Source organism: Eriocheir sinensis, chromosome 7 (genome assembly GCF_024679095.1).
Source record: "Eriocheir sinensis breed Jianghai 21 chromosome 7, ASM2467909v1, whole genome shotgun sequence".
NCBI classification, from domain to species: domain Eukaryota; kingdom Metazoa; phylum Arthropoda; class Malacostraca; order Decapoda; family Varunidae; genus Eriocheir; species Eriocheir sinensis.
The window spans coordinates 18,930,192-19,001,286 of record NC_066515.1 but is presented as its reverse complement, the minus strand read 5'-3'; the positions used below and the strand labels follow the sequence as shown (position 1 = coordinate 19,001,286).

The window sequence follows — 71,095 nt, the reverse complement described above, 5'->3', positions numbered from 1 at the left end:
GTGTGTGTGTGTGTGTGTGTGTGTGTGTGTGTGAAGAATGTCTGGAGGAAGATGAACTTTATATATATTCTCTCTCTCTCTCTCTCTCTCTCTCTCTCTCTCTCTCTCTCTCTCTCTCTCTCTCTCTCTCTCTCTCTCTCTCTCTCTCTCTCTCTCTCTCTCTCTCTCTCTCGTTTCTCCACTCCTTTCAAATTCACTTTCATTTTTTTTCTCTGCACTTCACTTTCACTAACACACTAATGTCACCTTCTCTTCCAGGCTGTGTCACCTTCGTCCACCCGTCACCTTCTTGCGTCCCAGTGAGAGAACAAGCCAGCATCACCTTCTCACCTTCACCTGACAGACAGAGAGACAGGAGAACGTAACAGACAGACAGGTAGAGAAAGAGAGACGGGAGGAAAGCAGACCTATATCTATCTCCGTCTGTGTCTGTCTGTACCACACCGTCACCTTTAGACAGACAGATAGACAGGAAGGAGTAACAGACAGAGAGGAAGAGAGAAGAGGAAAGAAATCATATACCAACGTCCGTCTGTCTGTCTGTGTCTGTCTGTGTCTGTCTTTGCCACGCCTCTTCCGTCCCCGCATCACCGACTGACACCTAACAGCCCCAGAGGAAGAAGAGGAGGAAGAGGAAGAGGAAGAGGAGGAGGAAGAGGAAGAGACGGTTACCTGCAGACTCACTCAACCTGTCTACGAAATTGACACGCCGAGAGAGAGAGAGAGAGAGAGAGAGAGAGAGAGAGGTGATGTCACTCATAAAGAAAATATTCCCCGTACCGTCCCCTCTCCCGTTTTCTTTAAGGGGGAGTTCTAGTAGACGAAGTGAAATAGAAAACGGAAGACGAGTTAAAAGATGTCTGTTCTTAGAGTCGAAGGCAAAAAAGGAAAAAGGGAAAAAGGAGAAGAAAACGAAAGAAACAAGGAAGAAAATGGAAAGAAAATAAGGAAAATGTGAAATAATTATAGAGAGAAAACAAGAAAAAGTTGAAAAAAAATGATGCCCAAGGAAAATGAAAATAATCTACTCTTCCTTATGAAAAGAAGAAAAAAGAAATTACTCTCGTGGAAAATAAAACAGAAAAAAGAAAAAAAAATATCGTAGGAAAATACAAAACAAAATACTCTTCCTGATGGGACAAAGGTGATGTGTGGCAATATTTAACGTTAACAAATAATAAAAAAATAAATGTTAAACTATTTTGTAAAGAATCTATTTTGAGAAGACACAGCGGTTACGAAGATCAAGATTAGCAAAGGCCGAAGAAGAGACATAACAAGAGGAAGAAGAGGAAGAGGAGGAAGAGGAGGAGGAGGAGGAGGATGGGAAGATTGAACAGCCCTCACATAACACAATTACACACCTGGTTATACTGGCAGTCAAGTTGGCCTGGCTCTCTCTCTCTCTCTCTCTCTCTCTCTCTCTCTCTCTCTCTCTCTCTCTCTCTCTCTCTCTCTCTCTCTCTCTCTCTCTCTCTCTCTTTTATTCTCTAATACACCGAGAGAGAGAGAGAGAGAGAGAGAGAGAGAGAGAGAGATTGGTTTCTTTGAGCAATAAAAAGCTGTGAAGATGGAGAACAACACACACACACACACACACACACACACACACACACACACAAACACACACACACGCATAAAACACAATCCTCCCTCCTTTCTCTATTACGCAAGAACGCTTAGACAGATTCCTTAAGGGGGTCATTCGCGTCAAGAGATCAAGTTAGTGAGGTCAAGGTCAATGGAGGTCAGTGAGGTCATAGGCTGTCCGGGGCGGCCTCGAACCCTACAGAGGCCATCAGTAGCTGTTCCGGCCCTCGGCGTCAAAGGGATCCAACACAGAATTCGATTATATTCTTGCGATTCGATTCCCCACACAACCAAAAGATCCTAAAACTCTTCCTTCTGATTCGAGACTTCAGCTCATTATTGTTACTCTGATTCTGATGATGATGATGATGATTAGGAAGCAGATTCATGGTACTACCCCCCCCCCTTCATTATATCCGTAGTTCGTATGTGATTAAAAAAAACGATGCAAAAAAAATAATTATAATGTAGCTTTAAATGATTTTTCGCTCACTTTGTGATTGGAGATGATAAAAACACGTATTAGATTCCCAAGAGGGGGGAAAAAGCAATACTTCTAAGAGTAATAAGTAATAATAATGATAATAATGATAATAATAATGATAATCTGTCTTCAACCGATCACCACTCACTCACTCACAAACACGCAAATCAAAGTTACCTTCTCACAAACCAATAAGTGACGCCGACGGCCACGCTAGTTCTCTATAGTGTAAACTTAACTCTAATAAACGTAGTCTCCGTAGCTGCGACGCCAACGTGATAAACAAAAGACTTTTAAAGATAAACCCCACTAGAGTTTACCAGCTTCCTTCGCCTATACCAGCCATTCTCGCAAGCCAGCCAGCCAGCCAGCCAGCCAGTCAGCCAGCGTCTAGCATTCCGTGTCTGCTATAATGCACCAAGAGATTACATACATAAGACTGGAGCCATAAAATGCGTTCCCAAGCTCACCGTATCACATAAGGGTGTTGGAAAAAGATGATCTATATATATATCTGTATGTGTGTGTCTGTATATAGTGATGCTGATGATGGTAGTGATGGTGACGTTGTTTGTTGACGATTCTAATGATGTTGATGGTGATGGTTACGGTGATGAAGATGATGTTGTTTCGAGTGATGCGGCGCCCGTTGATGATGATGTTAAAATTAATCCCTTTTCTCTCTTTCTCCTGTTTTCCTGCGAGAAATAAGGAGAAGGAGGAAGAAGGAAAAAGAAGAGTGAGTATTAGTTAACATGAAAGGCGATTAGCTTGTGAGTATCTTTCTGTACCTGACAAACTGAGACTCACGGGGTTAATCGCACCGACATCGACCTCGTGAGACATGACAGAGAAAGAGGGAAAGAAAGAAAGGAAGAAAAAAATGGAAAGATAAGTGAGAAAGGAAGAAAGATAAAGGAAGAATCTGCGTGTTGGGAACTAAACCAGTGAATCTAGTTTCGCCTTTTCTTCCCTCTTTGTTGATATAGAGAAAAGTAAAACCGTACACTGTTGCCGCCTTTTTGAATAAGAAAATGACGTGTATATCTCGTTTTACTTTTTCGTCCTCTGAGTCGTTCGTTTCGTCTAAGTCTGCACAAATATACAAACAAACACTGATGAACGCTAAGCAGCAAAACGGATCAAAAAAGACAAGGAAGTAAAATCTGTACATAAACCAAAGAAAAGAAATGGCAAAGAAGAAGTGGAGCAGAATGTACAGAGAAGAGGAAGGAGGAGGAGAAGGAGGAGGAGTGTAGAAAATAATGAAGGGGACAAAATGTGATATGGTAAAATATTAATGTTAAGCTCAAATACCTACAAAAAGTAATCCCAGTGTTATATATAATAATGATAATAATGATAATACCCCACAGAGAAAGTTTCCTCGGCCACGGGAAGCGGAGGAGACACAAAACACTTTTAAACGAAGCATCGACACTTCATGGGATAAGGAGACGAAACTTTTTGAAACACCGGAAAGGAAACAGCTTAAAAAAAAAAAAAACTTAACTTGTCTGTCTATTAGCTCCACGTCTGCCGCTAAAAACATGTAGCAAACGTGTTTCCTTCGAGTCACTCATCACGGAAGGCTTTTTAAAACGAGTGCATTAAGGGGAGTGAGTTGAACACGTGACTTGAGTGAAGCAGTATATTATTAGCTTGTTAACTTTACATAATTAGTGAGTCTAAAGTATTATCACTGGCTTTTATGCTGTAATTAATGGGGGGCTTTCAAAGGGGGTCATTTAAAGGTCAAAATTGTGCCTATTGCTCTTTGTCTAATGCCAGGATCGCTTGGAACAGTGCTGCCCTCTATGTGAAGTCCGCTTTGAGAGTCCCCCATTTTTATTCTATGACATGGAACCAAAAATACTAATAATAATGGTAGTCAAGATGATCATAATGCTGGATAAACACCTAATTTCTTCTCTGTAAACATTTGTTGGGTAATTTTTAATGTATGTTTAAGAGTATATATTAAAAACACACACACGTTAATTGTTGGCTCGTCTAAGAAGAAGGGAGAAGTATAATGAATGACTGTCACCTCTCCTTCTCACATGAGTGCCCATGGCTCATTGTAACTTATTGATACTATGTTGTTTATAACTTGTTAACAATCATTCTTGTTCGATACGTGTGTGTGCGTGTATGGCTGTTTGTCTATATGGAGAGAACGCGTGCACATGTATTGGAGGATGTGCGTATGGGTGTGTGTACGCATGTATGTGCGTCTGTGTGTAAATGGTGGTTTTACACGTCATAATTTTGTTTTCATGAGCAAAGTGTGAGTGGACCACTGCCGCTACTACGGCCACCACCACCACCACCACTACTACTACTACTACTACTACTACGGTTACCGCTATTGTCATTATTATTGCGATATATTCAGTCACAGTTTCAAAGTTATAAGTGAAGGTATCTTACACACACACACACACACACACACACACACACATTGACGAGACTGAAGATGGTAATGGTGTTGGTGGTGATGGCAATGGCAGAAATGGCAGTCTTGTTAAATCTGCAGCTGGGGGCCATTTCCCTATCCATCCCTCTTATTCCCACCTCTTTCCCTTCCTCCTACTCTTCTTCCTCTCTCCCTCCTCCTCCTCCTCCTGTCGGCCCCAGCGCAGAGGGTCGCTCACACTACCATATCACGGTATACATGTATGAGTTTTGTATTCAGGTTTATCACACTGTTATGTATCATACACTCGAATAATAAGATGAAGTAATACTAATATATACATACACTTCCCTGTGTCGCGTAGCAGTGCCCAGGAGGGAAGGGGGAGGGGGGAGGGAGGGATGAAAGGAAAGAAAAGAATGGAGAGAAAAGAGGAATGAAAATGGAGGAAAGTAACAATGGAGGGAAAGAAAAGGAGATGGAAAATGATACTCCACATGTTAGACTACTACTACTACTACTACTACTACTACTACTGCTACGAAAAGATGAAAATATTGAGAACCTTTTTTTTTATATATTCATGCAGACTCGCTTTAGTAGATTGGAACACACACACATACACACACACACACACGCTATTCTTTCATTCTCCTCCACAATTTCAATCATCGAAAAACAAAGAAAATAAAAGCCTTCCCTCCCTATAGTCGGCGAAGAAAACGGGATATTGGAGACGAGATGAAAAGAAAACTAAAGAAAAACGTCAATTTAAGGGTTAACCGACCTGAACATTTTACTGCATATTTTTCCTCTTGGTTCGTTCACCTTCTCACCTGTCTCACACACCTGTCCTTCTATCACAGCCCAGTCACGTGTCCGATGCTCAAAGTCTACCTGGAGAGTCCGGGTTCCCAAGAGCTAATTAAGGTAGCCAGGTGTGTCTCGTGGCCTTTAAAATTACGAATATTTGATTGACGTTTGAAAATAATTAAACCCAGCAAAGGAGAGAGGAGGTGCTTGCCATTACAACCCTCAAGTAATTCGTTTTCTTCTTTAATTAACAACGAAAAAATACCAACTCTAAATAAGGTTATCGCTTTCATCCATATTTGGGGTTTAGTAATCACGAAACTAAAAGATATTCCACCCGTTTTTGTTCTCCTGTTTTACATAAGAGTGAAAATTAGTCAACTTTCTACTAATAAGTATCACTATATATCCGTATTCTGCATTTACTAATCACTATTTAATATTCAATCCACATTTCGTTATACACCTAAACTCAATGGATACGTTAGCTGGCAATGTATAAAACTATCTTATTCACAATTATTTATAAGAAGCTTGGCTCCTAATAATCCACTTAATACGTTAGATTACAGACGCTTCTCTTTCAACGAGGGAGGAGTTGAGCAAAACAAAGTGTAGATAATTAAACTGTAACTCGCTTCTACCAAAACAAGTTCAGATATTAAAAAGGGTTTAAAGTTTGGGTTAAAAAGTTGTCATGATACTTTCTCCTTAACTCCTTAACAAACCAATAACTAAATCGGGTGTAAACTAAACTAAAACGTGGGTAGACTAAATTAAAACGTGGGTAAACTAAATTAAAACATGGGTAAACTAAATTAAAACGTGGGTAAACTAAATTAAAACGTGGGTAAACTAAATTAAAACGTGGGTAAACTAAATTAAAACGTGGGTAAACTAAATTAAAACGTGGGTAAACTAAATTAAAACGTGGGTAAACTAAATTAAAACGTGGGTAAACTAAATTAAAACGCGGGCAAACTAAACTAAAACGTGGGTAAACTAAATTAAAACGTGGGTAAACTAAATTAAAACGTGGGTAAACTAAATTAAAACGTGGGTAAACTAAATTAAAACGTGGGTAAGCTAAACTAAAACATGGGAAGGCTAAATTAAAACGTGGGTAAACTAAATTAAAACGTGGGTAAACTCAAGCGTAGGTGTGTCAACCATCAAAAACCCACAAGATTCACGCCACGGACATTGATCTAAACCTTCTCACACACACCTGGAACCTAACCACAACTTGAGGACACAAATATAAACCCACTAATTAACACACCTGGCACATAAGAGCAACCTAAGAACATATACGAACCCTCTCCCACACCTCAGACCTATCAGCGACTTGAAAACGCATATATAAAACCTCTGAGACACCTGGCACCTAATATCAACCTGAGAACACATATATACACCTGTCCCCTTACACCTGGCACCTAATAGCAACTTGGGAACCACCGCGACTCTCCACAAGAATCAAAAACCCCGTGACACTCCTCCATATCACTAGTCGTACGTCAACTCGAGATCGAGGTCCTTCCGGCTGCCTCAGGAACCCGCGCACCTGACCGGCCTCGACACTGACCGCATTTTTTAATCTTTTCAGCACGCGTTTGCCTTGCCTTGCCGGCCCCCGCGTCCACAGCCTCGCGCGGGCCCCCGAAGTGTGATTCTTTCTCGATTCCTGTTCAATTGAAGCTTACATTTGTATTTTGTATTAATGTGGTGTAGCTTTTGTCTTGTCCAATGCCTCCTCCCCTTGAATACCATTAGCTACTTGTTGTTATATGCCAGAAGGTCCCTTGAATATACTGAAAAGATCGATCACGGAGTCTTTCTATTCTTTTACGCTCTCTCTTATGGTTGATAGATAGGCCTGCAAGACAGTTTTACGAGCTCTTTCATCTAAACGACCCAGAGCGCTAAGTTTTGGTTGTATTCCCACACCTGTTAACATTCACCTGACCCTTCCGACCACCTATGACACCTTACCATCACCACCATCACTGCTCCACTCTAGCTTACACACATTTCAACACTCCACAACAACCACAGTGCACCATCACCTCCTTTTATATATTTTCCGCATAGATTCCACTCGTTTCACTTGACAAGCACACCAAAAGTTCATTATCCTCACAAGCTTATAAATCCAAAAATTAAGAGATGGATCGTATATAGTTTCCTGCCTTCAAGAATTCAGAGTTTTTCGTGTTTATGTGAATTCGGACTACTGGATTGTCTTACTAATGGAGTTCTGACCCAAAAAGTATAGAGATGGGTCATAGCTTCCTACCTTCAAGAATTCAGACTTTTTTGTGTTTATGTGAATTCGGACTACTGGATTGTCTTACTAACGGAGTTCTGATCCAAAAAATGAAGATGAATCGTAGTTTCCTCCCTTCAAGAATTTAGACTTACTTCGTGTTTATGAATTCGAACTACCGGATTTTCTTATTGATGGCTTTTACGGTAATCGCTAAGGAAACTGAAGAGATCTTGACACGTATTCTCAAACGCCTCGGGCTCTTGTCTCTGCTATTTTTTAAGACCACGGAAAAGATAAGTTCTCGTGAGTGTTTTCCTCCTTCATGGCGTAGAAACCGTACTAACCTATCCCCAGGGTCATGAAACTGCCCATGGGAATCGCTAAAACTTCCACGAGAGCGTTTTCAAATCGAAGCACTAAGGTGTCGAAACGTTTGAGAATACGAGATCTTATTTACTCAAGCAATCACACATCCCATTTTCTATTCATTAATCCTTTCACGACGTCAGACTGAGGGCCAATTTCACAGTCCGGGCAAGTTCGTAAGCTCCCAAACCTAACACAAAACACAATGAAAATTCCTTGTAGTGTTGGCATTGATAGAAGAAGGTTGAAATTTTAAGCCACGCGGGAAATTTCTTTAGTATCTGGTAATGGGCAGAGAAGACGGATTATCGTGGAGAATTTAAGGGTCATTTTGCAAGACATTTCATCGCCCAAGAACACATATTTGACAAGGCTTTCGTAGGAGTTTTGGGGCATTTCCAGAAGTAGTTTTATGGCCCGGTGGTAGTTTGACCCTTCTTCTGTACAATAACCTAAAGAAACACTCATTAGAACCCGACTGACCCCCTCTATGAGCTTCAGAAATAGCCGATGTGAGAACTGAAAGTATCTTCTAATACCGACTATAGTTAAGCTTCTAATTACTCCGTGTTGGACTGTGGAACTGGCCATGAGAGACAGACAGACGCATTGAAGACAGACAAGACAAAGATTGATTCCCTAACGATGAGAGAAGATTAAAACACCACACTTACACACACACTAACCATCACCATAACGCACACTTAACCATCGCCAGAACACACTTATATACATGTCAGATTCACGAATGATACAATGAAAAGATGACGCAAGTTATTATGAGATTTCGACTGAGTATACTATGTCTGTTTTGGGGTTGGAAGCTTGTTGTTGTTGTTGTTTGTTGTTGACTGTGGAGTGCGTAGGGCCTAAATAAATAAACTAGTAGGATAAAATATGACATAAGGAGTTAAATAGATAAAAGTTAAGCTTGAGTCAGTGAGGACGAAGCGACGATTTTGAGGGTTATGTCAAAGTTCCCAACACACACACACACACGTACACACACACACACACACACAGAGGCGCAGAGAAGTCAATGAAGGTTTTTTTTTTTTTTGGAGGGTAACCTAAACTAAACTAACTCTATAGGCCTAAGTAAGGTTAATCTAGTTCCAACGCTTGTCCAGCAAAAAAAAATGCCTCCAGATAGTTACCGAAGCTGTTTAGAAATGTTTAGGGAGATAGAGCGGATGTGCTGGTTAGGACGCACACACACACACACACACACACACACACACATACACAGGAAGGATGCATATATCATCTTTACTAATATCAGCGGCTCAAGACCAATTCATTCATACCTTTTTCAATTAAACACCCAAATTCACAGATTCCGCACTGTATTATATTGGAAACTATTAATTCACCTTATCATTGTTACACCCGCTCAACTTCATTCATTAGAGAGCTTATATTCAGAAAGCTCATTATCAGAATCGGTTTATATTAGTTACACCTTCACGACACAAATGACTGAGTGGTTGCATAATATCTAAGCAAATTTAAGTGTCTCAGCAACCTCGACGATAAATATTATGATACGCGAGAAATACAAAATCAGTCTACGTAGGAAATTCTCAAAAGCCAAAATTCTAAATGATTTCCTTTTTCTGAACTGGTTATCAAAATTTCCTTCAAACTTCAGAAAACCCCAAAATCAATCCACTTAAGAAGATAACCTCGTCAAATTCAAAGTTTTTTTTTTTTTCTAACTGGTTATCGAGCAATCCTTCGAGCACACACTAACACCCAGGACTGAAACTAAAGACACTAACACACTATTTTAACCATCCCAACATTCCTTCGTATAAGTCTACCACCCGCCTTGAGATTCCAACCCCCGCGTGAAGCCATAAACCATTCACTCAGTCTTACCCAAAACTCCACTTCTTTTTTACTCTCTCTCGAGTTTCCCTCTGGGCCGCCTGACGAGCTTTTCACCGTCTTGGGATGTACTGGGGCATCGGCCTAAACAACCAGAAATATGCTTCACCGATCATACCCAGCCCAGAAACGTATGCGCTTCACTACCATGCTTCATTCCGCGCTTCACCGTTTCATGCATCACCGAACCACCGAACCATCGCAGTTTTCATGTCTCACGGAGCTGTTACTCGCCCGTGGGGGTCATGTCGCCGCCCACGCCTGCATATCATAAAGAACATGACCGATAATACAAAATGTTCTCGGACTCCAAGGGTCGAAAATGCCATCTACTATGAAGTTTCTGGGTCACCCTGGGTCAAATCAGGTTAATGTTTCGTGTAGAAGTTGTGAACCACGTCAACGTTCTCATACTCCTAAAATCGTGAATGCCATCTAATGTTTCTGGGTCATGTCAGGTCAAATCGGGTCAATGTTTTGCGTAGGAAGATATGAACCACGCCAGTATAACACAACGTTCTCATACTCCAAGAATCGTCAATGCCATCTAACGTTTCTGGGTCACATCAGGTCAAACTGGGTCAGCTTTTGGTGGAGTTATGAACCACATCAATATAACAACGTTCTCATACTCCAAGAATTGTGAATGTCATCTAGTTTCAGGGTCACATAAGGTCAAATTGGGTCAACTTTTGGTGAAGGAATCATGAACCACGTCAGTAACACGTTCTCATACTCCAAGAATCGTGAATGTCATCTAGTTTCAGGGTCACATAAGGTCAAACTGGGTCAACTTTTGGTGTAGGAATCATGAACCACATCAATATAACACAACAATCTCATACTCCAAGAATCATAAATGTTTGTGTCGCATGAGGTCAAGCAAGGTCAACGATTGGTGTGGGAAGTTGTGAACCGCATGAACATGACTAAACGAGGGATTTGTTTGAAAGGTGACTAACCCAGACGGCCACACACCTGTACACACCTGACTTTGTGGCCCATCCCAGGTGAGCCGTTACCTGTTGGCCGTGACTACACACCTGCCAATGCCACACACCTGTCTCCCAGCAAGTGACCGCTCTAAACACCTTGATGTAGTTCATGTACGCATTATACGTGTACACATTTGTCTAGATATGCTTGTGTGTGTATGGGATGTGTACATTTTTTTCCACACACAGACACACATGTAAGCATAGCCGTGTGTGTTTGTCCAGCCGTGTGTGCGCATGTGTGTGTACTAGTCAGTTAATGTTACCAGGAGGCACATGCATGCACCACCACATGTGTGTTTGTGTGTGTGTGTTTGTGTGTGTTTGTGAGGACACCGACACAGGGCACTGGCTGGCTTCGGCACACACCACTAATGCCTTAAAGCAAAATATAAACGACTGGCAACATTAATTTATTCTTCGAGGCAAAGTCAGATTTTTGCAACGTATATAATAACTTTTTCATTTAGGTCCTTCGAGGCAAAGTCAGATTTTTGCAACGTATATAATAACTTTTTCATTTAGGTCCTTCGAGGCAAAGTCAGATTTTTGCAACGTATATAATAACTTTTTCATTTAGATCCCTCAACAAGAGCTATTGGTCAAAGGAAAAGAGTTTACATTCCTATCCTATACTGCCAGGCCAAACAGTTATCACATTAACCATTGCTAGAACTAAACTCTAAACTAGACAAAACTTAAACAAACAACAAATATAAGTTTTCTCCAATCTTTCAACTAGACCTATAAGAAAAGAGCTTACGTTCCTACCATTCACTGCCCTGGAGACCAAACAATTACCACATTAACCATCGCCAGAACTAAACTAAACCCTAAACAGACTAAACCAAACTAAATCAAACAACTAATATATTGGTTAAAAGAAAAAGCTTGCATTCCTACCATTCACTGCCTGGAGACCAAACAATTACCACATTAACCATCGCCAGAACTCAGCTAAACCCTAAACAGACTAAATCAAATTAAACCAAACAACTTATATATATTGGCTAAAGAAAAAAGCTTACGTTCCTATCATTCACTACCTGGAGACCAAACAATTGCCACATTAACCATTGCGAGAACTAAACTAAACCCTAAACAGAGTAAACCAAACTAAACCAATCAACTAATATATTGGTTACAGGAAAAAGCTTACATTCCTACCATTCACTGCCTGGAGACCAAACAATGGCCACATTAACTAACACTAGAACTAAACCAAAGCTACACTGAACTAGGGCAGCCCAGTTAGGAGGCGTGCCAGCCCCAAGGTGCCGCAGCAAGCCAGTGCCCCGTGTGTGAGTGTCAGGACCCGAGGCCGTCACGCGCTCCGAGAACCAAACTGCTCAACACGTAAGTTTAGAGGTGGAGGTGAGCCCCAGCCAGGTGACCCAGGGGGGGACGCACTGCCCCCCCTCCCCCCCACCCACTCTGTACACTCCTGACCAGCTATACATGCCCATGGATTATGTATATGACCCCACAGGACTTGGATGAATCAATGAATAATCATGTATAAGACACAGTAATGTTTTTTATATACCTGGGACATCATTTTCCAGTTTTTACCTCACAGTGCGATGTATAAACAGGTTGTGTGCATACGGTTTGTGTTCCCTGTTGATATCTTGGACATGTTTTAATACTGTTGTGACAATCAGTTGGCCACACGCAGAGGTTGTGGGTGTTAGAGACGTCACAATGAGCTCCTCTAATATTTTGAAATAGTGTATCATTTTTACAACACCTATTGCTCTGCCACTTTGGATATTGTAAGCTTCAATTGCCCATCAATTTTTAACCTAACTGAATTTATAAATATGAAGGAATCATACTCCGAATTACTGGTCTATTCAATATGAAACTTTACCCATGCGATTTACCATGTATATTAAACAGTACGAGTCGCTACACCAATCCTCTTCTTTACCTTACCTTGCCTTGCCTGCCTCCCGGGACCGCTGCCTCTCCTTCCCTGCCGCCCGCCTCCCCCACCCTCCCGAGCTGCAGCGTCACACTCCCCTACAGACAGAACAAATGTAACCCCTTATTGCATGCACTCCGCCAGTAACGAGCAAAAACAAAAGACAGAAACAGAGAAAAGAGAAAGATAAGTGTCTCACCTCTTAATGAATACACTCCATCGTTAACTCTTGAGCTAAAACAAGAGGGAGAAACAGAGAAAAGAAAACCATATATGTCTCAGCCTCTTCATGAAAACACTTCATTGCTAACTCTTGAGCCGATACAAGAGGGAGAAACAGAGGAAAGAGAGCGATACATGTCTCAGTCTCTTATTGCATACACTCCATTGCTAACTCTTGAGCTAAAACAACGGACAGAAACTGAGAAAAGAAAACCATAATGTCTCAGTCTCATTGCATATACTCCATCGCTACCTCAAGCAAAAACAACAGGTAGAAATAAAGTAAAGAGAACATACAAAACATAAAACCCAGGAGTCTATCGGCCATTCATTACATTCCGGTTACTTTCCGTTCGTCCATCAGGTTCACGCAGGAAGGTCACGTCACCCTCGTAAACAGCCTGGGTCATTTCTTTAACACTTTACGCCTTTTGGTATAGTAGTTACCTTTATCATTCTAGCGTGTGAGTGTTATAAAATTGGCCTTGGTTTCCCTGCCTATATATTACAAGACGACTTAGAGCGGCGAGCAGCGGGCTTTCTTTTTTTTTTTTTTTTTCTTTTTTTTTTTTTTTACCCTTTTTGTTGCCCTTGAGCCGTATCCTTTGATGTAAAAAAAAATATATACGAGTTTTTTTCTTGATATCTCCAAAAATAGAAAAAAATTACTTAGGCAGTTCGTATAGGAGGGAACTGTATTATCTGCCTGAGATTTACCCCTTCTCTTATCTTTATTTTCATTATCTATTTATATCATTCATTTCTATACTCTCTTCTTGTACATTTTACCTTTTATTCTTATTTTGATGCGAGCCCCAGCAGACGCATTCACAGGCAGGCTTGATATCGACTAAACCACCTCAAGTACACCATAGATTTTATTACGCATTCATACAATCAATAAATATCTACATACATCCCACATCCCTCACATGCATAATACAACAGTGCTACTTAATGATACACTACTTAACGATACACTACTTAACGATACACTACTTAACGATACACTACTTAACAATACACTACTTAGAGGCTACAACAACCTCTTTACTCCCTTACGACAAGTCAACAATTACGTATGAGTTTCGCCTTAACGCTAAAACAACTTCTCCGGCAATAATCAACGCCCGACGCTTAATGTTAATGGTCTACACCTGAGAACGAAGCAATACAGGTTGATGATAGAGAGAAAAATCGTGGGTGAATGGACGGAAAGGGTTGGACGGTGAATTACGTATGAGTTTCGCCTTAACACTAAAACAACTTCTCCGGCAATAATCTATGCCCGACGCTTAATGTTAATGGTCTACACCTGAGAATGAAGCAATACAGGTTGATGCTAGAGAGAAAAATCATGGGTGAATGGACGGAAAGAGTTGGATGGTGAACGGACAACAGACAAGTAGGAAGATGACTTATAATATTATGTGAAGGAATGGAGGTTAATGATTGAAATAACATGGGTGAATGGACGGAAAGGGTTGGATGGTGAACGAACAACAAACAAGTAGGAAGGTGATTTAAATGTGGAGGAATGAATGTTAATAATAGAGAATAAAATCGTACGTAGGTGAATGGACGGAAAGGGATGGAAGGTAGATGAACAAGACAATTAAGTAGTAAGGTGATTTTTTTTTTTTTTTTTTTTTTTTTTTTACAGTAGAGAAAGCAGTTCAAGGGCAAAAAAAATAAAAAATAATAATAATGAAGGTTAATAATAATGAATAAAACCGTGGGTGAATGGACGGAAAGGGTTGGAAGGTAAACGCACAACAGGCAAATAGGAAGATGATTTAAATGTGAAGGAATGAAAGAGTGAGATCAATTGTATGGACGTGAGATGATGAGGATATTGAGATGACCCTTTTTTCTTTGGTGAGGTGCTTCAAGATATTCTGAACGCAATGAAAAAGAGATGATTTAAATGGGAAGGGATGAGAGAGTGAGATCAGCTGTATGGATGTGAGATGATGAGGATATTGAGATGACCCTTTTTTCTTTGGTGAGGTGCTTCAAGAGATTCTGAACGCAATGAAAAAAAGAGATGATTTAAATGTGAAGGGATGAGAGAGTGAGATCAGCTGTATGGATGTGAGATGACGAGGATATTGAGATGACCCTATTTTTCCTTCAGTGAGGCGCTTCAAGATATTCTAAACGCAATGAAAAAGAGATGATTTAAATGTGAAGGGATGAAAGAGTGAGATCAGCTGTATGGACGTGAGATGATGAGGATATTGAGATGACCCTTTTTTTCTTTGGTGAGGTGCTTCATGAGATTCTGAACGCAATGAAAAAGAGATGATTTAAATGTGAAGGGATGAGAGAGTGAGATCAGCTGTATGGACGTGAGATGATGAGGACATTGAGGTGACCCTTTTTCCTTCGGCGAGGTTCGAAAGTACAAAAAACAAACTTCCCCATCATGAAGTTCGAAAGTGCGAGGACAAAAAACTTCACCAGAACATAAAAGACTCACAAAAGCTTATGTGTCGCGAGTTACAAGTATCCAACACCTTACCTTAATGCTTACCTAATAGCCTGGTAACATTTTTCCTTAATTATTCCCTAAAACAAAATCACACTCATCACAACCGTTTCCACATACACAAAGTTGAGCGGAAACTCTTTAACCATATAACAACAAAACGATAGACTTCAAACTTCCTTCACTCTTCTCTAATTCAAACTTCCTTCACTCTTCACTAATTTAAACTTCCTTCACTCTTCACTAATTCAAACTTCCTTCACTCTTCACTAATTTAAACTTCCTTCACTCTTCACTAATTTAAACTTCCTTCACTCTTCACTAATTTAAACTTCCTTCACTCTTCACTAATTCAAACTTCCTTCACTCTTCACTAATTTAAACTTCCTTCACTCTTCACTAATTTAAACTTCCTTCACTCTTCACTAATTTAAACTTCCTTCACTCTTCTCAAACTTAAACTTAATTAAATTCACTCTTTTCTAACTTGAATAAAATAACTTACAGCCCTATTCCAACATGCACAATCAGGGTCGACTTTTTAGCTATACGAAAACAACACCATCGGACTTTAAACACTAATTGTACTCCACAGACCTGACCCTTCAACTTCAATACATATCATTAGGTACTATCAATACCTTTAAGTAATATCTAACAGTTTCCATCATGGGATTCTTATTAGGTAGCAAGATTAGAGTCAAATGCAATATTCCCGAGCGTAACTATTAATATCTAGTGCCTGGGAGATTTAAAACTAAGTGTGCTAAGAGTCAACAATGAAAACCACTAATAAACTTTCATGCAATCGATTTAACTTCTAACGCACTTCTTTACTGTGTGTTGTCTGGCATTTTGACTTTCCCGATTATCCGCATGACATCTGGGTATCACGAAACACACGAGAAATTAATCCAGATCCAGAAGGGAAAGAACAAAGGTTGCCACTACCAGGGATTGAACCAGCATCCAGGCATATGGGAAGCACCGTTGCCAAATTGTCGTATTCTGAACATTGCATTTATAATTTTTAGGCTCCAAGATTGTTGTAAGCACATAAATAACGATAGAAAATTAAAGTTATCGTTAAAACGGTTAAATACAGATGGTTTTCGTTCTTTTTGCTAGAGTTATTGGTCAGAAACTACGAAAATGCAATGCGATGTGGGAGATAATTTGGCAATGCTGATGGGAAGCCACTCCTCTCCGTACCCTGTTAGCTCAGCGGGTTCAGGGGGTGCTTTCCACATCAGGCAGGTCATTAAACAACAACAAATTTTACTACCGATACACCACAACAAATTCCCTTACACTCCACTGCCTTATTGATACTCCAAACAGCACCACCAACCTAGCCAAAGAAGTACTCTATTAGCTCAGTGGGTTTTGGGAGGCTTTCCACATCAGGCAGACTATTACACTTCAACAAATTTTACTACTAACACTAAAACAAACTTCCCTACACTTCACTGCCTTATTAATACTCCAAACAGTACCACCAACCTAGCCAAAGAAGTACCCTGTTAGCTCAGTGGGTTTTGGGAGGCTTTCCACATCAGGCAGACTATTACACTTCAACAAATTTTACTACTAACAAACTACAACAAATTTCCCTACACTTCATCACCTTATTGATACTCCAAACTGCACCACCAGACTCAAGTGTAGCGAGGAGAGGCGAGTAAAGGCTATCCATTTCTCGTCGTCTTCAAAAAAGTTAAAACCTCAATTGTGACAAATCAACACTTGCGATACGGATCTTACAACCCATCACTGTTCCACTACCCTACACTCCACTCCACTACACTACAGCCTTCCCAGCCACTACTCCGCACTCTCCCAGCCTGACTCACTCTCTCGTGCTGTCCCTGTCCTATTTCTTGCCTGGTTTCCTTGCCGTGTCACACTCAGAGAAGGTTTGGCTGCAGTTCTCCCCTCTCAGCCCTGCCTTCATAGCTGCCTCACTCTCGTTCTTCATATTGGAGCTGAGGAAGAGACGAGTAGGGATTATGAGTTATGATGATCGGGTTATGTGATGAAGTGAGAAGTGATGAGGTTAGTGTTTGTTATGTTCTGGTTTAGGTAGTGTTAGAGGAATGAGGTTAACCTGAATCCTGTTAATCTGGAAGTATATATTCAACTTTGATTTAACTGTAACCTCTTTTTAAAACACACATTGGAAGCCACACACCACCTAACCATCTTTTTTTCTCCCTTTTTCTTCCCTCTTCTCTTTTTTTTTTTTGCCCTCTACAGTAATGAATAAAACTATCAATATAAAACAAGAGTCGGACAGCTTTTTCTTCTTCTTTTCCTTTCTTTTCCTTTACTTTGTGTACTGAAAAAAATAACACCACACTTTTTTTTGCCCTCTACGGTGACAAATAAAACTATCAATATATAACAAGAGTCGGACAACTTTTCATTTTTATTTTCCTTTCTTTTCTTACTTTATCTATACTGAAAAAAAATAATAATAACACCACACATCAAAAGCCACCTCCCACCTGAGCATCTGCAGAGCCACACGCGGGAGGAGGGAGAGCTGGCCGGCGTGGGAGGTGAGGCGACACAGCACTCTCTGGAGGCAGTGTGGGTGTGCTCCGGTCAGCCCCTTGGACAGCTCCAGGAGGGCCGGGGCTGCCTCCTGCTTCACCGCCTGCTGCACCCCGTCACCGCCGCCCAGCAGGGAGATGGCCTAAGGGGGGAGAGAAAGGGGATATGAGACTGAGGGAGAGAAAGGGAAATGTGAGACTGAAGGAGAAAAGGGGGACGGGACATTAAGGAAAAAAGGCAAATGGGAGACTGAGGAAAAAAGGGAGATATGAGATTGGGGAAAAAAAAAGGGGAGATATGAGACTGAGGAAAAAAAAAGGGGGAGATATGAGACTGAGGAAAAAAAAGGGGGAGATATGAGATTAGGGAGCAAAATGGGATGCAAGATTGAGGAAAAAAGGGAGATGTGAGATCTTACATGCAGCCAGCTCCTTGCTCCTCTTAACCCTGGAACACAGTCGAGGACATGATTGTGACCCACCCCAACTTCGCACGCCTGGTGCATGCGCCCTATGCAGGCTAAACGGGTGGGGGCCCCAATACCTTCCTAAATGATGTGCTGTTTTGGTGGGAGGTGGTTGGTGCGTGCTCTTTTACTTTGTCAGATAATGAAGGTTTTAGCACAATAGTGTCCATGAATGTGTTCCCTTTGACAGTTCAACAAACAAGATGTTGTGCTGCTAGGAGGCTGCGGGTCACGGTGCTGCCCCCCACACACCCCTGGTCAATGGACATCTCTTAATTATACCTAGAGTCTTAAATTTTAAGTTTTCTAGAAAAAAATTACCTTTTTTTTCTTTTTCTTTTTTTTTTTTAGTTACCCACAAAAAAAATGCATTTTTGTTTTTTTCTTTCAGACTATAGTTGAAAGATTAAATTTTCAGGTGGTGTCTTACAAATTTAATAAAAGGAACTGTAAGTATTGTTTTTTCATTGTCCAAAAATTGGTACAAAATAGTGACCATGAATGTGTTACTGTAAGAAAAAATTGAATGTGTTCCATGGTTAATCTATCCCTATTATCTCAATCTACTTCTCTTATTCCTACTTTCTCTCTTCTGCATCTTCCTCACCTATTTCTCCTTCCCATCCCCCTTCCTCCCCTTGCTACATCCCCTCCATCCAGTTCATTGTTCTTCCTATCCCTTCCTTTATAACTCTACTTCTTTTCCTACTTTCTCTCTTCTACATCTTCCTCACCTATTTCTCCTTCCCATCCCCCTTCCTCCCCTTGCTGCATCCTCTACCTCCCCATCCAGTTCATTGTTCTTCCTATCCCTTCCTTTATAACTCTACTTCTTTTCCTACTTTCCCTCACCTATATTTTCCTCACCTACTTTTCCTTTTCCCTTCCCATCCTCCTTCCTCCCCTTGCTACATCCTCTACTCTCATCCATCCAGTTCATTGTTCTTCCTATCCCTTCCTTTATAACTCTACTTCTTTTCCTACTTTCTCTCACCTATATTTTCCTCACCTACTTCTCCTTTTCCCTTCCCATCCCCCTTCCTCCCATTGCTACATCCTCTACTCTCATCCATCCAGTTCATTGTTCTTCCTTTCCCTTCCTCTATAACTCTACTTCTTTTCCTACTTTCTCTCACCTATATTTTCCTAACCTACTTCTCCTTTTCCCTTCCCCTTTCCTCACCTTGGCAGCCATTCCTCATACACCTCCATCAGGCTTCTTTTTTTCTTAACCCCTTCCTCTTTCTCTCTTGATTTACTTCTCTTATTTCTACTTTCTCTCACCTGTATTTTCCTCACCCATTTCTCCATTTCCTTCCCCCTTTCTCCCCTTGCTACATCTCCCACTCCCCCCATCAGGCTCCTTTTTTTCTTAACCCTCTTTCTCTCTTGATTTACTTCTCTTATTTCTATTTTCTCTCACCTGTATTTTCCTCACCTGTTTTTCCATTTCCTTCCCCCTTCCTCCCCTTGCTACATCTCCCACTCCCCCCATCAGGCTCCTTTTTTTCTTAACCCCTTCCTCTTTCTCTCTTGATTTACTTCTCGTATTCCTACTTTCTCTCACCTGTATTTTCCTCACCCATTTCTCCATTTCCTTCCCCCTTTCTCCCCTTGCTACATCTCCCACTCCCCCCATCAGGCTCCTTTTTTTCTTAACCCTCTTTCTCTCTTGATTTACTTCTCTTATTTCTATTTTCTCTCACCTGTATTTTCCTCACCCGTTTTTCCATTACCTTCCCCTTTCCTCACCTTGGCAGCCACACCTCCCACCCCTCCGTCCGGCTCCTTGTTCCTGCCGCCAAGCTCATTGTACCAAGCGTTCATGGCCGTGGGGCTGTGACGGCGCCTCCTTGCACCTCTTCCCTCGTCTCCCTCCACCTCGTCCTCCTCCTCCTTAGCCTCGTCAACTCCTTCTTTCAATTCCGTTTCTTCTCTCAAAAATGTAGATGTGCCCATGTTGTCTTCCTGTAGAATGAGAGATATTTTTTAATGCTTCACTTTATCACAGAAACAAAGTACTCCTCTTGTCTCACTCCGTATCCTCTTCATCCCCCTTTTTTCAATTCCCTTTCTTCTTCCATATATGTAAGAGTGCCAAAGTTGTCTTCCTGTAGAATGAGAGATGTTTTGTAAGGCTTTAATTTATATCACAGAGAAAAAGTACTCCTCTTGTTTTCCTCCTCCTACTCTTCATCCCTTTTTTTCATTTCCCTTTCTTCTTCCATATATGTAGGAGTGCCAAAGTTGTCTTCCTGTAGAATGAGAGATGTTTTGTAAGGTTTTAATTTATATCACAGAAAAAAAGTACTCCTCTTGTTTTCCTCCTCCTCCTCTTCATCCCCTTCTGTCATTTCTTTTTCTTCTCCCAAAAATGTAGTGGTGCCCGAGTTGTCTTCCTAGAGAATAACAATATTTTGTCACACCTTAATTCATTACAGGAAAAAAGCACTGTAGGCGAGGAACAATGGTGCTGGGAGTGAGAATTGTACTGAGAATTATAAAACGATGTCATTCTCTCTCTTAAGAATGTGACTTTAATAGAACAGCAATATTTGATCATAACTTAACACAGGAAAGAAAGCAAGAGAGGTGATGAACAATGATAATGGGAGTGAGAATTGTATTGAGAATTATCAAACGAAGTCCCTCTCTCTCTTAAGAATGTGATTTTAATAGAATAGCGATATTTGATCATAACTTAACACAGGAAAGAAAGCAAGAGAGGCAAGGAACAATGATAATGGGAGTGAGAATTGTATTGAGAATTATCAAACCAAGTCCCTCTCTCTCTTAAGAATGTGATTTTGATAGAATAGCGATATTTGATCATAACTTAATTTATCACAGGGTAGAAAGCAGGAGGCAAGGAGCAATGAATGAAGGAGAGCGCATTGACTTAAAAAATATAAAAAAATGCATTGTTCTCTCTTAACCCCTTGAATGCAGATTTCCTGCAAGACATCACCAAGCTACAGGAATGGAACAAGAAGTGGTTGCTACAATTAATTCAGTGAAGAAAAATGTAAACTCATGCATCTTGGGAGGGGATATCCAGCATACTGTTGTGCTGGAAGCTTCCCCCGGCGACCATAGGCCTCTAGAAGGCTCCCGGAGAAACGAGCAAAGGGGCGGGGAGCAGCCGTGAAGGCGGGCATTCCAAGCGACCAGGCGCCAGGCGGGAAGTGTTGCCAACTCGCATATATTTTTGCTACATGTTCTTGTATGATCTGAAATATACTGTAATATTCTAGACTGTACTGTTCTGGATATATATAGGAGAAGAGGGCGAGAGAGGGCCAGTCCCAGTCATAGTAAGCTAGTGGTAAGTGAAGAGTCAGAGTGAAGTGTACTACTAAGGAAGAATATTAAACTACAGAAGCTGTGCAAAGTGTTTACATATCTCCCTCCCACGGAGTCTCCTGACGGCGACACGGAACCCAAGTAACACGTCCGGCATAACAGTGGTGTCAGGAGTGTAGGCATTTGTTTTTCGCCATGGAGACTCGTTCCCAAGCTGCCCAGAGGGACGACATGTTGACTGAACTTTTGGAAGCCTTGAGACTACAGGGGGAGAAACAAGAAAGAGCACAGCAACAACAAGAAAGAGCACTCCAGGAACTCAAAGAACAACAAGAAAAAGCACACCAAGAACTCAAAGAACAACAAGAAAGAACACTCCAAGAACTCAAAGAACAACAAGAAAGAGCACAGCAACAACAAGAAGGAACACTCCAAGAACTCAAAGAACAGCTAGAAGATCGCTTCACAGGATTACAGCTACAGCTAAAAGCAGTACAAGATGGAAGTGAATCAGTGCGAAGAGAAATGACTGATGTGACCACGAACTTGGGACAACGCCTGATAGAAGTGGAGAAAGAACACACAAATCTTCAACAAGAGATGGAGGTGGTACAGGAGACGACACACAAAGAAATATTAGAAGTGCAGGGAAAGGTGAACCGTACAGAACAGGCAGTTTGTGATGTAAGTGACAGAGTGAAGGCCCTCGAAGACTGCTTGGCTGGAAACAGACAGCCAGTGCCTGCAGGGGCTAGTTGTACCCAAGATGCTTCTTCTACGCAAGTCCGGGGTAGTTTGAGCCCTGTTTCGCCTGAGTTTATCCCCGCAAGAAGTTTCGCCAGCCCCATGAGTCTGCTGGGTTCGCCTGTTAGAAAGAAGCCTCAGGAGTTTGATGGCAAGGTCTCCTGGGAGGCTTACCGCGCTCAGTTTGAGCTGTTGGCAGCCCGGAACGGATGGGATGACCAAGAGTGCGCGGTACAGCTGGCCACTAGCCTGAAAGGGGCGGCGCTGGAGGTCCTTGCTCAGCTCGATAATGCAACAAAGGGCAGCTACAGCGGGCTGGCACAGGCGCTGGAGCAACGATATGGGACCAAACCAGAACGAGCTCTTCAGGGTTAGGTTCAGAACCCGCAACAGGAGGCGCGGCGAGTCTCTTCAGGAACTCGCTCAGGACCTTGAGAGCATGGCACACAAGGCATACCCAGGTGCCACCCCTGACCTGCTGACGGTTTTGCTGCGTGATCAATTCATCGATGCCCTGGACAGCCCTCAGCTGAAGATACAAGTGAACCAAGCTAAGCCAACATCAATGCAGGAAGCTCTGGCACGTGCCATGGAGTTTGAGTCCTTTGTTAGGTCTAGCTTGTCAAGCTTCAGGGACGACTCGACTTCTGGCTTTAGGGCACGAAAGGGCGCTGTCAGCGACACAGACAGGTTCCAAGGAACGTGCTGGTACTGCGAGAAGGTTGGGCACAAGGAGAACGAATGCTATAAGAGGAAGAAGGAATATGAAGGTGCCGCTAAGAAGAAGCCCAGGGAAGGACCCAAGTGCTGGACCTGTGGAAAAAAGGGGCACTGGATGAATGAGTGTCGGAAAAATGTGCCCCCAACGAGGGACCACCACTCGGGAAACTAAGAAGGACTGGTTCACGGGGGCAACGACCAGTCTGTCCTGTACATGCCCCGAAGATATCAATGTGCAGGAGAACCACCATGACGAGCTGCCAAGTGGAGGGCAAGGTTGACGGAGTGTTGTGGCCTGTGGTCGTCGACACAGGCTCGGAACGCACATTGGTGCGGCCTGACGTGGTGAGTCATCGTCGGCTTCCTAAGACGCCGCATCGACTGTGCGGAGTCACAGGACACTACGCAGAGCTCAGAGGCCCAGTGGACGTGAAGTTTGAGCTCGGAGGAAAGGAAGAATTCCTCTCTGTGTACGTGGCCGACATGGATGACCCCTGCATCCTAGGTATGGATTATCTTGTCTCCCACAGGTGCGAGCTGGACTTCCACGCTAAGCAGCTGACTGTAAGAGGAAGGAGGGTGCCACTGACGACTGTGAACAAGGAAGACCTGCCAGTGACGGTCAAGCGCACCACCATTATTCCTCCGAGGTCGGAGATGCTGTTACCCTGTCAAATTACGGGTGCCCCCACGGCTAGCCTGTGTGTGGTAGAGAGTGGAAGTCGATGCCCGGTAGAAAACGGGGTGATTGTAGGCAGTACTTTGGTAGACCCTGCTGCAGCGGAAGTGCCTGTCGTCGTGGCCAATGTCTCCTTCAGCCCAAAGAAAATAAAACAAGGGACCATGGTGGGGTTGTGCCAAGAGATCGACCAGAAACCAAGAACCTGTGTCTGCAGGAGAACCCTGACGAAGCCCCAGGAGGAGCTGCCTGACTACCTGCGCGACCTGTTTGACAGGAGCTCCAAGTGTCTAGAGGAACCCCAAGTGGAACAGCTCAGGGAGCTTCTCGTGAGAAATGCAGATGTGTTTTCCACAGGAGACCTGGACTTGGGGTGTACGGACCTGGTAGAGCACCACATCGACACAGGTAGCCACCGCCCAGTGAAGCAAGCTCCTCGAAGGATGGCACCAGCCCGTCGCAAGGAGATGGATGAGGCAATGGATGATCTCCGGCAAGAAGGGTTAATCGAGCGGTCCAGCAGCCCGTGGGCGTCTGCTGTAGAGCTCGTCAGGAAAAAGGACGGTTCCCTCAGGTGCTGCGTGGACTACCGAGCCCTCAACGATCTCACCATCAAGGATTCATACCCACTCCCACGGATCGACGACACGCTCGACGCCTTGGTGGGCTCCAAGTGGTTTTCAACACTGGATATGAAGTCTGGGTATCACCAAGTCAAAATGGCGGAACAGGACAAAGAGAAAACAGCCTTCTCCTACGGTCAAGGCCTGTGGCAGTTTAAGGTCATGCCCTTTGGCCTGTGCAACGCGCCGGCCACGTTTGAGCGGCTGATGGAGAGGGTGCTGGAGGGACTTCACTGGAAGACGGCACTCATCTACCTCGACGACGTGATTGTCTTTGGCCAGACCTTCGAGCAGGAGATGGAAAGGCTATCAGAGGTTTTCGCCCGGTTTAGAGCTGCACACCTTAAGCTCAGCCCGAAGAAATGCTGTCTGTTCCAAAAGGAGGTCCAATACTTGGGACACATCGTGAGCGAGTCTGGAGTACGCACTGATCCTGAGAAGGTGGCTGCGGAAAGGGACTGGCCGACACCCACCAACGTGAAGGAGCTGCGGAGCTTCCTCGGGTTGTGCTCATACTACCGCAGGTTTGTGAAAAGGCTTCGATTGCTGCACCACTGCACCTCCTGACGAAGAAGGGGCGCAAGTTTGAGTGGACAGCGGAAACTCAGGTTGCCTTTGAGAAGCTCAAGGAGGCCCTCATCAGCTCGCCCGTACTCACCTACCCAGACCCCTCTAAGCCTTTTATGCTGGATTGTGATGCCAGTGATGAGGGGATTGGTGGAGTGCTATCTCAGGCATGTGCCGACATGGAACGGGTTGTGGCCTACTTCAGCAAGAAGCTCACCCCAGCCGAGAAAAACTATTGCGTGACCCGGAAAGAACTCCTGGCAGTAGTCAAGAGCCTTGACTTTTTCCATGCTTACCTGTACGGTGCAACTTTCACCATCCACACGGATCACGCTGCATTGCGGTGGCTGAAGTCACTGAAAAACCCTGAGGGCCAGCTTGCTCGCTGGATAGGTAAACTAGAGCAGCATCACTACACTATTGTGCACCGATCTGGACTAACACACGGTAACGCGGACAGCTTGAGCCGGCGCCCATGCCTACCGGAGTGTCAACATTGCCTCCAGAGGGAAAGCGTCCAGAATATGTGCCGCCGCACTACAGTGGAACAGACAGCGGAGGTGCCATGGGAAGACTTGGGAAAACTGCAGCGGGAGGACCGAGATCTGAGACCAATTATGGAGTGGCTGAGTCAGTCGTCAACGCGACCTGGGTGGGAAGTAATCTCGAGAAAGCCCTACCACCAAGAATTACTGGACTCAGTGGGACACTCTTCGGATAGACGACGGGGTGTTGCAGCGACGCTGGGTCTCTCATGATGGTCTTGACCACTACTGGTCCACGGTGTTATCTGTGAATTCCCGGGAAGGCGTCTTGAAAGAAATGCATGACAGCATCACCAGCGGACACCTAGGGGTAAAGAAGACACTGAGTCGCCTGCGCCAAAGGTTCTACTGGGTTGGCATGAGGAAGGACGTGGAAGAATGGCATCACGCGTGTGAGGTGTGCTGTGCAAAGAAGGGCCCCAAGAAGCGTCACCGTGCCCCTGCAACTATACCAGGTTGGAGCCCCATGGAACGGGTGGCAGTGGATATAGCAGGACCCTTGCCTCTGACGACGAACGGAAATAGGTACATCTGCGTCACAATGGATTACTTCACCAAGTGGCCGGAAGCCTACGCCATCCCTGACCAGGAAGCCACTACCATCGCCAAGGTTTTGGTGGAGGAGTTCTTCTGTCGCCGTGTGCCTAACGAGCTCCATTCCGACCAGGGAAGGAATTTTGAGTCAACAGTCCTTGCTGAGTGCTGCAAGCTTCTGGGTATCAAGAAGACCCGGACCACCCCTCTGCACCCACAGTCAGATGGAATGGTGGAGAGGTTTAATTGGACGTTGGGCCAGGAGTTGGCCAAGCAGTGCAACAATGATCAGTCTTCATGGGATCAGAAGCTGCCTGCGCTTCTCATGGCCTACAGGTCTGCCGCCCACGAGACTACGGGGTATTCACCGGCAAAGCTGATGTTTGGACGTGAGCTGCGATTGCCGGTGGACCTACTGACAGGAAGGCCTCCTGGGGAAAGCCTTCCAAGGACGCCTCAGTTTTGCCCGTCAACTAGAGGAACGGCTGGAAGAGGTGCACCATCAAGTCCGAGGTGCCTTGAAGTTCTCCGGGGAGGCCATGAAGCGCGGTTACAATATGAGGGCAAGCCACGTTGAGTTCAAGGAAGGAGACCGAGTCTGGCTTTACAACCGGCAGAGGAAGAAAGGACAGTCTCCGAAGTTACAGAGCCCCTGGGAAGGCCCTTACACTGTGCTAGAACGCCTCTCCGACGTGACTTACCGAATCCGGAGAACGGAAAAGACCAAGCCGAAAGTTGTCCACCTCAACCGCCTATGGAGGTACCACGGTCCGGGAAACTACACCTGGAACAACTACAGACACCCAGCAGCCGAATTTAAACGCAAGGGACGTCCAGGACCGAGAGGAGGTCGACGACGACGTAGGCCTCCTGGCCCTTTCAGCCGAGGGAGATAACCTCCGGCTTCGGCAGATGTTCCAGGGACACCCCAAGAAGCGGACGACGAGGCGCACCAGGAGACAGACGCGCAGGAGGCAACGAACAGAAGACAGTGACAACGCAGGCGTCCACAGCGATACGACTATTATTATGTTTGTGATTAATTCTCTTATGTTTGTACATAGTTAAGTGTGTGATCGGTACGATCACAATTTAGAGTGGGGGTTAGTGTTGTGCTGGAAGCTTCGCCCGGCGACCTTAGGCGTCTAGAAGGCTCCCGGAGAAACGAGCAAAGGGGCGGGGAGCAAGGCGAGCCGTGCGCCCACGGGCGCGACCAGGCGCCAGGCGGGAAGTGTTGCCAACTCGCATATATTTTGCTACATGTTCTTGTATGATCTGAAATATACTGTAATATTCTAGACTGTACTGTTCTGGATATATATAGGAGAAGAGGCGAGAGGGCCAGTCCCAGTCATAGTAAGCTAGTGGTAAGTGAAGAGTCAGAGTGAAGTGTACTACTAAGGAAGAATATTAAACTACAGAAGCTGTGCAAAGTGTTTACATATCTCCCTCCCACGGAGTCTCCTGACGGCGACACGGAACCCAAGTAACACGTCCGGCATAACAATACCAATACCACATGGGAAACAATCCACTATCCATCACAGAGGCAAAGAAAGACCTGGGACTATATGTTACCAGGCTACCAGTGAAGGCGAAATCCGTGCCAATCGCAGCGGACGGGTTAAGAATGTGATTTTAATATATTAGCGATATTTGATTAAAACTTATCACAGGAAAAGAAGCAAGAGGGACAAGGTACAATGACTAAGGGAGTGTACAATGTCTTAAAGGGTTACAAAAAGATGAACAGCTCTCTCTTAAGAATGCAATATAGTTGAAGCTTACCTCTGGGAAGGCACGCTGCCCTCCAGACGACCAGAAGTTAAAGGGTGAGTACTCCTTGAAGACCTCCACTAAGAGAGGCACGAAGGACCCGAGGGAGGGAAGTGGGAAGGACTCAGACTCACCCTTCCCAAACTGTGCCTCTTCTGCCTCAATATCCTGCAGAGTAAAAAATAAAATAAAAAATAAAAAATAAATAAAATAAAAAGATGCATGATAAATATTTCTTTCTATGATGACTTAGTTACTTTTGACTTTAATTTGACACTTGATACCCAAAAAACATGAAAAAAACATAAAAACACAGCTGGAACCCTACTCCTATCTTACCTAACCCAGCTCACACTCCTTCCCACCCTGCCAAACACCATGCCAATCTTCCCCTGTGCCTCCCTGCTAACCTAACCTTGTCTAATCTCCCTCCCTGCCTGATAAACACCCTGTCTCTCTCTATGTCTCCGTGCCAATATGCCCACCCCATTCTTCTTCCTTACCCATAATCTCCCTGTCACTCTCTCCCTGGCAATATATCCAGCCCATTTCTTCTTCCTTACCCCATAATCTCCCTGTCACTCTCTCCCTATCTCTCCCTGGCAATATATCCAGCCCATTTCTTCTTCCTTACCCCATAATCTCCCTGTCACTCTCTCCCTATCTCTCCCTGGCAATATTTCCAGCCCATTTTTCTTCCTTGTCCCATAAGCTCCCTGTCACTCTCTATCTCTCCCTGTCAATATTTCCAGCTCATTTTTTCTTCCTTACCCCATAAACTCCCTGTCACTCTCTCTCTATCTCTCCCTGTCAATATTTCCAGCTCATTTTTTCTTCCTTACCCCATAAACTCCCTGTCACTCTCTCCCTATGTCTCCCTGTCAATATTTCCAGCTCATTTTTTCTTCCTTACCCCATAAACTCCCTGTCACTCTCTCTCTATCTCTCCCTGTCAATATTTCCAGCCCATTTCTTCTTCCTTACCCCATAAACTCCCTGTCACTCTCTCCCTATCTCTCCCTGCCAATATTTCCAGCCCATTTCTTCTTCCTTACCCCATAAACTCCCTGTCACTCTCTCCCTATGTCTCCCTGTCAATATTTCCAGCCCATTTCTTCTTCCTTACCCCATAAACTCCCTGTCACTCTCTCCCTATGTCTCCCTGTCAATATTTCCAGCTCATTTTTTCTTCCTTACCCATAAACTCCCTGTCACTCTCTCCCTATGTCTCCCTGTCAATATTTCCAGCTCATTTTTTCTTCCTTACCCATAAACTCCCTGTCACTCTCTCCCTATCTCTCCCTGGCAATATATCTCGGCCCATTCTTCTTCCTTACCCCATAAACTCCCTGTCACTCTCTCCCTATCTCTCCCTGGCAATGTATCTCGGCCCATTCTTCTTCCTTTTATCCCTATCTCCTTCTCTCCATCCCTATCTTCTTTCCTTTATCCCTACCTTCTTTTCTGTATCTTTATTTCCTTCCCCTTATCCCTATCTCCTTCCCTCTCTCCCTGTGTCTCTCTACTAACCATCCCTTTGCTTAATATCCCCTCCCTGCTTACCCGCCACTCTTTCTAAATGTCTCCCTGCTAATTTATCCCAGCAAATCCCCTCCCACCCCTGCCTAGCCTGCCACTCTGCCACTCTTTCCCCCTGCCTCCCTGCTACACTACTGCCCCGCCACAGCCTACCTGAGCAGACCGACGGATCCTGGAGGGGCTGGGGTCCTGTAGGAAGCTCATTATGGAGGAGATCATCTGTAGGCGCGATGCAAGGAAGCCGCTCACTCCTAAAGGCTTCCCGTCGGCGCTCATGCGATCTATCATTTGCTGCGGAGGAAAAAATATGTGAGTATGTGAGTGAGTGTGTGTGTGTGTGTGTGTGTGTGTGTGTGTGCGTTATTTGGCATGAAAGTATCTTTGGTTCATATTCTTAAAAATTTCCGTAATCAAGCGCACACATTTGCCAAGGCTTTCATGGGTGTTGTGGACATTTCCATGGGTAGTTTTATGACCCTGGTGGTAGTTTAACCCGGTAGCAGCGACGGGCCAAATTTGTGGCTTTAACGTGTAACAGCGATGGGCCAAATTTGTGCCATGATATAGACCCCAAAAATAGATGGTACATAAACTGATCACAAATGCTTTGATATATATTATGAAATGGTTTGTGTGAGTGATGATTTTTTCACATGTTTCTCGCTTAGGGGAACCATTAAGAAACATGATCCCTGCAGCTACTGGGTTAACAAAACGTCTGCACCATGAATATAAAAAACAACACTTATGACAACCCAATCAACCTCCTTTTTGGCCTTTGAGAACAGTTGATGCGAAAAGCAGAAGTGTCAGAATATCAACCCTTCTCACCTTCCTCACTATCCAATGCATAAAACAAGAAAAGAAGGAGAAAAGAGGAGAAAGGAAAAGAGGAAAGAATAGAAAAAATAAACTGGCAGAGTAAATTTTCACACCCTAGAGTTATCATTTTTCAAGCTGCTTCCTTTACTATAAAAAAAATCTTACCCTCTTCCTCATGCCGAGAGCTTGCGGGAGTCTGATGAAGAAATCCTCGAGGAAGGAAAACGCCCTCAGCACTCTGCCTTGCGACCTTCCTGTGGCCTCCTCCTCCTCCTCCTCCTCCTCCTCTTCCTTCCTCTCCTCCTCTCCTCCCTTCACTGGTTCCTCCTCCAGGTAAGATGTGATGTAGCGGCCTTCCTCCTCCTCCTCCTCCTCCTCTTCCATGCCCTTCCCATTCCTTGGTGCCAGAGGGAGCGAGCGTCTCTTCCTTCCATTGGTGTTATTCTGCAAAACGTCCTGTGAGAGAGAGAAGGATTCCGTTACTTGTAGGATTATAGGAGTGTGCTGCCATTGCCTGCCTGTTTTGTGTTATGAGTTAAAGGAAAGAAAGAGAAAAAAAAAGGAAAAAAGATGATGGAAGCAATGTTTTTTTTTTTTCCATCACAGGTAATTTTACTGTTTTGCTTTTTCTCAAACTAAAGGACTTCTAAAACTTCACCAAGAAAAAATATACAGAGCAAAAAATTCTTGTACATAATATTTCTAAGGTAAATAAATGGCAAAATCTATTTTCTATATGTTTTCTTCGGTGCTTCAACTGTCTCCATCACTGTGCAAAAAATAATAAAGATAATAAAAAGATCGGCTGCAACTCTTTTTATCTACATCCTTTTCCTGCCCTCAAGCCGTCTCAGTCGCTGTGAAAAATAAAACAAAAAAAGATAAGCTGATGAAATAATAAAATTCTCTTCACTACCTGGATCAAGTTGAGGAAGTAGAGGAAGCCGAGCAGTGCCAGGGCAGAGAGTGCCGGGGAGGAGGCAGTGCTGTCGACCGCTGCCGTGCCCGTCCCATACGACCTGGAGGGGAGGTGGAGGACATAGAGATGGATAGCCTTTTTTATTTTTTTATTTTTTTATTTTTTTTTCATTTTTTTTTTTTTTTACATTAAAGGAAACACCTCAAGGGGAAAAAAATAAGTACGAGGAGGCATTTAGATACTGTATATTGTTTTCTTGCCTAATTTCTTTACATTCATCAAGTTGAAAGCAGATAAAAACAACAATCTCTCTATCTTTTCTGTTCCCTGTCATTGAATTTCGTCTCTTTTACAGTAATCATTATTATTATTATTATATGAATCAATGAAAGTGACCTGCCGGAAAGCAAAATGCTATAAGCCAAAAGGCCCAGCAGGCGACACTTCACCGATATCAGGAAAAACAGAATGAAGGAGAAAGCAAAGAATAGGAAGATGGAGAAAAATCTAGTAGGTAGTGAGCTAAGAGAGAAGAAAGGCGTTCACATGTATTTTAAATGTTTAGTTAAGTAAGAAATAAAAATAAAATAAGAAGATAAGTTAAAACAATAGAACAAAATAAAATAAGACAAAATAAATGAAAAATAAAAAAATACATAAATAAATAAAATTAAATTAAATTAAAATAAAAAGTTAAAAAAATGTTAAAAAAAAGGTAAAATAGGCAAAAAAAAGCTTCTATATCTATTACCCAGGTGAACTAACCCCAAGAAAATACATTACCAGTAGAACGTAAGATAAATAAACGATACTATGATAGAAAATAAACAATAAAGTGGAAAATAAAGCAAATAAAATTATGCCACAATACCAAATAGAGTAAACAAACAACTAACTAACTGAAGAGATAAATAGATGGGTTTTCTTACAGCAAAGGAGACAGAAAAAAAAAAAATGATGAAAAAAAAAAGCCTATTACTTACTGCCCCTAAAAAGATTGGAGAGGAGTTGCCGAAAGAGAATAAATAAAAGTAAAGTAAATTAAATAGTAAAGAAAAGAGAAAGTAAATAAAAATCATGCATCTACTAACGTGTATGAATTGTGTTTCTGTTCAGGCGAGGTCGTGGAGAACCCATATTGCCCTGTTGTCTCGGGGTACTGCTGATCACTGGCGCTGAAGGACTGCTGCCGCTGCTGCCCACTGCTGCCCGTGCTGTAGCCGAGACTGTTGGTGCTGTAGCCGCTGTTTATGCTGTTGTAGTTGTTGTTGTTGTAGTTGTTATTCAAGTTGTTGTTGTTGTTGTTAGTGCTAAATCCAATGCCGTTTCCGATGTTACTGAAGAGCTGCTGGCCTGTCGAAGAAGAGGTTATGGTTTTTTTTTTTTTTTTTTATTATTATTTACAGCAAGGAAGACAGCTCAGGGGCACTAAAACAAAGCAACAACAAAAAATCCCGCCAACATGGAATTTTTATTTACGTATATATATCTAATGAGAAACGTAGCTGTAGTGACCATCTGCACAGCGAGGTAACCGTTCAAGCCTAAATACCATCAGCCAAAACAACACAAACACCAACCCAAAACAGGCAACATAAACAGGTAACACTTCAGCAGGTTGTCCAGTACGTGAAATTAACCCGGTAGCAGCGACGGGCCAAGTTTGTGGCTTTACCGTGTACCAGAGACGGGACAAATTTGTGCCACGACATAGACCCCCAAAAATAGAGGATGCATAAACTGATCACAAATGCGTTGATATATATTATGAAATGGTTTGCGTGAGTGATGATTTTTTCTCATTATTCTCGCTTAGAGGGAAGGGCCTTTAAGAAACATGATCCCCGCAGCTACTGGGTTAAGTCAGAGTGGACAGATGACCAGGTGGAGAGGTTTAATTAGAGAACTAGCCACAGAACCACGTGCGGAACATTGGAGAGGAAAGTAATGTAATTGCGAAAGGCTTTTAATCAGTTACCTCACCTTGATTGAAGCCAGGTGCTGCTGATACTGCGCTCACCACCACCACCACCACCACCAGCACGACCTGTCCACGCAGCATCCACATACTCTGCAATGATAAGAAGATGAATAAGAATAAGAATAAGATGAATTAACTGATTAGAGTTATCATACCATCGTACATTTCAATACACCGGCCTTTTATCTCTCTTATCTTTTACTTCTGAAATGATAAGAATGTGAATTAGAATATGAATAAAAAGAATTGGGTGACTAGTTGAATTATACCATTATACATTTCAATACATCTCTTATCTATCTTATCTTTTACTTCTGAAATAATAATAAGATGAATACGAAGAATGAGAAGAAGAATTAACTGATTAGAAGAGTTGTCGATCACACCATTGTACATTTCAAAACATCTCTTATCTCTCTTATCTTTTACGTCTGAAATGATAAGAAGATGAATGTGAAGAAGAACACAAAGAAAAAGAACTGACTGATTAGAAGAAGTATACCATTGCACATCTTGACAAGTCTCTTCACTTTCTTATCTTTTCTCTTTTCTCTTTCTTGAGTATGAGAGATTAGAGATAAGTTAGGTTAGGTACAAGAATAAGAAGAACTGACTGATTAAAAGGTCAAGCAATGCACATCCCAACACATCTCAATTTCTTATCTTTTATCTTTTTCCTTTCTTAGATGTGAGATTAAAAATGGGTTAGGTTAGGTTAGTTTAGGTTACAAGAAGAAAATTTGACTGATTAAAAGAAGTATACCATTGCACATCCTCTTTACTTTCTTATCTTTTATCTTGTTCCTTTCTTGAGTATGAGAGATTAAAGATAAGTTAGGTTAGGTACAAAAATAAGAAATGACTGATTAAGAAGTTCTACCAATCAAGGCACATCCCAACACATCTCCTCACTTTCTTATCTTATATCTTTTTCCTTTCTTAGATATGAGAGATTAAAAATGGGTTAGGTTACGATAGGTTACTTTAGGTTATAAGAAAAAAATGATTGATTAAGCAAGGTCAACCAATGAACATCCCAACACATCTCCTCACTTTCTTATCTTATATCTTTTTCCTTTCTTAGATATGAGAGATTAAAAATGGGTTAGGTTACGATAGGTTACTTTAGGTTATAAGAAAAAAATGATTGATTAAGCAAGGTCAACCAATGCACATCCCAACACATCTCCTCACTTTCTTATCTTATATCTTTTTCCTTTCTTAGATATGAGAGATTAAAAATGGGTTAGGTTACGATAGGTTACTTTAGGTTATAAGAAAAAATGATTGATTAAGCGAGATCAACCAATGAACATCCCAACACATCTCCTCCACCTTCTTATCTTTTTCCTTTCTTGGATATGAGAGATTAGAGATAGGTCAGGTTAGGTTAGTTTAGGTTATAAGAAGAATTGACTGATTAAAAGAGTTCTACCGATGTTCAGACATATCTCATTTTCTTATCTTTTATCTTTTTCCTTTCTTAGATATGAGAGATTAAAAATGGGTCAGGTTAGGTTAGTTTAGGTTATAAGAAGAAGAAGAATTAACTGATTAGAATAGGTACACCAATGGACATTCAGACACATCAATTCTCTACCTTATCTTTTATCTTTCTCCTTTCTTGAATATGAGATTAAAGATAGGTTAGGTTAAGTTATCATAGCACTACACATCTCAACAATTTCCTCATTATCTTATCTCTAATCTTTCCTTTTCTTGAATTCTAAAGATAGTTGGACAAGTATAGATTAGGTTAGGTTAGGTTATCATAGTAATACACACCTTAACAATTTCCTCATTATCTTATCTCTAATCTTTCCTTTTCTTGAATTCTAAAGATAGTTGGACAAGTTTAAATGCTTCAGGGAGGGAAAAAAATCATATGGACCTTTTCTTAATTAATTGTTGCTTTGAAGTTTAGTCTCGTTTTGGTATTTTCTTCTTTTGTTGTCTCATTAGGAAGAATCATGAGAGAGAGGAGTGTGACCGCAAGGGAGAGAAAGTGAGGAATGACATCTCTCTCTCTCTCTCTCTCTCTCTCTCTCTCAGCATCTCTATATTAATGGTTGGAAAGTCAGGGAACGTAAGCTAAATCTCACTCCTCCCTTTCCTTCCCCTTCCATGGTCCACCCCTCTCTTCCTCCGTCCCTTCCACCCCTCTCTCCCCTTCCCTTCTCTTCCACCCCACCCTTCCCTTCCCTTCCCTTCACTACATTATCCAAGTCACCCACTGAACCACAAACCCACCCACCCACCGACTCGCCCATTTACTCAACCACCCATCCATTGACACTTCCTTTCGTGGGCGTGAGTATAATTATAAGGAAATGAGAAAGTGTGTTAGTGTTAGTAGTAGTAGTAGTAGTAGTAGTAGTAGTAGTAGTAGTAGTAGTAGTAGTATATAAGTGTACGTGATGTGTTTGCTCTTGTTGGCATCAAAAGGTTGTTACTAGTAAGATGAGAGACTTATGTAAGATATGAATATGGTCATTGTGCTCTCTCTCTCTCTCTCTCTCTCTCTCTCTCTCTCTCACACACACACACACACTTAAGAAGTCTCAACATTGACGTAATATCAATAAATCAAAACAGAACGACAAGTATTCAGTCTGGGGAGCAATAAAGGTGTCAATCTCTCTCTCTCTCTCTCTCTCTCTCAATATTCTGAAGTGGAAGACAGATTTTCGTAGTTTAGGCAAATTATTGAAGTGACTACGAACTTTGGAATGCTCTCTCTCTCTCTCTCTCAATCTTACTCAACCTGATCATGATTTATTAAAGTATTAGAAGGAGCAGCCACACGTGTTCTCCATTGTAGTAGTAGTAGTAGTAGTAGTAGTAGTAGTAGTAGTAGTAGTGTTGTTGTTGTTGTTGACGATGATGATGATGATAATGTTGTTGACGATGATGATAATGATGATTTTGTTGTTGTTGTTGATGATAATGATGATTTTGTTGTCGTTGATGATGATAATGATGATGTTGTTGTAGCACGTGGGTATAGTGAAGTAACCTCTGACACCCCCCCCCCTTTATCAAACCCCCCCCGGGGACCCCTTCGCCTCCAAGCTGACACCACACCTCCCCCCCCCCCATACACAAAGGGTTAATTTCCGCCACCCTTAACCCCTTTCTCCCCCACCACCCCTTACCTATTATTACCCCTTCCTCCCTTACCTGCCACTTCCTTTTCCTTGTTCCACCACTAAAAGAGATAACTTCCTCCACCAGTACGCTCCACTTGTCCACTTCCACCACATTACCTAACACCTCTCCTCCCGAAATTGACACCTCTTTTGATTATTTTTTAGGAGCAGCGAGTAGCGGGCTTTTTTTTATATTAGTTTCCTTTTTTGTGTGCCCTTGAGCTGTCTCCTTTGTTGTAAAAAAAAAAAAACTAACGCCTGATTTTTTTAACATTGTATTTGTCTTTAGTAACAATATTGTGGTTATATAGTTGTTCTTTTCCTCTATCCACTAATTAATCTTTATCTTCCTTCTGTGTTTCCTCCTCTTTCTCTGCTTCTGTTTCGCCCTGTTTCTCTACCTCTTCTGTGGCTTCTGTTAACGGTTCTTGGTTATCTGTTTAATTTCTGCTTCTTGTTATGGTTCATCTATTTCCACTTTTTTTTATGATTGAGCTTGTACTATCACTCTTTGAAAACCCAATACTTCTAACTCCTTCTCAAATGCAATTGGAAAGGAAAACATAACTGGCTTTTTTCATTTGTTTCGTCTTCAATGTTTCGTCCTCGGCTGCTTCCTCTGCTGCAAAGATATAAATACAACCTCTTCCACCACCTCTAACACTCTTTTTCCCACCTTTTCATTACCAGAAGTCCCTCTACCACCATCACCACCTCGCTAAACATCAGATATATTCAATTTTAGTACCCCCCCCCCCCTCTCTCTCTCTCTCAAGGATGGAGGGAAGGGAAGGCAAATGTGTCAAAACTGTGATGTCTGGGAAGGAGGTAGTGTGTGGTGAGGTTATGGAGGGGATTGAGCTAGTAGGGGAAGGGGTGTCTGAGGGGGGTGTCTTTGTATTGTGTATGGGTGATATAGGGAGGGAGAAGGAATGCGGGAGTAGACCATGGAGGAAGAATTGGTGGAGTCGACATCAGCCCACTTAAGTGAATACGCCCGAGCTGTCAATTTTACGGCCAGGTGTTGTCAGGTCAGTCTCTCTCTCTCTCTCTCTCTCTCTCTCTCTCTCTCTCTCTCTCTCTCTCTGGGGGATGAATCAATAAATAAGTACCTCATGACAAGCTTTTATTGGCACACAGAAGAAACATTACACAATATATATACGAGAACATTACTGGCCGCCATAGTAATAATAATAATAACAATAATAGTGTCTTGGAATCTGTATTTACATAGCTTCATCTCTCTCTCTCTCTCTCTCTCTCTCTCTCTCTCTCTCTCTCTCTCTCTCTCTCTTACATAACAATACATTTTTTCTTCTTTTTATTCTTCTTGTTTAATGATTCGTATGTCAACGCATCATCAGCCTTTTCTTCCTCTTCCTCTTTATCATCTTCTCCTCCTGTTGCTCCCTCTTCTGTTTTCTTCTCCTGTTTATCCTCCGTTTCTTCTTGCTTGTCTGTTTGAGCGGTCTCCGTATTCTCTGTTTGGGGAGACTTCTGTTCCGTTTCCTCTGTTGGCTTCTCCTGTTTGTCTGTGTCTGATGAGGGTGTCTGTTCGTCTGTTGGTTCGGGTTTGGTGTCTGTTGCTTGGTCCTGTTTCTCCTCAACGGGTGGCGGAGTAACTGTTTCCTGTTCTTTTACCGTTGAAGTCTCCTGTTTGTCTGTCTGAGCCTTATCTTCTGTTGTCTGTTCCTGTTTGTCAGTTTGTGATTCATGTTGGTCTGTTTCTGTTGTCAGTGGAGGTTGAGGGTCTTCTGGGTCTGTCTGTTGGTTTTTGTCTCCAGTTAACAGACCATTTTGGCTTGTCTCTGTGTCGTTAGTATCACCTTCTGTTGGCTTCTGTTTGTCGTCTTCACTCACATCTCTCTGTTGTTCTACTGTTTCACTCTTAGTTTCAGTCTTCTGTTGCTCCACGATAACTGTTTCCTTCGTTTCTGTTTCCTGTTTGAGTGTTTCTTCTTCCTGTTTCTCCGTTTCGCCCTGTTTCTCTACCTCTTCTGTGGCTTCTGTTAACGGTTTTTGGTTCTCAGTTGGTTTCTCTGCCACCTCCTGTTCGTTCACTTCCTTTTCCTTCTCTGTTACTCCTGTTGCCATCTCCTGTTCCTTCACTTTTTCCTGTTCTGTCTGTTCTTCTGTTTTCTCTGTTGCAGCTCCATCCTGTTCATCCTGTTTATTTGAGTCCTCCTTCTCCTCTTCCTGTTTCTCTTCACCTGCATCTTTATCACGTGCCCTCGTCTCTTCCTGTTCTTTATCATGCTTGTTTGCCTCCTCTTTATCCTCTTTTGCTGTGTATCTTTCTTCTTCTTCGTCTGTTTTCTTTTCCTTCTCCTTCTCGCTATCTACGTCCTTGTCTGCGTTCTCTGGTTTCTCTGCACCAATGGTCTCGTTCTCTTTTTCTCTATCCACTGACTTATCTTCATCTTCCATCTCTGTTTCTTCCTGTTTCTGTGGTTCATTTTGTTTAATTTCTTCTTCCAGTTGCTTCGTCTCCTCTTTCTCTTCTGCCTTCTCTATTTCCTCCTCTTTCTCTGTCTCTTCCTCCGTTTTCATCTCCTGTTCTTCCTTCTCTGTTTCCTCTTGTTCCTTTTCTACCTCTTTCTGTTCATCTGTGTCCTGTTTCCCTGTTTCTTCTTCCTTGTCCTGCTTCTCTGTTTCATCTTCTCTTTCCACGTTTTCCTTGTTTCCTGTATCTTGTTCCACGGCTTCTTCTTCCTTTTCAACGATTTCTTGATTTTCTGTGGCCTGTTCTTCCATGTTTCCCTGTTTCTCTGCTTCTTTGTCTTTCTCTCCCACGGTTTCCACATCCTGGTTATCCGTTTTATCTTCTTTCTCTACGATTTCTTGATTTTCTGTGGCCTGTTCTTCCATGTTTCCCTGTTTCTCTGCTTCTTTGTCTTTCTCTCCCAGGGTTTCCACATCCTGGTTATCAGTTTTATCTTCCTTCTCCACGATTTCTTGCTTTTCTGTGGCCTGTTCTTCCATGTTTCCCTGTTTCTCTGCTTCGTTATCTTCCTTTCCCGCGGTTTCCACATCCTGGTTATCCGTTTTATCTTCCTTCTCCACGATTTCTTGGTTTTTCGTCTCCTTTTTATCTGTTTCCTGTACTTCCTTCTCAGTATCCTGCTTTTCCTCTCCGTTCTCAGCCTCATCGTTCAACATATGTGCATAGAGCCAGCTGGTGCGATCCTTCCCGAAGCCAACTGATGGAGACCTGACTCTGACCTCATCCGGGGACACATCTAGCACTGGGGGAGGGCTCAGGGGAAGGGCAGGGCGTTCCTCACCATCCTCACTTTCACCATCATTCTTTCCTTCATTGTCCTCACCTTCGTTTCGGTTCTCACTTTCCTTCTTCGCGTCCTTTGATATTTCTGTTTTCATGTCGATTTCCTCTTTCGATTCAAAGCTCCGACTGTTACTGAGTTTTTCAATGTTTTCTATTTCTTCAGTTTCATGTTTTTCCTCATAGTCACTGCCGTTGGTCTGTTCCGTTAGCTGTGTGGCCTCATTGTCCTTAATTTCACTGTTAATCACTGCTACCACCTGTTCCGTTACCTGGTCGCTCTCCACTACCACCTGTGTGTCCTGACCCCCATTGCACCGACTGTGGTTCACTTCGTCTTTCACTTCCACCCTTATCACTTCTACTTCCTCTTCTTTTTCTAGCCTTGTCGGTTCTCCCTCTTTTTCCTTCACCTCACCTTTATCTGGGGTCGTGAGAACATCGTCTTTCTCTTCCATCTTTAACACTTCACCCACTTCCTCTTCGTTGTCTAACCTAATCAGTTCCTCCACCTCGTTCTCGTCTTTAGGGGCCATGACAGACTCGAGGACATGGTTACCCTCCAAAGAGACTATTATGGAAGGCGGTGCTGGGCTGTCCTCCTGTGGCTTGTGCTCAATAGATATCAGAATGTCCTCCTTGACCTTGCTTTCTACGTCCTCGTGGGTGGAGAGTCGTGAGTCGTTCTTCAGGCTGAGGCCCCCAAGAGCTGAGCAGAGGTCGTCGCTGATGTTCGAGTGATCACTGTTGTGTTGCGTGGTTCCGTCCGTGTCGTTTTCAATACCCTGGTTGCACTGACTGTCGTTTTCTAATCCCTGGTCGTTCCTCTCACTCAGGTCTCCGTCGGTCTTCCCATCTTTATCCGCCTGGTCGTCCCCTGTAACCACCTCCATCTTCCCGTGCTGTAACTCGAGGCTCTGGTCGTTCTTCAAGGCTGGCTTATCCTTCCCCAGCAGACTTGGCTCGTGCTCTGTCACTTCGTCATGTTCCTTGATCCCTCCGTCCCCATTCACGGCAGCCACAACCTCGGGGTCCTCCATGGTAAGGGGGAAGGGGAGGGACGGGCCTGGATGAAAGAAGACACACTTGATGGTAAAAAGCAAGAAGAGTTTGACACTGATACCCTGAGAAGCGATTTGCCGTGACCTTGAAATACGTTGGTAAATTGATATGCACTTAGGGTTACCTGTACATCTTCAGGTAAATTAGTGTACTTTTTCAGGTAATTAGTGTTTGATGTGCGACCGTGAAATACGTTGCTTAATTAGGTAATTGCGTTTTGTAATTACCTTCACTTCTTCAGGTATTTAAGTGGACGTAAACGGTAAATTAACGTTGTTGTTTTTCTGGTGTTTTAAAGGAAAGACACGTACGCAGGAGACATTAAAAAGAGCAAAAGATAAAGATTAAAAGTGTACTATCCTCACAAAAAGGCAGCAAAGTTGAAAGTACGTAAAACCAGGTGGACTTGATAGGCAAAATAAAAAGTTTAAAAAAATTAAAGTATGAAAAGTACAGACATTAAAGCAAAAAGAGAAGAGTAGAAGCCTTAATATCAGTAGCATTAGGAGGAGGAAGAGGCATAAGAGGAGGAAGAAGCGGAGTAATAGTCGTAGTAGTAGTAGTGTTTAATGTGCAACGAGGAGAGTTTTGTAGATTAAAATAAACAGACAAATCGTAATATTAGGAGGAAGAAGAGAAATTAGAGTAGTAATAGTCGTAGTAAATGTAGTAAAAAAAATGTTAAATGTAAGAATGTGTTTGATGTGCACTGAGACGAGTTTTGTAGAGTAATAAACAGAAAGATCGTATAGTATTAGTAGGAAGAAGAGAAATGATAGTAGTAGTAATAGTAGTAGTAGTAGTAGTAAAAAAAATGTTCAATGTAAGAATGTGTTTGATGTGCACTGAGACGAGTTTTGCAGACTTAAACAGACAGATCGTATAGTATTAGGAGGAAGAGGAATGATAGTAGTAGCAGTAGTAGTAGTAGTAGTCGTCGTAGTCGTAGTAGTAGTCGTCGTCGTCGTCGTAGTAGTCGTAGTAGTAGTAGTAGTCGTAGTAGTAGTAGTAGTCGTAGTAGTAGTAGTAGCAGTAGTCGTAGTCGTAGTAGTAGTAGTAGTAAAAAAATGTTAAATGCCAGAATCTGTTTGATGTGCACCGAGACGAATGTTGTAGACTAATAAACAGACACCACCCCATCACCCCCACGAAAAAAAAATTACTTCATGACTTACACGTGATATCTAAGCGTCTATTTTTGGTCTTCTTAATTAAGCATTCAAGCTGACGCGACCAACACCAACGCATGTTTTTATTCGTGACAAGATCCAAAGTCTTCTTAAAAATTAGCACGAATGTCTACAATTATTTTTACTATGATGATAATGAAGATGATGATGATGATAGCTGAAGTAGTAGTAATAGTAGCAATAGTGGTTTTTGTTGTTGTTGTAGTAGCATTAATAGTAGAAGCAGTAGTAGTAGTAGTAGTAGGAGAAGAGGCTGAGAAAGAGGGAGAAAAAAAGGGAGGAGAGGCTGAGAAAGAGGGAGAAAAAAAGGGAGAAGAGGCTGAGAAAGAGGGAGAAAAAAAGAAGAGGCTGAGAAAGGAGAAAAAAGGGAGAAGAGGCTGAGAGAGGGAGAAAAAAGGGAGAAGTGGCTGAGAAAGAGGGAGAAAAAAGGGAGAATAGGCTGAGAGAGGGAGAAAAAAGGGAGAAGAGACTGAGAAAGAGGGAGAAAAAAGGAAGAGGCTGAGAAAGAGGGAGAAAAAAGGGAGAATAGACTGAGAGAGGGAGAAAAAAGGGAGAAGAGACTGAGAAAGAGAAAAAAGGGAGACGGGGCTGAGAAAGAGGGAGAAAAAAGGGAGAAGAGGCTGAGAAAGAGGGAGAAAAAAGGGAGAAGAGGCTGAGAAAGAGGAAGAAAAAAAAGGAGAAGGGGCTGAGAAAGAGGGAGAAAAAAGGGAGAAGAGGCTGAGAAAGAGGGAGAAAAAAGGGAGACGGGCTGAGAAAGAGGGAGGAAAAAAGGGAGAAGAGGCTGAGAAAGAGGGAGAAAAAAGGGAGAAGAGGCTGAGAAAGAGGGAGAAAAAAGGGAGAAAAGGCTGAGAAAGAGGGAGAAAAAAAGGGAGAAGAGGCTGAGAAAGAGGGAGAAAAAAAGGAAGTGGCTGAGAAAGAGGGAGAAAAAAGGGAGCAGAGCCTGAGAAAGGAGAAAAAAGGGAGAAGAGGCTGAGAAAGAAGGAGAAAAAAAGGGAGAAAAGGCTGAGAAAGAGGGAGAAAAAAAAAGAGACTGAGAAAGAGGGAGAAAAAAAGGGAGAAGAGGCTGAGAAAGGGAGAAAAAAGGGAGAAGTGGCTGAGAAAGAGGGAGAAAAAAAGGAGAACGAGGGAGAAAAAAGGGAGAAGCTGAGAAAGAGAAATAAGGGAGAAAGAGGGAGAAAAAAGGGAGAAGCTGAGAAAAAGAAATAAGGGAGAAAGAGGGAGAAAAAAGGGAGAAGTGGCTGAGAAAGAGGGAGAAAAAAAGGAGAACGAGGGAGAAAAAAGGGAGAAGCTGAGAAAGAGAAATAAGGGAGAAAGAGGGAGAAAAAAGGGAGAAGAAGCTGAGAAAGAGAAATAAGGGAGAAAGAGGGAGAAAAAAGAGAGAAGCTGAGAAAGAGAAAAAAGGGAGAAGAGGCTGAGAAAGAGAAATAAGGGAGAAAGAGGGAGAAAAAAGAGAGAAGCTGAGAAAGAGAAAAAAGGGAGAAGAGGCTGATAAAGAGGAAGAAGAGAAGGAAGAGAATTAAAAATAGTAATCAAAATATTAATAAAAAAAGCGTAACAGCAGTAGTCATAACAACAACAAAAATAGATAAGAGGAAAAAACATAAGAAAAAAAGCATTAATAAGAAAGCAAAGATGTTACAGATGAAGATGCTGACTTAGATGAAAGAAATGAGGAAGCAAAAAAAAAAAAAATAAAGAAAGAAAACTCCCACTTCATCTTCCTTTCACTCACCATCTCCCTCCTGCTGACTCACCGCCCTGTCTCAACACCCCCCTACCACGTGACTCAACCCCCCCCACCCCCCTCGCCCCCTAGTCTCCTCCCATGTCCTCCTTTACCTTTCCAATCTCTCCTCCTCCTCCTTATCAAACAGTCCTCCCTCCTTCCTCCATTCCTTCTCCTTATCTCCTTCCTCCACCACCCAGATCTCATACCATTCCTCTTCCCTCCTCCTCCTCCCCTACCACACCCAAGCCTAATCCACCCTCCACTCATGACCACCCCATCTCCTCCTCCATCATCCCCCCCCCCCTCCGTCCACTCGAGTTCATCATCAATGCATTTATTGGCGTACTGAACGAACCCTTTTACTCCCCAAGGTCGATTTGCCGTTGTGTTTCAGTGGAGGAGTCGCCCTTACGCCTCCCTCTCCACCCCTTGACTGGGAGAGTATGAGGGGGAGAGAGGTCAAGTTGGGGTGTGAAGAAGGGAGAAGGGAGAGGAGAAGAGGAGAAAGTGGAGGGGGAGGAGAAAGGGAGGAGAGAGAAAGGAAGTGGAAGGTGAGAGAGAAGGGATAAGACATGAGGAATGTAGGAAGAGGAAAAAGAGGGAGAAGGGAGAAGAGGAGAGAGAGAAGGAAAGAAGTGGAGGAAGAGGAAAGACAATGCAAGAGAGAGGAGAGAGAAGGGAAGGAATATAGGAAGAGAAGAAAGGGGGAGGAGAGAAGAAAGAGGGTGAAAGAGAGAGGAGAGAGAAGGAAAGGAATGTAGGAAAAGAAAGAGGGTGAAAGAGGGAGGAGAGATAAAGGATAAGAGGAGGGAGAGAAGTAAAGAAGTGGAGGGAGGAGGAAGATAACGAAAGAGGGAGGAGAGAGAAAGGATAAGAGGAGGGAGAGAAGTAAAGAAGTGGAGGGAGGAGGAAGATAACGAAAGAGGGAGGAGAGAGAAAGGATAAGAGGAGGGAGAGAGGTAAAGAAGTGGAGGGAGGAGGAAGATAACGAAAGAGGGAGGGGAGGGAGACGGAATAAGATAGAAAGAATGTAGGAAAAGGAGTGAAAGAGGGAAGGAAGATGGATAAAGGGAGACAGAAGGAAAATAGGAAATGGAGGATGAGGAGAAAGATGATGAAAGATAAAAGTAGAACAAGAAAATAATGTTCGAGAGTAAACAAACAAGGGGGGAAAGGAGAGAGAGAGAGAGGAGACGATAAAGAAGGTACAGAAGAAGGAATGAGAGAGAATGGCTTTGAGGAAGAGGAAGGAGAGGAGGAAGAAGAAAATCATTACATACACAAACAGAATGAGAGAGAGAGAGAGAGAGAGAGAGAGAGAGAGAGAGAGAGAGAGAGAGAGAGAGAGAGAGAGAGAGAGAGAGAGAGAAACCTAATATGCCGTCAAGGGAATTTTAGCTGTTTTTTATCAAGCGACGAAACTCAAAACTTCGGTATAAAACAAACAGACAAACAAATACAGAGGCCAACGTGGACGTCGAGGAGACAGACAAACAGATAAACAACTAAGTAAACAAGCAAGCAAACAAATAAACAAGACCCAAGGAGTAATAATCGCTTCATTAGATGGTATTGATAAGGTCTGTTTGCTGTGTGTGTGTGTGTGTGTGTGTGAGAGAGAGAGAGAGAGAGAGAGAGAGAGAGAGAGAGTATTAATTCCACACAGCAAACCACATTCCATTACGATGACACGGCAAAAACTCATTATTATTATCATTATTATTTTTATTATTATCTTCATTATCATCAAAGTCAAGGCAGCAAATCGCTTCTCATTCACAAAAAATAAGAGTCACCGCGACATTAAAAACACTAAACCACAAAACTCAATAATAATAATAAAGCGCAAAAGTAAAGGAAAGTAAAAAGTAAAATTCCTTAAAGATGGATAAGATAGAGAGCATCACAAGACTCTTTTACTGATGCTTACTACCCCTTTCCCCCTAACCCCCCTGACCCTAACCTCCCCCCCCCCTCAAGGCCACTGGGTCGTCTTGCCACACACACACACACACACGTACACACTTTCCCATTTACTATAACTCTTTCATAACTTCTCCATGCATCCTTTTAACATCACAAACACACCATTCCTCAACTCATCACACATCACCGTATCATCTCCCATCACAGCATCACACACACACACACACACACACACACACACACACACACACCACTAAACCAAACACACACCACACAGAACTACTACACCCCAAACTACCACACACAACACAAACCCAATACTACTACTACTACTACCACTACTACACACGCACAGCATCCTCTAAAAACCACACACACAACTATGCCTTTAACCAACAAGCACACACACACACACAGTCACACACGAGAGGAGGGTTCTGTAACACAATACACACACACACACACACACACACACACACACACACATACACACACACACACACACACACACCAACATCACCACGATCACCATATACTCACAACACAACACAAGTCACAAATCCAGCGGCGTGGGTCACTATAAACGCTGGTAGCTCCAAAAAGAACCCTTCAGAACGCCCTGGGTGTGGCGACGTCTGGGGCTGATGTGAGAGTCGGGGAGTGTATGGAGCGAGTGAGGGAGAGGCACCACGCGGTTCCTTGTGGTCACAGGAGAGGAATGAGTGAGGTCTGAGAGGAGAGGCGAGAGGAGGGAGGAGCCGAGGGAGAGGGAGCAACGGGAGGGAGGGTAAGGGTTGGGTTGGGTTGGGCGCCAGACAGGACAGGGGAGTGAGATTGGACAGATGGAGATTATAAATAGACGAGAAATGCTACGCTTCGAGTTTCCATGTATTTTGAATGTTAAGTTTTGGGTTCCATGTTATTTCTATGGTTGGGGATGTTTTGTTTCTTCTTTGGTCTCTTTCCTTCTCTCTATTCTTCCTCTCCTCGTCTCAGTTTATCCCCGCCAGACGCCCCTCTCTCTCCCCCTCCCCCTCCGTTCCCTGTCCCCGATTATCCCTCTCTCCCTCCTCTCCTCTCTCTTTCTCCCTCCTCTCCTCTCTCTCTCTCTCTCCCGCGTTCTCTCTCTCTCTACCTCCCCTCATATCCCATTATCCCTCCTACCTTCCGCCCTTCTCTCACTCCCTCCCTCCCCCTCTCCTTCCCGTCGTTCTCCATTCTTCCTTTCCTGCCCCCTCCTCACCCTCACACCCTTACCACCATCACCCTCGCCACCCTACTTCACCGCCCACCATCCCTGTCCCAGCCACACCCTCCTGTTACCAACCCAGACGTTACTAGTCCTTATATGTTACGATACGTCACTGTTGCCACCACGAAGTTAAACCCATACATGGAGTTTATAGTACGCACATAGTTACCACCACCATCTCCTCCTCCTTCTACTCTTCCTCCTCCTCCTCCTCCTCCTCCTCCCCACCCACTGTTACCAACCCTAGACACGCGCCGTCTACCCCACACGACTACACAAAAAAGTAGGTCGGGGTTGACAGTGTGACCAACTAACCAGCCTTAATAGATTGTGAAGTGTTGCCAGATTTGTGAATATTAGTGCGTGAATCTTTTTTTTTTTTTTTTTAGGAGAGAGAGAGAGAGAGAGAGAGAGAGAGAGAGAGAGAGAGAGAGAGAGAGAGAGAGAGAGAGAGAGAGAGAAGGGATCACTGACTTCATAAAGGTAATCACAGGTGGGCCGTAAAGACAAACACACCTGTCGGCCATAATGAGCAGGTGTGTAGACCCGAGAACCGCCGCACGTGACAGACAGACAGACAGGTAAGCAGACAGGTATACAGACAGACGCAAAACAAGACACGTAGAATTTTAGACGTGGAATCAAGAAATATAGAAAAACAATCGCACACAAACGCAAAACCAAACACGTGGAACTAAGTGTGGAATAAAAACAAAGAAAAAAATAGAAAAAATCACATGTAACCTAAATTCATGACCTTATTTTTTGCATATCAATCAATATATTTTTTTAAGTTTTTTTTTTCTTTTATATTTTCTGTTTATATTTTCTTCCCTTGACCCGCTTGTTGCTTCATTGTTCATACACCGTAAACAACAACAAACAAGCAATAAAAAAAGTGTACGATGACTCACTGATCACACACACACACACACACACACACACACACACACACACACACACACACACACACACACACCTGAGACAACTAAAACAGGTGTGTGATGATCTATAAAACTCACAGACAGATGACAGATATCGTAACCCAGGAACAACAAAATATAGATAACAAAACAAAAAATAACATAATAAGCGAAACAACAAAGTGTATAAAAGAAGTGGAACGAAAAAGATACACACACACACACACACACACACACACACACACACACACACACACACACACACACCTGAAACGCAGGCAGGTTTGTGAGGCGACAGATGTGCAACCCAAGAACCACAACCCATTTACATAAGTCAGGTGTGGCGTAACAAATAAACATGGAGTAACAAGTAAGTAAAACAAGTAAAACAAACCATCACACAAACTTGGAGGAGGAGGAAGAAATAAACAAGAAAAGAGGAAGAAGACAGGTAAGGTAGAAGGGACCGAATGGGAAGTGGATAAAGAGGGAGGAGGATAAAGAGGAAGAAGCAAAAAGGATAGTGGAAGAAGACAGGTAAGGCAGGGGAGGAGGATTAAGAGGAGAGAAGAATAAGTAAGAGGAAGATAGGTAAGGTACAAGAAGACAGGCAAGGAGGAGAATAAAGAGGAGGAAGAAGAGAAATAGGAAGACATAAGGTAGAATAGAGATGCAAGTGATAAAGGAAGAGGATGATGAAAAGGAGGAAGAGAATGAAGAGGAGGAGAAAGAAGAAAGAGAGGAAGGCAGATAAGGTAGAATTGAAAGATGAAAGTGAAAAGGGAGGAGGAGGAGAAGGATAAAGAGGAAGAAAAAGAAGAACAGTAAGATACAAGTGAAAATGGAGGATATTGAGTAAAGAGGAAGAGGATAAAGAAAAGGAGGAAGAAGAAAAAACAATAAAGAGGAAGACAGTAAAGCAGAAGAGGATACAAGTGAAAAAGAAGAAAGAGAAGGAGAAAGAGGATACAGAGAAGGAAGAAGAAGAAAAAAAGAAAAGGAAGACAGATAAGAATGCAAATGAAAAGGGAGGAGAAGGAGGATAAAGAGGAGGAGGAAGAGGATAACTAACAGGAGGAAGAAGAAAAAGTAGAGGAAGACAGATAAGGTAGAATAGAAGAATGAAAATTAAAAAGGAGGAGGAGGAGGAGGATAAAGAGGAGGAAGAGAATGATGAAGAAGCGAAAATGAGGAAGACAGGAAAGGCAGAATAGGGCGCAACTAAAAAAAAAAAAGAAGAAAGAGGAGGAGGACGAGGATTAAGAGGAGGAGGAAGAGAATAAAGAAGAGGAACCTGAAAAACAGAAACAGATAAGGTAGAATAAAAGGATGCAAGAGAAAAGGAAAAAGAGGAAAATGAGGAGGAAGCGGATGAAGAAAAGGAGGAAGAAAAAAAAAACAGAGGAAGACAGGTAAGGCAGACTAGATGAGAGGTTAGGCAAACAGGTGTCAGGAAGCAACATAACGGTGGTCTCTGAGGAATCACCACCACCACCACCACCACCACCACGGCCTATGGAAGCTTACCTGTACGGAACGATTCACTCGGTAGATGCACTCAGAAAGGTTGACGTGCTAATAATGATGATGATGATAATGATGATGATGATAATGATGTATGGTGAAACTGGTAACGAACAAGTGAATTTATATATAACCATTTTTTTTTTCATTTACAACTTATACATACATAGTTGAAATACAAGAATAAGCACATCCATACCTATACTTACCTGGATATTTTTATACATACATACATACATACATACACATAATTACATATACACAAATACATATACATAGACAAAGTAAAACACGTGGATTTGTATACAAACTCATACATACATAAAGCCTCAAATCACTTCCTTTCATACTTACATATATACATACATACAGACAGACAGACAGACAGACACCAAAACCACGTGGATATTTATACCAACACACATACAAACATACATAACTTCCAAATCACTTCCTTTCATCCACAGACATCGAACTTCATCCATTCCTCTCTCTCCTTTCATCCATTTCACTCACCGACGGATGACAGACACACAGACAGACGCACAGACCACCCTCCCCCTGCACCACCACGTAACACACTAACACTGTCCTCTGTTTTCACCCTCCAGGCGCCATCTTTACCCCGCAGCCCCGTTTTCTTTATGCACTTCCGTCGGTTTTCTTTTTGATGGATTTTAACGAGAACTTCAAGAAATATTAGCTCGATATTAAAATTTGATCTCTAGTTAAAATTGTTTGAGTTTTAAGGTAATTTATGGGTGTGATTAAAAAAAAGGTTCTTATGAAAGGTAGGTATATCAAGGAGGAAAGGGAGAATGAAAGAGAGGAGGAAAAAGAGAACAGGAAAAGAAAGGGAAGTAAAGAGAAGGAGGAGAAAGAGGAGGAGAAGGAGGAGGAGGAGGTAACAGGAGGGGGAAGAAGAGTATATAAACAACGGGTCCCTTCGTACACACACACACACACACACACACACACACACACACACACACACCGTTAAACCTATCCTGAGGAGCCGTTGTGGGCCGCCGCTGGGTATCCTGTGACCTTCAAGGATGTCCTACCTCCGTGCCTGGCATCCTACAGTACTACTTCCTCCTCCTCCTCCTCCTCCTCCTCCTCTCCCTTTGTTTATGTTTTACACCTATTTATTTTCTCCATGATTTTTTTCGCTCCTCCTCCTCCTCTCTTTCTCTCCACCTCCTCCTGCTCCTCCTCCTCCTCTGCTTCCTCTTTCTTTTCTTCCTCTTTCTCTTCCTCCTCTTCTCTCTCACGCCCCCACCCGGAAGCTATATAACCACCACCCATTCTCTCTCTCTCTCTCTCTCTCTCTCTCTCTCTCTCTCTCTCACACACACACACACACACACACACACACACACACACACACACACACATCTGTTGCTCTCCACGCTACGCTTCAACGTTTTCTTGTTTCGATTCCGTTGTCAAGAAGAAAACTCTCCTGGCGTTTCATTCTTGATTATTTACGTTTCTTTTCTTTCCTGTTTCATTGACGTTGGACCCAATACAACCACTACCACCCATTCTCTCTCTCTCTCTCTCTCTCTCTCTCTCTCTCTCTCTCTCTCTCTCTCTCTCTCTCTCTCTTACACACGCAAACAGAAAAAGAAGGAAAGGAAGGAAGAAACAGAGAAGGAAGAAGAGAGAACATTAATACAAAAATGATAAAAGCAGTAATAACAAGAAGAAGAAGAAGAAGAAAGAGAAAAAGAAGAAAAAGAAGAGAAGGAAGAAAAGATGGAAGAACAAAAAGAAGTATCTGTATATAAATTTACCTGTTTTTTTCTATTATTTCTACTATTAATTCTTCATTATCTTTTAATCCTACGTTACTTCCTTATCCTCTTATCCATATACTCTCCTCGCTTTTCTATTATGTCTAACTTTACCTGTTTTGCTATTATTTCTATTCCGTCTTTAATATTTTTCTTTATTCATATTAATCAATCATGTCTCGTTTAACCTTTTTTTTCGTGTTTAATATACTTTATCCGACTTTGTATATATCATAAGTTTTGTTTTTTCCATCTCTTTTTCTTCCTTTCTCCTTGTCAACAGACCTTCCTCGCAGTGGCAGAGATGGTAAGTGTTTTTTTTCATCTCTTCTTCCATTTCTTTCCTTATCAACATACTTTCCTCGTTCCAGTATAGATAGATGCAAGAAACGTATAGCTAGATGTATAAAGATAGATAAACAATATATATCAGATAGATAAAAAGTAAAGACAATTGCAGAGATGGTATTTTTTTCATCTTCCTTTCCTTGCCCTATCACCAAATTTTCCTCGCTCCAGTATAGATAAATGCGAGAAAGGTATAGATAGTTGTGTAAAGATAGATAAAACAGTGTATGGACAGATAAAAAAGTAAAGACAGTTGCAGAGACGGTGTTTTTTTTCATCTTCCTTTTTTTCCCTATCAACAAACTTTCCTCGCTCCAGTATAGATTGATGCAAGAATGAGATAGTTGTATAAAGATAGATAAACAGCATATATAGTTAGATAAAATATAAAGACAATTGCAGAGATGGTGGGGTTTTTTTCATCTTCCTTTCCTTTCCCTGTCAACAAACTTTCCTCGCTCCAGTATAGATTGATGCAAGAATGAGATAGTTGTATAAAGATAGATAAACAGCATATATAGTTAGATAAAATGTAAAGACAATTGCAGAGATGGTGGTTTTTTTTTTTCATCTTCCTTTCCTTTCCGTCAACAAACTTTCCTCGCTCCAGTATAGACGGATGCAAGAAAAGTATAGATAGCTGTATAACGATGAATAAAAAGTATAAATAGATCGATTAAAAGTACAGAAATGCAAAAAGAAAGTACATGATTGTCTACTCTTTACTTCGTCTCATACAGGAGCAGTGGTTAGCGGGCTTTTTTCTACACTTTTTCTTAGTTGCCCTTGAGTTGCTTCCTATCTTGTGAAAAAAAAAAAAACATAGGACACGGAATCATTATCATTATCATCATTATCATCATTCCATACGCAGGTGATAGTGGAGATTAGGAATACCTGATATTACCTGTGACCTGAGGCAGTTATCAGTCATCCGTATTATCTTCCTTATTCTTATCATTCTCCTTATTCTTGTCTTTCTTTCCTTATTGTGTACTATTTATGATTTGTTTATCTATTTGTTTATTTATTCTTGTGTATTCATTGATTATTTTTCTGGTCTTTCACATTTCCTTCGACTTCTTCCTCTTCTTCTTCTTCTTCTTCCTCTTCTTTTTCTTCTTCTTTTTTTCCTTACTTCCTTTCATTTTCTCTCTTTCTCCTTCTTTCATCATCTCTTTGTTTTCTGCCTTTCATCTTCTCTTCATCTCTTCTTTTTTTTATCTTTTCCTTTTCTATTTCTTTTTTTTTTCTTTACACATTTTTCCTCGTCCTCCTCCTCCTCTTCCTCATCCATAGTTATCGTCATAATTTCTTACTTTCCTTTATTTTATTTTATTGTTTTTTCCTATCCTTTTCTTCCTATTTCCTTTCCTTAATCTTTCCTTTTCTTCCTTTCCCTCTCTTCCTCCTTCCCTTCATCTTTCCTTTCCTTTCCTTCCCTTCCTATTTCCTTACCTTTATCTTTCCCTTCTCTTCCTTCTGCTCTTTCTCCCACATCATCATCAACATCATCATCATCCTTGTCATCTTCCCACCCTGCTCCTCCCAAAACTGACGGTCACCACACACAATTACTGGCCTTAATCTTTCTTTTTTTGGGTCCATGAGATTCAATTTGTCGTGTAACTGTGATGAGAAAAGACTTGCTGACCATTATAGTAACAGCAGCCGTGACTGTGGTGGTGGTGGTGGTGGTGGTGGTAACACTGTATATAACTCGTGATTGTGTATTGGATTGTTTGTGGGAGTTATACAATTGCTCATAGGATCTAAAAACGTGTATAGAGATAATCAAAACCTATTCGCTTCATTGATTCTCTTCTTCCTTTCTTTAACTTCCTTTTATTTCCTCTAACTCCTTTCTTTACCGCAATTCTTTAACTTCTTCCTTCTCTTCCTTTTATCTTCATTTCATCTCTTTTTTGTTTTCTTCCTTTCATTTCATCCCTTCTCTTCTTTTCATCTCCTTTCTCTTTCACTCTTATATTCCTTTCATCTCTTATTTCATTTCATCTCTTCTCTGTTTTCTTCCTTTCATCTCTTCTCTCTTCTCATCTTATCTCTCTTTTCTCTTTCATCTTCTCACTCTCATATTCTATTCATCATTCTCTTCTTTCATCTCTCTTTCCCTTCCTTCTTTCCTTTAACTAACTTCCTATGACTTCCTTTATCTTCTTCGGTCTTTAATGAGTTCACTAAAATGTTGCTTCACTTGCTATCTCGGTGATCTACAATGTTGCCCGGCTTGTTAACTTCAATCATACGCTGTTCTCATTTTTACGTCTCTGACACAGCAAGTTATCAGAGCCAAAAACATCTCTGGAATTATAATGAACCCAGTCTCTCTCTCTCTCTCTCTCTCTCTCTCTCTCTCTCTCTCTCTCTCTCTCTCTCTCTCTCTCTCTCTCTCTCTCTCTCTCTCTCTCTCTCTCATCCACTTCATCCTTTTCTTTCTGCTCTTCCTTTTCTTCTTTTCTCCTTTTTCTTCTTTTTCTTCTGATTGTTATTTTTGCTATTATCATTTTTGTATTCAATTTCTTCCTCTTCTTCTTCTTCTATTTTCTTCCTTTCTTTCCTTTCCCAGAAGTTGGTTAAGGTATGTATGGTGGGTGAATTTTTTTTTTTCTTCTTCTTCTTCTTCTTCTTTTCCTTAATATTAAAATTACCAATACTATCCCTCTCCTTTTGTTTTCTTCCTCATCCTCTTCTTCTTCTATCATTCCTACTATCATTACTACGCTTCTTCTTCTTCTGCTTCTTCTTCTTCTTCTTCTTCTTCTTCTTCTTCTTCTTCTTCTTCTTCTTCTGCTTAATATTACAATTACTAATACTCTCCCTCTCCTATTTTTTTCTTCCTCCTCCTCCTCTTCTTCTTCTTCTATCATTCATACCATCATTACTACGCCTCTTCCTCTTCTACCTCCTTCCTACTCCTTCCTTTCCCTTCCCATTAATTAGTCAAGGTGTGGAGGCTGTGTGGATGTGAGTGCGATGGGATGTGGAGACGTACAGTTGGAAGGGTGGAGGCGAGGGTGTGGGTGGGTGGGTGTGGTGTCATTGGTGTGTTGGGTGTAGCTACGAGTGAGTTGATTTTGAAGTGGAGAGGATATATTAAAAGAAGAGAGAATATGCAAGGAAGAGGAGGGCGAATGAAAATGAAAGACAGAAAAAGAGAAGATGAAATGAAGAGAAGAGAGAAGATGAAAGGAAGAGGAAGGCGAATGAAAATGAAAGACAGAAAAAGAGAAGATGAAATGAAGAGAAGAGAGAAGATGAAAGGAAGATGAGAGAGAAGATGAAAGGAAAAGAGGTGACAGGAAGAAAAACGAGAGATGAATTGAAAAGGGAAAATGAAAGATAGAGAAAAAAGGGGAAATAAAGTAAAGAAGAAGAAGAAGAAGAAGAAGAAGAAGAAGAAGAAAAAGACAAAGAAGAAGAAGAACAATAACAATAACAAGATAAAAGCAAACATATATAGCGGAGAATCTTATTAAGCACACACAAAAAAAAAATGTATCAGAGTAAACAGGTAAAAAAATAGTAAGAAAAATATTTAATCTCTTCAATTATCCCCCCCCCCTCCTCCTCCTCCTCCTCCTCCTCCTCCACCTCCTCCTCCGGGTCCTCTTCTCCGTTACCAGTCACTCCTCCCGCCGTAAGCGTCGAAGGAGAACCCCCCCCCCACCCCCCGTCTCTCTCTCTCTCTCTCTCTCTCTCTCTCTGACCACCAGCAGGCGCCTCCGTTAATACTTCTCAAGGGGGGAGGAGGGGAAGAAGAGGAGGAAGAGAGAAGAGGAAGAGGAAGAAGAAAAAGAAGAGGAGAAAAGAGAGGAGAGGAAGGTCCCGTTGATCCGCGTACCTGCAGTTACTAGTTCTCCTCAATCAGTCACTCAGGTAATCCATCAGTCAATAAGTCAGTCAATAAGTCAGTCAGTCAGTCAGTTGGTCTGTTACTTGCCTTGGAAGCTACTCAGTCGATATTCTAGTCAGTCAGTCAGTCAGCTTATTAGCCATTCAGTCCATCACTAACAAGGAACTTAAACTAACTTGTCCGTATTTTATGTTATCAGTTAACCAGCCAGTCAGTCAGCCAATCAATTAGTTAAGTCAGTCAGTTAGCCATTCAGTACATCAGTAACGTCTCAATTTAACTATCCCGTCAGCCTATTATCAGTCAGTCAGTCAGTCAGTTAATCAGTTAGTCAGTATATCAATCAGTTAGTACGTCAGTTTAGTCAGTCAGCCATTCATACAGTCAATATCGTCACTCTTATCTTATCAATTAGTCAGTTAGTCAGTTAATCAGTTAGTCAGTTAATCAGTTAGTCAGTACGTCAGTTAAGTCATTCAGCCATTCAACCAGTCAATATCGTCACTCTTATCTTATCAATTAGTCAGTTAGTCAGTTAATCAGTTAGTCAGTATATCAATCAGTTAGTACGTCAGTTATGTCAGTCAGCCATTCAGACAATCAATATCGTCACTCTTATCAATTAGTCAGCCACTCAGTCAGTCACTTCTCCGTCCCGTCAGTCAGTTTCAACGCACACTAAAGATCTCGGGAAGTCAGTCAGTCGTCAGTCATATAGTCAGCAAGACAGTTAATTCAATGTCAGTTTAAGATGGTCCAGTCGGTCATCACGGTCAGTCACAGGGCGTGGTGCTAACGAGGTTTACACACACACACACACACACACACACACACACACACACACACACACACACACACACACACACGTCTCCTTCAAATAGATGGCGATGGTGTCCGTTATTTCCCATATATAATCTCTCTCTCTCTCTCTCTCTCTCTCTCTCTCTCTCTCTCTCTCTCTCTCTCTCTCTCTCTCTCTCTCTCTCTCTCTCTGTATCAAAAATCCAATTCAATCACGTAACGAAAACGCCTTGTGGTTATACATCAAATGAAGAGGAGGAGGAGGAGGAGGAGGAGGAGGAGGAGGAGGAGGAGGAGGAGGAGGAGGAGGAGGAGGAACAAGAGGAGGTGGAGGTATAGATGGAACTGACCACAAGTAAAAATTAGGAGGTGGAGGAGGAGGAGGAGGCGCGGGAACAGGAGGAGGAGGGAGGAGGAGGAAGAAGAGGGAGTAGCAGGAGGTAAGGTTCCGCTTCAGGCATCCTCAGCACCGCCACGGGATCTTTCAAAGCAGCAGGAGTCGGCAAGGAGTCCGGACGTGACATACAGCACCGTCGACACCACAGACACCACCATCGTCACCACCACCAAGACCGAGACCAAGAAAAGGACATCCACTCTGCTCTTGTTGCGGTGTTGGAACTTCGACTTAAAGAAACACTGGAAGACTCTGACGTTTCTGCAGGAAGTCGACGATATGGATCTTCGCTTTATAGGGTAAGAGAAAGAGAAAGGGTGAAAAAGATAGCTACCGAATCTCACATCAATTGTTTCTAAAGATCAAAGGAGAGGTAGAATGCATTCCCAGGAGTGTTTTTTAGAGTTCACGGTACAGAAGCCTTGTCAAACTACCCCTGGAAAGGCCCACAATTACTAGGAAAGTCTTGTCAAATGTGTGTGATTGACCACGAGAAGTTTAGTAACATGAACGATAGAGAGAGAGGGAGAGAGGGGGAGAGTATTCCTTTAATGGTGGTATTGGAACGTCAACTGAAGGAAACACTGAAGGAAGCTAAAGAAATAGTTTTTAAAGGAAGTCGATGAAATGGGACCTCAACTTCAAGAGCAAGAGAGATAGAATGAGAGAGTCAGACAAAGTAACATCATACCAACACCAGTATTCCAAAAGCAAGTGTTCCATGTTTGTGTTGCGTGTTCCAGAGGTGTGTTGAGTGTGTTTCTTCTGGCGGCGCTGAGAGAGGGATCCGCCACGTCCCCATCCCACGAGCCATCAATTACAGCACAATCCTCCGCCCATGACGCCCACGACGACGCCCACGCCCGCCAGAAACGCCAGCTGCACCGCATCCTCGACCCGTTCGGTAAGACATGAGAAATAAGGAATAACTGAAAAGGGGAAAGGAAGATAAAGATGAAAAGGGCGATACAGATAAAAGGAAAAGGAAGACAGACAATTAAATAGATAGATAGACAGATAGATAGATATTGAAAGCTATATAGACAGACAGAATGATTAGATAGACAGACAAGGGAAACTGATTGATATATATATAGAGAGAGAGAGAGATTAAAAAGAAATAACCGGAAACGAAAAACAAAGATACAGAAAAAAATAAAGCAATAAACGAAAAAATATATGAATGAGGGAATCTACCATAACACTCCCTCCCTCCCCTTCGCCCCCTTCACTCCTTCACTCCCCCTTGCCCCATTCACTCCTCTTGCCCCCTCACTCCCCCTTCACTCCTCCACTCCCTTCGCCCCCTCTCTCCCCCTTCACTTCCCTCTCCCTCCTCACTTCCTTACTCCCCCTTGCCCCCCTCACTCCCCCTTGCCTCCCCACTCCCCCTTCACTCCTTCACTCCCCCACTCCCTCAGGGCTGCTGGGGAAGGCGAAGGATGCGGTGAGCGGGGCGATGGATCACCTGGGGCAGCGGATCGACGAGGGGGCGCAACAGGTGGGGCAGCTGATGCAACACGGCGCCGCAAGACTCGACTCCGCCTTCAAGAACCACGTGGGCCAGGTGAGGAGGAGGAGGAGGAGGAGGAGGAAGAAGAAGAAGAAGAAGAAGAGGAGGAGGAGGGTCTTTACTTAATCATTTTGCTTATTATGTTTAGTCTTCTTATTAGTTTCCTTTATTTTGTTTCAGTACTGCAAATCATTAACTTTCTCTCTATTCTTTTGCGCTTTCTCATTTTGTTTATCTTTTTCAAGTTTCCAAATCGTTAAACTTTTCTATTCTTCTTTTCTGCCTCCTCCTCTTCCTCTTTTCGCTGGTATTAAGTAGCTTGAAGAACACGTCAAACACCGATTTCTTCAACAACTAGACCCACTAACAGACAGACAATCAGACACTGACAAGCAAAACACGACCACAGAAACCTCAGCCCTCTCTCCTTCAAACCCAGGACATACTGATTTTGTTTTCCTCTTCTCTCTTTCCTCCCAGTTTCTTCTCTTCTCTTCTCTTCTCAACCCTCTCTCCTTAAACCCAGAACATACTGCTCTTCTTTTCCTCTTCTCTTTTTCCTCCCAGTTCCTTCTTTTCTCTTCTCTTCTCTTCTCAACACTCTCTCCTTCAAACCATAGGACATACTACACTTCTTTCCCTCTTATCTCTTTTCTTTCAGTTCCTTTCCTTCTCTTCTCTTCTCTTCACTTCTCTACGCCCCCCAAAACACTAATCATCTATCCTTTTCTTGTCTTCTTTTTCTTCTCTTTTCTTCCAGCTTATTCTCTTCTCTTCTCTATCCCCCAAAAACTAACATCTCACGCCCTTCCCTGACTTCCACAGATGCAGAAGGGGCTGGAGGAGGCGGGGAAGGTGGCGGGCATCATCGGGGAGGACCTGGTGGAGTCGGTGTCCGCCCTAGTGACCAACGGCGTGCAGGATGAGGCGGTCGTGAGGAAGAGTGAAGGCTTCGTGGACAGCTTTTTGAGACTGGTTGGAATCGAACCCTCGCAAGTTGGTCTGATGGCTCTCAACGTTCTGATCTTCTTGGCTGAATTGGTAAGAGCTAAACAGACAGATAAATAGATAGATAGATAGATAAACGAGGCTAGGGCATTCATTTCTCCATCCTTATCTACTCCATCCTTTCTTTTCCTTGTGGCACAGATAGATAGATACTCATACATTGACTGATAGATAGATAAAGGGGAGAGGGGTTATCTACATCCATTTCAACCTTTTTCCTCTCCTTTTTCAGATTACCTCGTCCCTCGTCGGTGATAAACTGAACGAAATCCCGGAGTCCAGAGATTCGGAAACGAGTGTCCTTAACTGGTTCATGAGAGGCGACCCGACCAAGGTACAGTAGTTGCAGTAGTAGTAGTAGTAGTAGTAGTAGTAGTAGTAGTAGTAGTAGTAGTAGTAGTAGTAGTAGTAGTAGTGGTGGTGGTGGTGGTGTAGTGGTTAGTGGCAGTGGTTAGTGTTGTCTCGGTTGTGTTAGTGGTTGTGGAGTCACTCAGTATGCAAAAGACCAGCTGAACCACAAGGAAGAGATGCTGGAGGAGGAGGAGGAGGAGGAGGAGGACAAGAAGAACGAAGACGAAGAAGAGGAGGAGGACGAGGAGGACAAGGAAGAAAAGAACATGAAACTGAAGAGATGAAGGAAACAGGAATACTGAAAACTGGTGGATAACGTTGATTCAGAAGAGAAAAAGGAGGAAAAAGAACAAGAACGAGAATGAAGAAAATGGAAAAAACACGACCAAAAATTATTGAAAACTGAGAAGAACGTTGATCTAGAAGAAAAGAAAGATGGGAGACAAGTAAAATAAAGTATATAAGAAGGAAATAATGAGAGGAAAAGGGAAAAGGAAAGAGAAAGTAACGAACGATTAACTTAAAAAAAAAATCGCTGGGGGTAAAACAAAAAAAGAGTAAGACGTAATTCCCGACAATCCAACGGGGAATCTACCCAACACATACTTCCTCCTCCTCCTGCTCCTCCTCTTCGCCAGCAGGTGTTTGATGGGCGATCCCGCTAGGAAAACATCTTGAGAATCACCGTATATAATGTTTTGATTTGTTAAAGGTAGACTGTTGTTCTTTTTCTTCCTTCCTTCCTTCCTTCCTTCCTTCCTTCCTTCGTTTCTCCTTTCTCCTTCCTCCTTACTCCTCCCTACTTCCTCTTCTTCCTCCACCTCCTCTTCCTTCTCCTTGCGGTCACAGTCACGCCTCGCTGACAAGACAACAGAACAGTACCAGCGTCACTCTCAGCTGATGGAGTGTAAACAAACCCACGTGGTCGGCCAGGCGGTGGGCGTGTCCCGGCCCAGCCACGCACAGCTGACGATTGTTGTTGTTCCTTTACTAATCACGTTACTTATCATTAATGTTTTTGTTCCTTGTATAACGCGGCTTTTATTTGTATTTGTGGACCTTTGTGGACGCGGATTATCAATGTTATTTATTTACTCATTTATCTATTTACTTTTTCGTTTTTACTTTTCTACTTTTGCCAGCACGGATTAAGAATGCATTAGTGGGCCTTAGAATTCGTAGACTATCATTATTATTTATTTACTTGTGTGTTTATTCCACTGTTACTCTTTTTAAATTTTACTACGGCAGTTTACGGCTCCATTACCTTGCCTTAAAACAGAGACACAACAGGTTTAAAGACTAACAAGCTACCTAAAACAACAAAGATCCTCATTATAATCAAACCCAATATTCATTTTTACTCTTTTCCACTATTACTAACACGCTTTCAGGACTCCATTACCTTGCCTTTGAATATAAACGAAAATCAATTAAGGTTTAAACAATAACAAGCCACCAAAAACGACTAAGAATCCCATCAAATCAAACCGGTCCAATATACATTTTTATCGTTTTTCACTTTTACAAGAACGATTTATGACGCCACTGCATATTAAACGAGAATCATAAAAGGTTTTAACACTAACAAACTACCTTAGAAACTAAAACTCCCATTTATATCAAACCCTATATTCGCTTTTATTCTTTTTTGCTATTACTAGAACATTTTTCGGACTTCACAAACTTGCCATCGAAAATAAAAGAAATGGAAAACAAACAACCTAAAACAACGAAGATTCCCATTTATACCAAACACCTAATATCTCTCTCGTTTTCTGTACAGGTCGAGGCGATGCTGAAGGAGGCGCAGGATCCAGGACTTCCTCGTGCCATCATCAACAAGCTGGCGCGGGCGACGGGCGACGATACGGCGTGCGTGCAGCTCCTCGTGTGCAAGATGTCGCCGCTGGTGTGGGGGCTGCAGCGCTCCGTGGCCGTGTCCCAAGCCAAGGCCAGGAGCACCGATCCGGACGTGACCCGACCAGGACTCATGGAGGTAAGGGTCGTATTTTATAACATTTCGTCGCCCAAGTTCACATATTTGACATGGCTTTCGTAGGAGCTGTAGGCCCTTCCAGGGGTAGTTTTATGACCCTGGTGGTAGTTTGACCCTTCTTCTGTGCCATGAACCTTAAAAAACACTCATGAAAAACAGATTGATCCCCTCTTTGACCTTTAGAAATAGTTGATGTGAGAAGCGATGGTGTCTTAAAATACGGCCCTTAGTAAGACACACGACCCTTAAACACCACCAACAATAACGAGAACATAAACAGCTACAATGGAAACAACAAAAAACACCCCAAATACGAAAAGAACCACCAGAGAAACAACCCAATAAGAGTAACAAAGCAAAAAACAAAAAATACAAAACAACCCCAAATACGAAAAGAACCACCAGAGAAACAACAAAACAAGAGCAACAAAAATTAAAAATAAAAATAATAATACTAATACAATAACCAAAACACCATCATCATCATCATCACCACCACCACCAACAACAACAACAACAACACCAAAAACAACAACAAACTAAAAAAAGCAAAAACAACAGCAAGGAGTTAGGTACAGAAATAAAAAACGCATTGACAGTTAGACAGGTTAATGAAGATATATCAACAGGTGGAACACAGACCTGATTTTTTAAACGTCGTAATTAGTCTTCATCAACAGTAATGTGGCGGATATGTCTCTTTGGACCCGTTTTTACAGGCGTGGTTAATTGGTTTTGTTGACTTTTTGTATCACTTCCTACGACTGAGTTTGTAATGCGTCGACTTAACTGAGTAAACCCAAAACTGCTAACAAACTCCGTCACTTTTGAATCACTTCTTACGACTCAGTTTAAACTGCTAACAAACTCCGTCACTTTTGAATCACTTCTTACGACTCAGTTTGTTGTAATACGTCGACTTAACTGAGAAAACCCAACACTGCTAACAAACTCCGTCACTTTTGTATCACTTCTTACGACTCAGTTTGTTGTAATAGGTCGACTTAACTGAGTAAACCCAAAACTGCTAACAAACTCCGTCACTTTTGAATCACTTCTTACGACTCGGTTTGTAATACGTCGACTTAATTGAGAAAACCCAACACTGCTAACAAACTCCGTCACTTTTGAATCACTTCTTACGACTCAGTTTGTAATGCGTCGACTTAATTGAGAAAACCCAACAGTGATAACAAACTCCGTCCTATAGAATGGAATCACGAAGCCAAACCAGCCATATAACTTTAAATAAATACTAATAAGATGTTGAATATAATCTGGTGAGAGACTGAAGGATAACAAAATAAAAAAACGGTTCCCTCTTTGCATTATTTCCTCTATCCTTCAGGTCCTGTACGACGCCCTCCCGCCCCTCAACACCTTCGTCACCTTCTCGGAGTCCTGCGAGAACCAGTTTCCGGCGTGTCCCCTCATCGACCTTTCCCACCTCGGCCTCGGACTCTAAGCACCTTGAGTGACCGACCTTTGACCTCGAGAGAGAGAGAGAGGAGATGGGTGGGGGCAGTGTGTCGTCATCTAGCTTTCTCCACCTCGTCCTCCACCCGTCCTCCACTTCACTCCTGGGTCACCTCTCCACCGCAGACTTTCTCCTCCTCCTCCTCCTCTTCCTCCGCGTGACTTTGAAATGACTCCTGTTGACTCCTCTTCCTCCTCTTCCACCATTCCCCATCCACTCTCCTCCACTTCCATTACCGCTCCACACCCCGTAACCACACGTACCACCCACCACCACCCCCTACATCACCCCCCTCTCCCCTCCTTCTCTCCCGTCCACCATCTCATAAATGCGTAATGACCTTGAGGAACTTTCTAGGGGTGACCTTTACCTTGAAATCGTCTTCAACTAACACGCTCCTCCTACTTCTCCTCTTCCTCCTCCTCCTCTTCTTCTTCCTCCTCCTCCTCCGTCAAAATCACACAAAGCAACACTATTATTCTATTATTACGTAAACGAGAAGTGATGAAGCCAGAGTGACTTTAATACTTTAGTCATGCCTCGAATCTATATTTACACACGCGTCCAAACATTATAAAGTCGACGTTTTCTCCCTCTCGACTCGATTTCGCAAGACAATGAGAGCGTGAAACCTGATAGCGTTGCGTAACCTAACGAAACAGCGGAAACAGTCACTCGTTATTACTCTACAGATGCGCAATCAAGTTTAAGACGTGAATACAACAAGCTCACGGGTCTATTTATACACGCGTGGGAGGCATCAAGTCAACGTTTTGTCTTCTCGGGTGCATCAACATTGTAAACCCGTACAAAAAACTGAGAGAAAGCAATGCCAAGACCCAGGAACAGAGGAGGCGTTGTTAAGGGCAGCAGCTGTGACCTTAGGATCTTTAGTGTTGTGGGAGAGTGATTTGTTGTACACTTGTGTTGTGATATCCAGACTTATATTGCAGTCAGTGTTGCTAATTATCGTACCCATCACATTGTACTTATAAACTTCCAGACCCAAAACTGTCGCACAAATTACGATATTCAGTTGAAGTTATCGTTAAAACCGTGAATTATTTGTCTTTTTTTCAGTAGTTATGGAGGGATCGGAAGAGGTGTGTAGGAGGATGAGGAAGTAGTATATAGTTGTTAATGAATAAGAAGGGGGAGGAAAACATGTACTTAGCGGTTATTCTATCTGAAGCTACATACCTGAAGTTCTCGACGGACTGTGGCGCCCTCTACCTTCTGTTCTGAAAATCTCCTATTACTGATTTATTACACGACTATTTTTCATGTTTGTACTGAATGAATGGGTCCTGCATCATCCTCATCAATAGCATAACAATAATCTTATACTATACACGGGAACAAGTGAATGCTTTGCCAGACATGAAAGATATGTGTTACGAGTTTGTGAATCTTGGTGCTGTGACTGTGAGCTGTTATGTGGCACGAAGGAGGAGGCTGCGTGCTGACTAAAAGAGACTGAAAGAGTGTTGCAGATGTAGATGTAGGAGAAGCGATTATCAGGCTTTTGTTTTTTCTCTGTTTACTGCTCTCGTGATGTTTCCCTTACCTTAAAAAAATGGGAATGGTGATGTGAGGGAAAAAATGCTGTAACGGACTAGTGCAATAAGGGTGTGATCTGCAGTGTAGTCAAGGGGAGGCTGTTTTAATTTATGTTTTTTTTTTTTCAGCTGTGTCGCTGGAGTAGTTGGTCTGTTTAGTGCCTTTACTCAATTACTAAAGGGCATTATCGGTGGTTTAGTCAAGGTTATTTCTATACTCTTTAGTAGGAGTTCAACGTTGCTGTATACGCGTTGATACAAAGAGAGCGGGCATTGATCTCTGTTGGGATATACATGTTACAATTAAGAAAAAAAGAATGGAATAAAAATACCTAAAACATGAAACTTCGCATTCTCTACCCTAATATAAGTAGTAAGTCTCTGATTATAAAAAAAAAGATTAAATATATCTAAGCAATTGTAATCATTATTTTATTTTTACTTTTTAATTTATCTTTTTTGTGTGTGTATTTACAGCTAGTTAGTTTTTGCTACGTACACTTGATAATCACTCAACACACACACACACACACACACACACACACACACACACACACACACACACACACACACACAAAGCACCGCTCCGGTAGCTCAATCGGTTAAAGCCTCGCGCTACAAGGTTTCACGGCCAAACAGGCGGCGGTTCGACCCCCGCTCTGGCAGGATTCTTTCCGTTGACTAGGAGTGGTTAGTGGTTACTGTCCCCCCTTGAGCAAGGGGAATAGGGTGTGTGGTGTGTGAGGTCCTGGCAGTACCCAGAGATCGACAATAATGAGCACTAGCTCACGTATTGAGGGTACCTGCTGGCGAAAACGAGTCCAATTCGTGATCAGGGCGTGGTGAATTATACACACACACACACACACACACACACACACACACACACACACACACACACACACACACACACACACTATAAAAACCACAGTCGCCCCTCGACCATCAATCTACCACAGTTCACCTTCATAACGGCACCAACCAAAGAAAACGCGACTCATCTTCCCTCACCTATATTCCCCTTACCTTCCGTCCCCCTATACATCATACACACACACCTTAGCCTGACCAGCACCGTAACACACCCCATACACATCTAGGTCAACACAAAAATCTCCCTACAATCACACACGCTTGGAAAAACTCACTAATACGTAGGGAAAAAAAATCATTAACACTAAAATGAAAAACCGAATTGGAAAAAGCGTAAAAGTGACTGAAATCAAGACTCATTGTGATCGAAAATAACAGAGTAAGGTCGGGTTTGATATGGTGTTCGAACCCTTATGTCGGCCGTGACTTGGGTTTCACGGGAGAGAAATCGGATTAACCAGAATCACATGATGTTTACCGTTTGTTCTGGATCCTTTCTCACGACACAGCAAATGGGTGAGAGAAAGAGAGAGGAGGAGGAGGAGGAGGAGGTGAGAGATGACATATTAATCTCCAGTTAGCTCCACTCACCTATGTCCAAACTAACTGTAGCTCCCTCACACCTGCCGACAAGACTCTCACATGGTTAGTCGCAAGAGGAACCCAAAATATCAGCCCTCTCACCTGCTGGAAACTCTCATTAATTGGACTACTGCTACCTGTGTTTCACTCACCTACTAATTGACTACTGCTACCTGTTAACTGCATGACTGGATGAGACAGACAGATAGATATAGATAGATAGTGATTGGTAGATAGAGATTTTCACTACCAATTACTAATCAGAAAATGAGGAATATATTAAAACCTCGAAACTAGCTAATTGGTCTGGCATTCAACAGGTAATAAACTAGACTCTACCTAGTTTATGGATGCTGTGAAGGTAGACAGGTACTAAAGACAGGTGTATTTTTGTCAGGTGGAAAATATCAAAACCTCACTACACTCTACTGAGCCCACGAGACATTCAACAGGTAAAAAAACTCAAAACGTAAGGCAGGTAATGTAATGTAAGGTAAGGTAAGGTAAGAAAAAGTAAGGTGAGGTAAGGGGTAAGATAAGGTTAGGTAAGGTAAGGAAGGTAAGGTAAGGTAAGGTAAGGTAAGGTAGGGTGAGGAAAGGTGAGGTAAGGCAGAGTAAGGTAAAGTAAGGTAAGGTAAGGTAGGGTAAGGTAAGGTTAGGTAAGGTAAGGCAGGTAAGGTAAGGCAGGTAAGATAAGGTAAGGTAAGATAAGGTAAGGTGAGGTAAGGAAAGGTGAGTTAACGGTAAGGTAAAGTAAGGTGAGTTAAAGTAAGGTAAAGTGAGGTAAGGTAAGGTAAGGTAAGGAAAGGTAAAGTGAAGTAAGGTAAGATAAGGTAAGGTAAGGTAAGGTAAGGTAAGGTGAGGTGAGTTAAGGTAAGGTAAGGTAAGATAAGGTAAGGTGAGGTAGGGTAAAGTAAGGTAAGGTAAGGTAAGGTAAGGTAAGGTAAGGTAAGATAAGGTAAGGTGAGTTAAGGTAAGGTAAGGTAAGGTAAGGTAAGATAAGGTAAGGTGAGTTAAGGTAAGGTAAGGTAAATCAACACTATATTTCCTCTTATACGCACCGTGCATTACTAAACACAGGTGAGTCACTGTTTACCTGGCCGACTTGCTTTCTCTAACGGCTATACAGAGGCAAGAACCATTACTCGTCTTGTCTCTTTACCTACCAAGTCATATATACAAGCAACCGCACCTGGCATCCACCTGTTATTAGCACGCACAGGTGATATACTACCTGCTAATGTGCTTTGAAGTGGAGGAGTTGCTGTAGTTCGTCTATTTTGCCGCTAGAGGGGATGAATTGCACGCTAGAATCCGTATGTATGTATAATCTAGACATAACTAAAATACAAGAGTTAGCCTTTAAAAATAATAACGTGTCAGGCAAAAGAATAGTTTCATCTCCGTAGACTTTGCACTGTTTTCCCTTCGCAGCAGATACTTCGCTAAAATCAGTAAAGAAGGATGATGACGATGATGATGAGGAGGAGGAAGAGGGGAAGTGGGATTGTGAGGGGATGAAAAGGACAAGTCTTTCGTATAAAAAAATAAAGTGCCTGATAAACAGTTCCTACATCAGAACAACTAACGAATCTACGCCTATATATATGTTACCTATGCACTCCTACTGTCTTTTCTCTTTCCCCTTATATGTTTTCTATTAACCCACTTCCTTCCTCTTCTAACTGCATCCTTGATATAAAAACAAATGCCGCAAGATAAGGCTATGTTAACAAATTTATGAATACTGATTTGATTCTTTTCCTTTTTCTTCTTCTTTATTTTCTTTCTTTGATTCCTTTCTTACAGTACCCTTGAGCAAATAAAATGCCGCAAGAGATGGATGGCTATGTTAACAGAAAGCCGTGGATACTCATTTGATTTTCCATTCACTTAAAACGAAGTAACTGGAGGGGAAAAAGAAGGAGTGCCAGAAATGAGTGCCATAATACACATCGTACACAGACAACCATACACTCACACACACACACATATATTCTTCATTCACTTAAAACGGAGGAACTGGGGAAAGAAAAAGAGTGCCAGGGTAGAGTGCCAGAGTAGAGTGCCACCTTCCTTTATAAATTCTACTAGCTATAACACACAAAATATACACACATTCATACACTCAAATAGACATATTCTTCATTCACTTAAAACGGAGGAACTGGGGAGAGGAAAAGAGTGCCAGAAATGAGTGACAGAATAGAGTGCCACCTTTCTTTATAAACTCTACTAGCTATAACACAAAATATACACACATTCATGCACTCAAATACACACATATTCTTCATTCACTTAAACCGGTGGAACTGGGAAGAAAATAAGAGTGCCAGGGTAGAGTGCAAGAGTAGAGTGCCACCTTCCTTTATTAAGTCGACTCGCTATAACACACAAAATATACACACATTCATACACTCACACACACACATATTCTTCATTCACTTAAAACGGAGGAACTGGGGAGAGGAAAAGAGTGCCAGGGTAGAGTGCCAGAGTAGAGTGCCACCTTCCTTTATAAACTCTACCAGCTATAACACACAAAATATGTACACATTCATACACTCACACACACACATATTCTTCATTCACTTAAAACGGAGGAACTGGGGAGAGGAAAAGAGTGCCAGAGTATACAGAGTGCCACCTTCCTTTATAAACTCTACTATAGCTATAACACACAAAATATACACACATTCATACACTCAAATAACGGAGGAGCTGGAGAGAGAATAAGAGTGCCAGAAATGAGTGTCAGGGTAGTGCCAGAGCAGTGCCCCCTTCCCTTATAAACGCTACTCGCCATAATACAGAACACACACACACACACACACACACACACACAGATTCATACACCCACACACGCCCCACTCGGCCTCTGACATCATACTGACACGCTATGTAGTTAGTCATATGCAAATGAGACACAAGACGAAGGAAAATACACATACTTCACGCTGAATCTCCTTCTTGTGCTGTGTATTTTTTTCTTTCTCTCACTCTGTCTCTGTCTCTGTCTGTTGTTTGGATGAGTTCTCTCTTTCTCTCCTTCTCTCTATCTCTCACTTTTTTTCTTTGGGTATAGTTCAGGGTGAGGTTAAGTTCGAATAATTAGTTGTTTAGAAGCACAAGGGAGTAGAAGCCAATACTAAGAACGAGAATATGTATGGCTAGAGTTGGGTTATCTATTCCTCTGAAGATTAACGGCTTTATAATGCACTTTTGGACCTTATCATATCACTTCAAGTCTTACATATCTTACATATTCTCAGACGTTTTCGGCTCTCACATCACCTATTTCCAAAGGTCACGAAGGAGAGAAGTCGGATTCTAATGAGAGCTTTCCACATTCGCGGTGCAGAAGCATTGTCAGACTATCACTAGGCTCATAAAACTACCCATGGTAATACCCACAACAACCTATATGAATGCCTTAGCAAATGAAGATGTGTGCTTTCCACGTTCGCGGCGCAGAAGCATTGTCAGACTATCACTAGGCTCATAAAACTACCCATGGAAATACCCACAGCAACCTATATGAATGCCTAAGCAAATGCAGACGTGTAGGCCCCCATATTTTTGAGAATATGGCAATTGGTGCGAGTGAAGAAAGTAGTGTCAGGGGTAAAGTTATGATTTCCTAGAAGTGTGAGTTACTATGAATATGGACTTTACTCCCACAAAACTTAAGGTTGATTGAATTGTAAGATCATGGCTCCGCAACTGCAGTGGTCATATGGAGCCGATCAAAACTTAAGGGCTTTTACATCGAACCTGCCATTGGAATAAGATCTTGGTGGTTCTTGAGGCCTTCCAAGTTCTAATAGTTCAACTGGAATCTCGAACAACCGACCTTTCTCTTAGCATCTGGTTTGAATATCCACTCATTTCGTTTTCTCTTTCCCGTGTTTGAATGCATATAGAGGACGCAGTTAAGGCCATTGGAAAAAGGTCATGGTGGTTCTTGTGGCCTTTCTGAGTTCTTAAGAGTTCCGAAATTGACCTCTCTTTCGGCCACCTCTTTGGATTATTTTTAGGAGCAGCAAGTAGCGGGCTTTTTTTTATTATTGTTTCCTTTTTTTGTGCCCTTGAGCTGTCTTCTGCGTTGTAAAAAAAAAATGCAGTTCTTGTGGCCTTTCTGAGTTCTAAAAGTTCAAATGCAATCTCAAGCCACCGACCTTTCTCTTGACATCAGATTTGAATATCCACTTATTTCGTTATCTCTTTTTCCGTGTTTGAATGCATATAAAAGACGCAGTTAGGGCCATGAGGGGGGCAAGACGAGCACGATTAGCGACTTGTTTTCAGTGGCAATAAGTCTATCGTTGGGAAAACAATGATGTCGTGCACTGACCACAAATTATCCAGCTAAATACACGTTAAAATAATGTTGAAGAAAACGAGTGTATGAACCTTCGCCAAATAGATATATATGTTGATAGATAGTAGAAGTAGATAGATACAGATGGAAAACTAAATGATCCTACTAAATACACGTTAAAATAATGGTAAAAAAAACGAGTGTATGAACCTTCGCCAAATAGATATATATGTTGATAGATAGATAGAAGTCGATAGATACAGCTGGAAAACTAAATGATCCCACTAAATACACGGAAAAATAATGGTGAAGAAAAATCGTGTATGAACCTTCGCCGTAAAATATCGTACGCATAAGAATAGAAAAATACGTGATAGGAAGTTAAACAGGTAGATATAGGTTGATAGGTAGATAAAAGAAGGTAGATACAGATGGAGGACTAAATTGAAGAACTAAAACATTAAATTAACAAAGAAAATAAGTGACATGTAGATAGATAGATACAGATAAAGCTAAATTACACCAAAAACAATAACGAAAAAAGGAAATACGCCAAATAGATAGATACATGGATATACATAGACAAATATGGATGATAAAAAATTAAAAAGAAATGGTGAAAATAATAAATAAAACCCAACACACAACAAGTATAAATAAAAACTGACAATAAGAAAAAAAATAAAAGATTACGAAACCAAGAAACCCAAACCATGAGACAAAAAAAGCACATCCAGTATAAACACCACAAATTATAGACGCCGGAACGTAGAGGCGGCGCAAAACCAACACCATAAACCTCCCTCTTCGAAACAGCTGAGCATCGTGATAGCGCGGGGCAGAGGGCGAGAGAGCAAAGAGGTTCAGATCCCCTTTGAGAGACGCCAAGGAGGATCTAAGTGCCTCGTC

General features: G+C 42.3%; 4 protein-coding genes and 1 long non-coding RNA gene across 14 annotated transcripts in view; 3 read left to right on the top strand and 2 right to left on the bottom strand.

Moving 5' to 3' along the window:
- The window catches only part of LOC126994161 (potassium voltage-gated channel protein Shab-like), a 199,023-nt gene extending 197,926 nt beyond the window's left edge, over positions 1–1,097 (top strand). For all 7 annotated transcript variants that reach the window (XM_050853424.1, XM_050853420.1, XM_050853412.1 and 4 more), the window contains one exon: positions 259–1,097. The gene's annotated coding sequence lies outside the window, so the exon portion shown is untranslated. The remainder of the gene's footprint in view (positions 1–258) is intronic.
- Positions 1,098–11,154: 10,057 nt separating this feature from the next.
- On the top strand, positions 11,155–12,744 carry LOC126994226 (uncharacterized). The gene is made up of 2 exons (XR_007748901.1): positions 11,155–11,299; positions 11,355–12,744. It is a non-coding gene; the product is annotated as an uncharacterized LOC126994226 (long non-coding RNA).
- Positions 12,745–13,843: 1,099 nt separating this feature from the next.
- LOC126994202 (signal transducer and activator of transcription B-like) lies at positions 13,844–33,643 on the bottom strand. Of its 3 annotated transcripts, none has more exons than XR_007748890.1 (10): positions 33,246–33,643; positions 32,354–32,615; positions 31,260–31,362; positions 30,509–30,799; positions 29,675–29,812; positions 27,995–28,150; positions 20,244–20,459; positions 17,977–18,167; positions 14,294–17,454; positions 13,844–14,135 (listed from the first exon to the last, which is right to left on the bottom strand). XR_007748890.1 is itself a non-coding variant. In XM_050853492.1 (9 exons), exons 1-9 carry the CDS (start codon positions 33,328–33,330, stop codon positions 17,343–17,345), a joined length of 1,554 nt encoding a protein of 517 aa, XP_050709449.1. In that variant the 5' UTR covers positions 33,331–33,643; the 3' UTR covers positions 13,844–17,342. The 3 variants fall into 3 exon arrangements, 1 of the variants encoding a protein (XP_050709449.1); XR_007748888.1 differs by having other exon boundaries at positions 13,844–16,820; positions 16,973–17,454; XM_050853492.1 differs by having other exon boundaries at positions 13,844–17,454.
- A 3,858-nt stretch (positions 33,644–37,501) lies between these two features.
- Positions 37,502–46,318, bottom strand: LOC126994152 (glutamic acid-rich protein-like). 2 transcript variants are annotated; one of them, XM_050853407.1, is made up of 3 exons: positions 46,126–46,318; positions 39,366–40,744; positions 37,502–39,251 (listed from the first exon to the last, which is right to left on the bottom strand). In XM_050853407.1, exons 2-3 carry the CDS (start codon positions 40,716–40,718, stop codon positions 37,689–37,691), a joined length of 2,916 nt encoding a protein of 971 aa, XP_050709364.1. In that variant the 5' UTR covers positions 40,719–40,744; positions 46,126–46,318; the 3' UTR covers positions 37,502–37,688. The 2 variants fall into 2 exon arrangements, with proteins under 2 accessions (XP_050709364.1, XP_050709363.1); XM_050853406.1 differs by having other exon boundaries at positions 37,502–40,744; positions 46,126–46,317.
- Positions 46,319–56,517: 10,199 nt separating this feature from the next.
- Positions 56,518–62,876, top strand: LOC126991546 (uncharacterized). Its single transcript, XM_050850285.1, has 7 exons — positions 56,518–56,802; positions 57,247–57,407; positions 57,925–58,070; positions 58,842–59,057; positions 59,257–59,358; positions 61,162–61,374; positions 62,723–62,876. The coding sequence occupies exons 1-7, from the start codon at positions 56,783–56,785 to the stop codon at positions 62,837–62,839; spliced, it is 975 nt and encodes a 324-aa protein (XP_050706242.1). The 5' UTR covers positions 56,518–56,782; the 3' UTR covers positions 62,840–62,876.
- Positions 62,877–71,095: the final 8,219 nt, after the last annotated feature.

Coding starts and splice junctions, on each gene's coding strand:
- LOC126994202 (XM_050853492.1), bottom strand. CDS start 33,330: ATGTGGATGCTGCGTGGACAGGTCGTGCTGGTGGTGGTGGTGGTGGTG. Junction 29,813..30,508: donor CTCTCGGCATGAGGAAGAGG/GTAAGATTTTTT, acceptor TTTCCTCCGCAG/CAAATGATAGATCGCATGAG. Junction 28,151..29,674: donor GGATCCGTCGGTCTGCTCAG/GTAGGCTGTGGC, acceptor TTTACTCTGCAG/GATATTGAGGCAGAAGAGGC.
- LOC126994152 (XM_050853406.1), bottom strand. CDS start 40,718: ATGGAGGACCCCGAGGTTGTGGCTGCCGTGAATGGGGACGGAGGGATC.
- LOC126991546 (XM_050850285.1), top strand. CDS start 56,783: ATGGATCTTCGCTTTATAGG. Junction 56,803..57,246: donor ATGGATCTTCGCTTTATAGG/GTAAGAGAAAGA, acceptor TGCGTGTTCCAG/AGGTGTGTTGAGTGTGTTTC. Junction 57,408..57,924: donor CCGCATCCTCGACCCGTTCG/GTAAGACATGAG, acceptor CCACTCCCTCAG/GGCTGCTGGGGAAGGCGAAG.